Source organism: Pan troglodytes, chromosome 10, assembly GCF_028858775.2.
Source record: "Pan troglodytes isolate AG18354 chromosome 10, NHGRI_mPanTro3-v2.0_pri, whole genome shotgun sequence".
In the NCBI taxonomy this organism is placed as follows: Eukaryota; Metazoa; Chordata; class Mammalia; order Primates; family Hominidae; genus Pan; species Pan troglodytes.
This window is the reverse complement of record NC_072408.2, coordinates 92,672,747-92,744,835: the sequence shown is the minus strand read 5'-3', so window position 1 is coordinate 92,744,835 and position 72,089 is coordinate 92,672,747. Positions and strand designations below refer to the sequence as shown.

The 72,089-nt window shown below is 36.9% G+C and overlaps 1 protein-coding gene across 2 annotated transcripts; it reads right to left on the bottom strand.

The window, feature by feature from the left end:
* Positions 1–32,565: 32,565 nt before the first annotated feature.
* Positions 32,566–71,868, bottom strand: NTS (neurotensin). 2 transcript variants are annotated; one of them, XM_054664565.2, is made up of 5 exons: positions 71,776–71,868; positions 40,311–40,514; positions 38,077–38,138; positions 36,208–36,432; positions 32,566–33,335 (listed from the first exon to the last, which is right to left on the bottom strand). In XM_054664565.2, the coding sequence occupies exons 2-5, from the start codon at positions 40,381–40,383 to the stop codon at positions 33,183–33,185; spliced, it is 513 nt and encodes a 170-aa protein (XP_054520540.1). In that variant the 5' UTR covers positions 40,384–40,514; positions 71,776–71,868; the 3' UTR covers positions 32,566–33,182. The 2 variants fall into 2 exon arrangements, with proteins under 2 accessions (XP_054520540.1, XP_009424215.1); XM_009425940.5 differs by lacking the exon at positions 71,776–71,868 and having other exon boundaries at positions 40,311–42,169.
* Positions 71,869–72,089: the final 221 nt, after the last annotated feature.

Genomic DNA, 72,089 nt, shown 5'->3' with positions numbered 1-72,089 from the left:
CTGCCTTATCAAATCACAGATATTTCTTTCCTTTACATATTTATGGCAACTTTTCTAACCCATGGGCCAGAGTATCAAGCTGTGTGAGTCTACCTCTTTCTCGTTTTATGAGTATGACCTTGGTACAGAGGCAGATTGCTTAGGTGCTGTTTGTTCTAGCTTTTAGTTACAGATGATGGAGGTGGCAAGTTTTACATCATTACCAATTACTCCTCTGGATTGATGCAGCACGCTGATTACTTCAATAAGAGCTATAATGAGAATGATTCTCAGAAATCACCTATTGCCAAAAGCATAGAGATGACCTAGATTGCATTACAGCCCACCACAAAAAGATGGATCTATTTCTTTCAAAGCAGTTGGCAACAGTGTTGTGGACACTTTTCAACATTGCATTTTGCCGAAGGATTCAAGTAGAACTGTGTTCTTATTTCAAAGACTGTTTCCGTTTGCTGGGAAGAGAGAAAAATAAAATTCACAATAGTCTTGTATCAAATCATAGATTTTCTTTTTTTGAAGTTGTCATACTCCTTTGTAGTTCATATAAATGTCCAAATGCCTGTTGGTTCTTTGTCCATAAATATATAGGGATTCTGACTCTGGTCTCAGCATGTTTTCTTACTACTTTATTTTTCAAACTGGGATGAGAAAAAAACTGAACTAAAAATGAAAAGGTCATCAGCGGCTTGTGGAAAACAAATTAGTTTGGAAAGGTTAGCAATTCTCCAGCTGAAAGCTTTTTTGAAAGTTTCCATTCAAAACACCTCCATTCCAAACTTTTACCTTCATAACTCTAAACTTACGACACAGAAACATACGCACACTGTTATGCAGGAAATGGATTTTCAAATTTTTATTGGAATAAGAGAGAATGCTTATTACAATACAATAAGGTGAAGCTCATCCTATATTACCTTCTTATTTTGTTCTGAAAGGTATTGATGTTTTAGTGTTTCCTTTAAATCATGAATTTTATACTTCTGTCTTCCATACAGTACTTTCCATACACCCTAAGAGAGCTGAATAATTATATTATAAATTACTGTGATTATAGTCATTTCTCTCCAATAAAGCTCAATGTACAATCCTAAGTTCTCTTCTCTGTATTATCTTCCCTTAATTAATATCAGCAATGCATATGGCATCAGTGATTATATGAGTATGGTTCTTGATTTTATAATTTTGTATCTCTAGCTTGATCTCTCCTTTGAATGCTGTATCTTCTGTTCAACCACTTACTAGACAATTGACATTTGGGAATATCAGACAATGTCTCAAACATGTACAAAACTAGATGTGAGTCAGTGTCAACTTCTGAACTGTGACTTATCTACCTATTGTTATGGGTTGAAGTGTATCCCCCTAAAAAATCATATGTTGAAGTATTAACCACCACCCTCCCCCACCAAGGAACTCAGAATGTGAACTAATTTGAAAATAGGTTTATTGCAGATGTAATTAGTTAAGATGAGGTCTTACTAGAGTAAGGTGAATCAATATGACTGGTGTCATTATAAGAAGGGGAAATTTGGACATAGACACTCACAGGGAGAACACCACATGATGTTAGTGATGATAAAGGCAGAGACCAGGTTGATGCTTCTACAAGTCAAAGAACACAGCGAATTGCTAGCAAAGCTCAGGAAGCTAGGGAACAGACACAGAACAGATTCTTTCTCATAGCCCTCAGAATTAGCAAGTCCTACTGACACTTTGATCTCAGACTTTTAGCCTCCAAGGCTTGTGAGAAAATAACTTATTTTGTTTAAACCACTCAATTTGGGATACTTTGTTACAGAAGTCCTAGAAAACAAATACACCTACTCATCCACCGAAATGAAGCAACAACCACCCCTAAGCACACAGCAAGTTTATTGGGCAGTGCTTGGACAGGGTTTCATAAAAGAAGTCTCTTCCAGGAGACCTTCCAGCCATCACCTGAAAGGGGGATAGGGCAAGGAATTTGTCAATAAGTTAGAAGAATCAGATAAAGTGTTTATGTGTTTAGGTGATGCTGGGCAGCAACAAGATGGTGTTGGGGAAAAAAAAAAAGCCAAACTCTAAAAAATTTAAAAAGGTTTATTCTGAGCCAAATATAAGTGATCATAGCCTGGGGCTTGGGGTACAGCCTCAAGAGGCTTTTTTTTTTTTTGGTCTGGGAAAGTCTTTATTTTACCTTCATGATTGAAAGATATTTTCGCTAGATAAAGTCTTATAGGGTAAAATGTTTTTGTTTTCTTTCCTTCAGCACTTTAAATATGTCATGACCCTCTCTCCTGGCCTGTGAAGTTCCCACTGAAAAGTCCACTACCAAATATTGGAGCTTTATTGTATGTTATTTGTTTCATTTCTCTTGCTGCTTTTAGTATCTTTTTTTTTTTTTTGAGACGGAGTTTCGCTCTTGTTGCCCAGGCTGGAGTGCAATGGCGCAATCTCAGCTCACCGCAACTTCCGCCTCCCAGGTTCAAGCAATTCTCCTGCCTCAGCCTCCCAAGTAGCTGGGATTACAGGCATGCACCACCACACCCGGCTAATTTTGTATTTTTAGAAGAGATGGGGTTTCTCCATGTTGAGGCTGGTCTCAAACTCCTGACCTCAGGTGATCCACCCGCCTCAGCCTCCCAAAGTGCTGGGATTATAGGCGTGAGCCACCGCACCTGGCCATCTTTTCTTTATCCTTGTTCTTGGGGAGTTTGATTATTAAATGTCTTGATTTAGTCTTATTTGGGTTAAATCTGTTTGGTGTTCTATATTCTTCTTGTATTTGGATATTTATGTCTTTCTCTAGGTTTAAGAAGTTCTCTGCTATCCCTTCAAAAAAGAAAAAGAAACAAAGGACATGTAAACTGGAAAGGGAGATGTCAAATTGATAATATAATCTTATATTTAGAAAAGCCTAAGGACTTCACCAAAAAACGATTTGAAGTTATATAACAATTTAGTGAGTTTGCAGGATACAAAATTGACATACAAAAAATCAGTAACAGTTCTAAATGCCAATAGTGAACAATCTGAAAAAAATTATTTACAAGGGCTACACATAAAATAAAATGCCTAGGAATTAACAAAACTGTAAAAGATGTCTACAATAAAAAACAAAAAAATTGATGCAAGAAATTGAAGAGGACACAAAAAATGGAAAATATTTCATGTTCATGGATTGGAAGAATCAAAATTGTTACAATGTCCATACTACCTAAAGCAATCTATAGATTTACTGCAACCTATATCAAATTACTAATGACATTCTTCACAAAGACAGACAAAACAATCCTAAAATTTATATGAAACCATAATAGACCCACAACAGCCACAGCTATTTTAAGCAAAAAGAATGTAACTGAAAGAACCACATTATCTGACTTTAAATTGTACTATGGAGCTGTAGTAGAGAAAACGGCATGGTACTGGCAAAAAAAAAAAAAAAAAAAAAAAAAAAAAGACGTAAACCAATGGAACAGAATAGAAAACCCAGAAACAAATCTAAACATCTACAGTGAACTCGTTTTTGACATAGGTCCTAAGAACATACATTAGAGAAACGACAGTCTCTTCAATAAATAGTGGTGTAAAAACTGCATATCCATATTCAGAGGAATAAACCTAGATCTTTATCTCTTGCCATATACAAAAATCAAATCAAAATGGATTGAAGATATAAATCTAAGACTTCAAACCATGAAACTACTACAAGAAAACTTTGGGGAAACTCTAGGACATTGATCTGGGCAAAAATTTCTTGAGCAATACCCAACCATCACTGGCAACCAAAACAAAAATGGACAAGTGGGATCAAATTTAAAACCTTCTGCACAGCGAAGAAAACAATCAACGAAGTGAAGAGACAACCCACAGAATGAAGAAAAATAATTACAAACTACTCATCTGACAAGGAATTAACAACCAGAATATGTAAGAAGCTCAAATAATCTATATGAAAAAAATCCGGTAATTCAATAAAAATGTGCAAAAGATTTGAATATACATTTCTCAAAAGAAGACATACAAATGGCATACAGGTGTGTGAAAAGGTGCTCAACATCACTGATCATCAGATAAATCCAAATCAAAATTACAATTAGATATTATCTCATCCTAATTAAAATGGTTTTTATCCAAAACACCACCAGTAACAAATGCTAGTGAGGATGTGGAGAAAAGGGAATGCTTATACACTGTTGATGGGAATCTAAATTAGCACAACCACTACAGAGAACAGTATGTAGTTTCCTCAATATCTAAAAATAGAGCTATCATACAATTCAGCAATCCCACTGCTAGGTATATGCTCAAAAGAATGGAAATTATACTGAAGAGATCGGTATCATTATAATGAAGAGATATCTGCATGTTATGGGTTGAAAGTATTCAAGTTACCAGTGGTGAATCCATATGGGTCTGCAGCAACCTCAATACTTGCTTCCTCAGGAGATAATTTAACTGAGGGGCATAAGGCAGAAAAACAGACAGAGGCAAGTTTCAGAGCAGGAGTGGAAGTTTATTTTAAAAAAGATTTAGAGCAGAAAAGAAAGGAAAGTACATTTGAAAGAGACTCAAGTAGGCGACTTGAAGGACAAGTGCTGTGTTTAACCTTGATCCTAGGACTTTATATGTTTGTCCACTCCTGGTGTCTTGCTCCTCTTTCCCCATGACTCTTCCCTTAGGGTGGCCTGACCGCATGTGCCGTGCCCTCCTTTTGCTTGGGAGGTGAGCATGCGCAGTGTGTTTAGGGAGTTGTATGCATGCCCATCTGAAGCTTTCTTCCCTTTTCTGGTTGAATGCCCCCAGAAGGTCATACTCCAATATTTTGTCTCTTAATGCACATGCCCAAGCTCATTTGCCCAATTCCTGAGATTTTACTGGAAGCATATTACCAATGTAAAGTGTTTTTATCTGTTTGGGAAGTTGCCTCTCCCTGGTTCCTGCAATCAATTATCACTTTAGTGTGGCAGCTGTGGGCCATCAGGAAATTGGCCCTCCCTGGGGCTGGCTGCCAATTATCATTTTTAGAGAGGCAGTGTGATAACTGCTGAGCTGTCACCTGACATTCCTGGTGGGTGAGTGCGGGGAGTCCTCTCCTGCCCTGCTCATGCCTGACTAACTACCTGTACCATGCAATCCCATATTTATTGCAGCATTATTCACAATAGCCAAGGTTGAGAATCAACCAAAGCTTCTATCAACAGAGAAATGGATAAATAAAATGTGTATATATACCCAATGGAGTACTATTCAGCCATAAAAAGAATGAGATCCTGTTATTTGCAACAACATGGATGGAACTGGAGGTCATCATGTTGAACAAAATAAGCCAGGAACAGAAAGATAAACTTCACATATTCTCACTTACTTGTGGGAGATAAAAATTAAAACAATTGAACTCATGAAGATGGTAAAAGAATGGTTACCAGAGGCTCGGAATGGTAGTAATTGGTGTTGAGAGAAAGTGGGGATAGTTAATAGGTACAAAATATAGTTAGAAGAATAAGACATAGTATTTGCTAGCACAACAGGGTGACTGTCGTCAAAAATAATTGTTTATTTTTAAATAACCAAAAGATTATAATTAGATTGTCAGTTAACACAAAGGATAAATGCTTACTGGTGATGGATACCCCATTTACCCTGATGTGACTATTAAGCATTGCATGCCTCTATCAAAATATCTTATGCACCCCATAAATATATACACCTATTATGTACCCATAAAATTTTTTTTTAATTTAATTCTGGAATATTGCTTAATTACTTTGTGGGGAAAATAATATTGAGACAAATTCTTAGCACATAGAAAATTAGCCCCATCTTTCTTTAAAAGTAACTTTTTAAAAATTTACTTTGAGTTCTGGAATACATATGCAGAACATGCAGATTTGTTAAATAGGTATATATTTACATGTGTCATGGTGGTTTGGTGCACCTATCAACCTGTCATCTAGATTTTAAGCCTCGCATGCATTACGTATTTGTCCTAATACTCTCCCTCCCCTTGCCCCCCACCCCCCGGCAGGTCCCGGTGTGTGATGTTCCCCTCCCTGTGTCCATGTGTTCCCAATGTTTAACTCCCACCTGAGTGAGAACATGCAGTGTTTGGTTTTCTGTTTCTGTATTAGTTTTCTGAGAATGATGGTTTCCAGCTTCATTTATGTCCCTGCAAAGGACATGAACTCATTCTTTTTTATAGTTGTATAGTATTTCATGGTGTATATGTGCCACATTTTCTTTATCCAGTCTATTGTTGATGGGTCTTTGGGTTGGGCATTATCCAGTCTATTGTTGATGGGCATTGGTTCCAAGTCTTTGCTATCGTAAATAGTGCTATAATAAACATACGTGTGCATGTGTCTTTATAGTAGAATGATTTATAATCCTTTGGGTATATACCCAGGATTGCTGGGTCGAATGATATTTCTAGTTCTATATCCTTGAGGAATTGCCACACTATTTTCCACAATGGTTGGACGAATTTACACTCCCACCAATGGTGTAAAAGCATTCTTATTTCTGCACATCCTCTCCAGCATCTGTTGTTTACTGACATTTTAATGATCACCATTCTAACTGGCATGACATGGTATCTCATTGTGGTTTTGATTTGCATTTCTCTAATGACCAGTGATGATGAGCTTTTTTTTCATATGTTTGCTGGGTGCATAAATGTCTTCTTTTGAAAAGTGTCTGTTCATATCCTTTGCCCACTTTTTGATGAGGTTTTTATTTTTCCTTGTAAATTTGTTTCAGTTCCTTGTAGATTCTGGATATTAGACCTATGTCAGATGGATAGATTGCAAAAATGTTCTCCCATTCTGTGGCTTACCTGTTCACCCTGATCATAGCTTCTTTTGCTGTGCAGAAGCTCTTTAGTTTAATTAGATCCCATTTGTCAATTTTGGCTTTTGTTGCAATTGCTTTTTGTGTTTTAGTCATGAAGTTCTTGCCCATGCCTATGTCCTGAATGGTATTGCCTAAGTTTTCTTCTAGAGTTTTTATGGTTTTGGATTTTATATTTAAGTCTTTTATCCCCTTACAGGTTTTTTGCCTTAATTTTGATGTAAAAAAATTATCCTTCTGGATTTTTTTTTTTTGGTGCCTTCCTACATTTTAAAAATTACTTATTTTTATTGATGCATATTGGATATACATATTTTCAGGGTATATGTGATAATTTGATACATTCATATAATCAAATCAGAGTAATTGAAATATTTCCTGGAGCTGAGTTAATTTAGGAGACAAGCAAAACACAGGGGTAAAGGAAGCAGCAGGAAATAGCCTCTGAGCTTGCTGGGTCCCCAAGCAGGCCATTCCTGACTGGCATCACAAGGATCCTTTGGGAGGGTGGCCAGAGGTGCAGGGAAACCATGACAGGGAGAAGGAACTCTCCAGCTGAACTTTGTAACAATTTGAACTGGTCTGAGAAGCCTCCTGGCCAGAACTCAGGAGAAGACATGAATCTAGCGTGCAGACTCCATAGGCAGGGGAAGAACTAAAGCCCTACTTTCTTTCACAGCTGGCAGACAAGTAGCCTGGGGCAAGTTCTCAGCCCTGCTTTCCGACTGCCTGGAAATAGACTCAGTGCTGTTGTAGGGGCACAGTGAGAGTGAGATCAGCCCTTCACTGACTGCCAGCTTTCCCCCACTTCCCTGACAGCCTGCATGACCTAGCAGAGGCAGCCATAATTCTCCTATGTACATAACTCCATTGACCTGGGAACCTCATTCCCATCCCCCATAGCAGCCACAGCAAGACCCGCCCGAAGAGAGTCTGAGCTCAGACATGCCTAGCCCTGCCCTCACCTGATGGTCCTTCCCTACCCACCCTGCTAACTGAACAAAAAGGGTATGTACCCTCGGGAGTTCTAGGGCCCCACCCACCACAAGTTTTTCTCCATACTACCATAGCTGATGCTGTCTGGAAAGTACCACCTCCTGGCAGGAGGTGGCCAGAGGCCAACCAGCACAAAAATAAAGCATTAAACCACCAAAGCTAAGAACTGCAGAGTCCATTTCACCCCCGTGCCACCTCCAGCAGAACAGGTGCTGGTATATTCTCTCAGAACAGGCTGAGAGACCCAAAGATGGTTCACATCACAGGACTCTGTGCAGACAACCCCCAGTACCAGCCTAGAGCCTGGTAGATTTGCTGGGTGCCTAGACCCAGAAGAGAGACAACAATCACTACAGCTCAGCTCTCAGGAAGCCACATCCATAGGAAAAGGAGGAGAGTATTATATCAAGGGAACACCCCATGGGACAAAAGAATCTGAACCGCAGCCTTCAGCCCTAGACCTTCCCTCTGACAGAGGCTACACAAATGAGAAGGAACCAGAAAACCAACTCTGGAAATATGACAAAACAAGGCTCTTTAATATCACCCCAAAATCACACTAGCTCACCAGCAAATGGATTCAAACCAAGAGGAAATCTCTGATTCATTCTATGAAGTCAGCATCACCCTAATACCAAAACCAGGAGAGAACATAACCAAATAAGAAGACTACAGACCAATATTCCTGATGAACATAGGTACTAAAATCCTTAACAAAATACTAGCTAACCGAATTCAACAACATATCAAAAAGAATATCCACCATGATCAAGTGGGCTTCATAACAAGGATGTGGGGATGGTTTAACATACCTAAGTCAATAAATGCGATACAGACATAAACAGAATTAAAAACAAAAATCACATGATTATTTCAACAGAGGCGGGAAAAACATTTGACAAAATCCAGCATCACTTTATGATTAAAACTCTCAGCAAAATCGGCATACAAGGGACATATCTTAATGTAATAAAAGCCATCTATGACAAACCCACAGTCAACATAATACTGAATGGGGAAAAGTTGAAAGTGTTCCCTCTGAGAACTGGAACAAGAAAAGGATGCCCACTCTCACCGCTTCTCTTCAACATAGTATTGGAAGTCCTAGCCAGAGCAATCAGACAAGAGAAAGAAATAAAGGGCATCCAAATCAGTAAAGTGGAAGTCAAACTGTCACTATTTGCTTATGATATGATCATTGACCTTGGAAGCCCTAAGGATTCTCCAGAAAGTACGTAAAACTGATAAAATAATTCAGTAAAGTTTCCAGATACAAGATTAATGTGCACAAACCAGACAAACCAGTAGCTCTTCTATATGCCAACAGTGACCAAGGGGAGAATCAAATCAAGAACTCAACCCCTTTCACAATAGCTGCAAAAAACATAAAATACTTAAGAATATGCCTAACCAAGAAGGTGAAAGACCTCTACAAGTAAAAATACAAAACACTGCTATAAGAAATCATAGACGACACCAACAAATGGAAATACATCTCATGCTCATGGAGGGGTAGAATCAATATTGTGAAAATGACCATGCTGCCAAAAGCAATCTACAAATTCAATGCAATTCCCATCAAAACACCACCATCATTCTTCACAGAATGGAAAAAAAATTCTAAAATTCATATGGAACCAAAAAAGAGCCTACAAGGCCAAAGCAAGACTAACCAAAAAGAACAAATCTGATTTCAAACTACTATAAGGCCATAGTCACCAAATCAAACTACCTGATTTTAAACTATACTATAAGGCCATAGTCATCAACTCAAACTACCTGATTTCAAACTATACTATATGGCCATAGTCACCAAAACAGCATGGTACTGGTACAAAAATAGGCACATAGGCCAATGTAACAGAATAGAGAATGCAGAAATACGCCTTAATACTCACAGCCAACTGATCTTCAACAAAACAAACAAAAACACAAAGTGGGGAAAGGACACCATTTTCAACAAATGGCACTAGGATAATTGGCTAACCATATGTAAGAGAATGAAAGTGGAATCTGACCCCTCATCTCATAGAAAAATCAACTCAAGATGGATTAAGGACTTAAATCTAAGACCTGAAACTTTAAAACTTCTAAAAGATAACATTGGATATCTTTTAGATATCAAAGATAACATTGGATATCTTTTAGATATCAAAGATAACATTGGATATCTTTTAGATATCAAAGATAACATATCCTTCTAGATATTGGCTTAGGCAAAGATTTCATGACCAAGAACCCAAAAGCAAATGCAATAAAAACAAAAATAAATAGCTGGGACTTAATTAAACTGAAGAGCTTTTGCATTGCAAAAGGAACAGAGATAAAACAGAAAACCCACAGAGTGGGAGAAAATCTTCACAGTCTATGCATCTGACGAAGGACTAATATCTAGAATCAACAGTGAACTCAAACATATCAGCAAGGAAAAAACAAACAATCCCATCAAAAATTGGGCTAAGGACATGAATAGACGATTCTCAAAAGAAGATATACAAATGGCCAACAAATAGATGAAAAAATGCTCAGCATCACAAATAATCAAGGAAATGCAAATCAAAACCACAATGCGATACCACCTTACTCCTGCAAGAATGGCCATAATCAAAAAATAAAAAAAAAAAAGAGATGTTGGCATGGATGTGGTGATCAGGGAACACTTCCACACTGCTGGTGGAAATGTAAACTAGTACAACCATTATGGCAAACAGTGCAGAGATTTCTTAAAGAGCTAAAAGTAGAACTACCATTTGATTTAGCAATCCCACTACTGGGTATCAACCCAGAGGAAAAGAAGTCATTATACAAAAAAAAAAAAAACTTGCACACTCATGTTTATAGCAGCACAATTCGCAATTGCAAAATAGTGGAACCAATCCGAATGCTATCAATCCACTCATTGATTGATAGAAAGATATATATGCTATCAATCAATATAAACTATCAATCAATATATGCTATCAATCAATGAGTGGATAAAAATCCACTCATTGATTGATATAAAGATATATATGATGGAATATCACTCAGCCAAAAAAAGGACGGAATTAACGGCATTGACGGCCACCTGGATGAGACTGGAGACTATTACTATTATTTTAAGTGAAGTAACTCAGGAATGGAAAACCAAACATTGTATGTTCTCACTGATATGTAGGAGCTAAGCTATGAAGACACGAAAGCATAAGAATGACACAATAGACTTTGGGAACTTGGGGGGAAAGGCGGGGAGAGTGGTGAAGAATAAAAGACTACAAATAAGGTGCAGTGTACACTGCTCGGGTGATGGGTGCACCAAAATCTCACAAATTACCACTAAAGAACTTACTCATGTAACCAAACGCCACCTGTACCCCAATAACCTATAGAAAAATAAAAATAAATAAAATAAAAATAAAAGAATAAAAATATGTAATTGATAGCTCAAAGTTGGGATATATTTTGAAGGAAGAACTGACAGAATTTTTTGACATTTTGAAGCATAGGGTTTAAAAGAAAGGTAGAGAAATTTTGACAGTCAAATCACTGGATGAAGAGTATCTACACGGAGGAAAAGAAGTCATTATCCAAAAATGATACTTGCACATGCATGTTTATAGCAGCACACTTTGCAATTGCAAAAATATGAATTTTGCCGATTAGTCAACCAGTGGATAAAGAAACTGTGATATATATAGCTATACGTGTATATATATACATATATATACATATATATGTGTGTGTGTGATGGAATACTACTCAGCCATGAAAGAAATGAATTAACAATATTCACAGCGACCTGGATGAGATTGGAGACTATTATTTTAAGTGAAGTAACTTAGGAATGGAAAAGCAAACATTGCATGTTCTCACTCATAAGTGGGACCTAAGCTATGAGGATGCAAAGCCATAAGAATGACACAATGGACTTGGGGACTTGGAGGGAAAGGGTGGAAAGGGATTGAGGGATAAAAGACTACAAATTGTGTGCAGTGCATACTGCTTGGGTGGTGGATGCACCACAATCTCACAAATCACCACTATAGAACTTAATCATGTAACCAAACACCTGTTCCCCAATAACCTAAGGAAATAAAAAATTTTAAAAGAAAGATTAAAAAAACAACCAAGCAATAACTGACAAAAAATTTCACCAGCATAACTATCGAGTTTTGATGTAAGAGATTGGTTTGGATGGTTGTATAAAATCTATGAGGTAGAGGATCAAACCAAGTCCGATAGACACTTTATTAAATTGGTATCTCAAAGTGTTACGTGGTCAGAAAAAATAAATAAATAATAGAGCCAGTGCGGTGGCTCAAACCTGTAATCCCGACTCTATGAAAGGCCCAGGCAGAATCCCTTGAGGCCAGGAGTTCAAGCTCAGCCAGAGCAATGTGGAAATACGTTGTCTATTAAAAAAAAAAAAAAAGTCCTGGTGGTGTGTTCAGTCCTATTTACTTGGGAAACCAAGGCAGGAGTATGACTTGAAGACAGTAATTCAAGGTTGCAGTGAGCTATGATGGTGCCACTGCACTCCAGCTTGTGCCGCAAAGTGAGACCCTATCTCAAAAAAAAAAAAAAAAGAAAGAAAAAAATTATACAATTTGTATTTATTTTGTATTATATGACAACTTATTTTACCTATATATTTTTCATTATTGCATGTATGTGAGTATGTAGATACTCACATATACCATTTTCATTACTATAGTGTTGTAAATATTTTATGATTTTTCTATTGACTTATGGATTAATATTGTATTTCTAAATTTCTAAAATTGAGGATTTTTCTGGTTATAAATATTTCTATTTATGCCTAACTTAATTAGATTTTGAACATACAATGAGGTCTGTGTGACTCTTTGAATTTTGGCAAGGCTTTTTTATGGCCTAATATGAATTAAATTTTTTAAAGAAATGCTCCAAATGTGCTTGAAAAGAATATGTACTTCCCAGTTTTTGTGTGAGAAATCACCTCTATGTCCATTAGCTATTTATAATTTTTAAATCTAATTTTTTATAGTGATTTGGTGTGTATTTATCTATCAAATATTGAAAGAGAGGCATATCAGTTTCCTATTGTTGCCCTAATAAAATGATACAGACAGGGTGGCCTTAAGAAAAGGAATTGATTTTCTCACAGTTCTGGAGACTAGAAGTCCAAGATCAGGTGTTGGCAGGTTTGGTTTTTCTTAAGGCCTCTCTCTCTGGCTTGCAGATAGCCACCTTCTCCCTGTGTCCTCAGATGACATTTCCTTTGTGCACAGACATCTCTGTTATCTCTTCCTTTTCTTGTGAAGACACCAGTCAGATCGGATTAGGACCCACATTTATTATCTCATTTCACCTTAATTATCTCTTTAAAGTCCTTCTCTCTAAATACAGCCACATTCTAAAATACTGGCGGTTGGGGCTTCAACATGTAAATTTTGGAAAAAACACAATTTACTCCATAACAACAGGTAGTAAAACCTACCACTTTGTTGCTGGATTTATTGATTTTCTTTGCAGTTCTATCATTTATTTTGCCTCATACATTGAAACCAATGGTTTATTCATGTTATTTTCATCATTTTTTACATTAATATTTTTATTGATATATAATTTATGCACAATAAAGTTCACCTGTTTAAAGTTTATAGTTTATAATGGTTTTTCATCTATTTACAGAGTAGTACAGGCTTTACTATAATGTAATTTGAGAACATTTTCATCACTCCAAAAGAAACCTTATACCCATTAGCTGTCACATCTCCCTTCCCTAAGTCCTAAGCAACCACTAATCTATCATATTTCTCTATGGAATTGCCTATTTTGCATATTTTGTATGATCGGAATCATGTAATATGTAGTTATTTGTAACTCACTTTAATATGTATAACATTTTGAGTTATACTATATTTTGTTTACCTATTCATCAATTGATGGAGAGCTGTGTTTCCCCTATTAACTATCATAAATGCTGATGGTATGAACATTTGTGTGCAAGATTTTGTGTGGACACGTTTTCATTTCTCTTGCCTATATATATCTAGGGGTAGATTAGAAACCTCTTTTCACTGCCTGTGCCATGATGATCCTCCCTGAGGAACAAGTTGTTAGGGAAGGAAGAATTGGAGTCATCATCTAGCTGCCACCACTGCCCAGTATATATCTTCAGCAACGCAGAGCCAGGTAAGACGGGATCTGACCATGTTTTATTTGTTATTGAGTCCACCCAAAATAGCAATTCCATACTATTTAATAGAAAGTTGGGGGATATGAAAACTACCACTTTGCCGTTGAGCCCAGAAAAATTACTCTTTCAGCATACAGAACTGTGGAGGAATGGGTGCAGCTCTGAGTTCCAATGACATGACCTGCCCCGCTCTTACCAAGTTCTGTAGATGTGCTGAGTAAATGCCTCTTAATTTGTTACAAGTTCTTCAATCAATTTGGATAGATTTTGAATATTTTATTTTTCATGTTTTTGATACCTTTAATAAAATGTCTCCTTATGGGAGAGGTTTCACAGAAAACGTCACATCATCATTCCCAAAGTCACACCACAGATGACTGATTTATTTTTCATTTCCTATTTATTTTCTGTTTTTCTTCTCAAGCCATCTTCAAGATTTATTGAACTTATTTTTCCCCTTTATTTATCTCCTTTCCATGTTTTTTTTCTTTGCCAGTTTACAAATTACTCTATACCTATTATTTTGGTGTATACTTTGAGTCATACATCAATCGATGTATTTAGATGTTCTGAAATAATTCAACAACTTAAATATTTTAGCTTCCAACTCCTTTCTTTCTAATATGAAGATGCTGATGAGTGTTTTGATTCAATCAAAAGTTTGCCTTTTTTAATCCCTCAAAGTTTATACTATTACTCTCCCTAATGTAGTCTATTGGCGTTTTGATTTAGCTCATATTTACCAATACCTTTACTCACCACTTCTTCTTGCATCCCAGGTATTTTAATAGAATTATTTCCTTTCCAAAATTATTTTCTATGCTGTCAAAATCTCTAAATTAAAGAAATGATCGTTATTTTTTACTTGCTCTTGAAATGTTCTATTACTGGGCACAGAAATCTCAGCTGAGAGTTATTTTTCTTGACATGTTAAAGACGATTCACTGTCTTCCGACTTCTATTGTTACTGAGAATTCAATTCAGTCTATTTACCAGTTTTTAAGTGATTAGATTATGTGGAGTTAGAAATAGTTTGCTGCTTCTAAGAGTTGTTTGTGTTCTGTAGTTTCACTAATAATTGTCTGTATGTAAATATTGTTTTATTCATCCTGCTTGGGAATCCTTAAACTTTCTGTAAGTGCTTAGAAATCTCTTTAAATTTGTCTGTGCTTCACATTTTCTCAATCCTCTGTTTCTTAGCTTCTATGTCATATTTCCTATTTATGCTGCATTGTAGAAATTTATTTTACTTTACATTTTAGCTGCTTTGGTTAGTCCTTATCAGGGGAAGCTTGTCAGTGGGAATGATTTCTGGTCTATGTGGTGAAGGATTTACAAGGCAAAAGGAGATTGGGAGGTGATTTGATCATAATTTTAGCTTTAGTAAGAGAAAATCTTAAAATTACAACCAGCTTAACAAAACGTAAGTGTTTCTTTCTTTCTCATATAAAAATCCAGAGGTGTATCATCCAGGGCTAGTGAGGTGGCTCTGCTTCTCTGTGACTTAAGCTTCTTCCAAGTCGCTGTTGTGCCACACTTTGTGTGTTTCCCCAGACCTTATGGTCCAAGAAGGCATCTGTGTTACAGGAGGCAGGATTGAGGTAAGATGAAACACAGGGTAAAAAGAATTTCTGTCAGTGCTCTGTTCATGAGCATATCCCTTTGCCTGAACTTATTCATCTGAAAAAAACATGTAATACTGAAAGGTATTATTTACACACAATTGGAAGGATGTCTTTATACTGGTGTTTGCAATGCTATTCACAGTGTCTCAGAAAGTAGGTACTCAAGAAGTATTTGTTAATTAAAAGAAAACTTAATTAATTTTAATAACTAGACCTTTTTTGCATCTTGATGAAATTGGTATCAAAATTCTTTGGAAAAAAAAAGAGTCTGAAAACAAAACAAAGCTTCAAGACTTAAAACCCTAAATAATGATGTTCTCAGAAAACTAACCTGGCCTTGGTACTCATCCTGGTGTATTTGTGATTATCACTCAGAATTTCATGAAACTATTTTGGCAACTCTATTATTTGGTTGTATTTGGGCACATTTTAGATAGCAAGAAGACATTTTAGAAGGAGAAAAAGTGAACATATCTAAACTGCTCTCTATGTTGACAGTTTTCCCTTGATTAAAATTTGGTTAGGAGAGCAAATGAGTCGAACCGCTTACCTGAGGACAGTTAAACAGCCAGCTTCCATCTACTAGAAAAGTGGTAAGTTCTTAAGTAAGCAGGAATTAGCTTTACAAGCATGATACAGGATACTTTAACACTCACTGAATTTAAATCCAGGGACATGAAGGCTTTTCTTGTAAATGTCAGATAACTTTTCCTTCATTAGACTGTCCCATGCTGAAGGTAGCCTCACAGTACATTGCTTTATGCCTCCTTCCAAAGTTACCAATAATAATATAGCAAGAAATAGTTTAAATTCCTCACTTATTTTTCCCCAGGACCCTGCTGAGAACACTCAAAAACTCTTATGTAGATTTATTTATACATATTTCCAGCTGTTAGTATTTCAGTACTCATGAGAATTCTTCTCCTAAAGTTAAAGTCTGTATATTGAATGCCCGATAAAAGTCTAATGTAATTTTAATTGGAACAAAGTAGACATCAGATGCAGTCATTTATGAAAAGCTTGGAAGCACTAAAAGATTTTCTGTCATAGAAAACCTAACTGCAGTTAGACTGTTGTTTTTAAACAGAGAAAACTTATTTTGGGTTGGTCCTGGTTAGAATAGCAATGCCTGGTGGAGGGAGTCAATTTGTTCACCGGGGTAGGTGGGCTCAGTAAGAGGATATTAAGCCTGGGATGCCTCCTGGATGAATTTCAGACAGCTAGGGCAGCTCTTTCTTGAGGCCTTCAATGCATGTGCTACTTATCATAAACTGAGCTGGATAAGCAAATTTCTGAAAGCACTAGTTCCATAGACGACAGTGGCACTCCAATTTTTGGTACAGCCTCATTACCATTCTGAAATAGAAACCAAAAAACTGCTATACATAGAATATTAGTATTCATATGGGATCTTACAGTTGGTTCTTTTTTTTTTTTTTTTTTTGAGATGGAGTCTCACTCTGTAGCCCAGGCTGGAGTGCAATGGAGCTATCTTGACTCACTGCAACCTCCGCCTTCTGGATTCAGGTGATTCTCCTGCCTCAGCCTCCTGAGTAGCTGGGATTACAGGCAACCCCCATTATGCCCAGATAATTTTTGTATTTTTAGTAGAGACAGGGTTTCACCATGTTAGTAAGGCCCGTCTCAAACTCCCGACCTCAGGTGATCTGCCCGCCTTGGCCTCCCAAAGTGCTGGGATTACAGGTGTGAGCCACCGCACCTGGCCACAGTTGGTTCTATAAAGGGGCAGACTTGGGTCTTTCTAAATACATCTTCTTAGAGGACTATCCACAAAAGAGATGGGTGAAGATGAATGACTGCAATCATTGCCTACCTTAGCTAAGCAATGATTTATTTATTCAACAAACATTTTCATGAGCGCATACTATGTGCCAGGAACTAAGTGAGGGATACAGATATGAACAGAGCATAATATTTAACTAAAGGAAGTTTGAACTGTCTTCAGAAAAGCATGCAATCTATTATAATACCATGTGGTAAATCTGCTAACAAGGACGTACATAAGGTATCACAGCAGTACAGAAGAGGAACACCAGTGAGACCTAACTGAGCTTTTGGTGGTGAGCTGTAGGTTAGAAAACACTTCCAAGTAGTAATATTTTGTCTTAATGTGAAAAGGATGAAACGTTATCAGGAGCAAAGAGCACAATTAATAAACAGTAAATGCACATAGTTCACCATGCGAGAATGAGGGATTATGAAGCCAGAGAGTTAGGCCATATCATTAGTGTTTGCGCATTTCATGCTAGAGGTTATGTGGCTTATTCAGACATGTTTTTACACTTAAATGAATTCAGAGCATAAGGCAAATTCAGGTTTACTTTCATTATAGTTTTTTATATATTTTTTTGAAAAGGGGTCTCACTCTGTCACCTAGGTTGGAGTTCAGTGGCACGATCACGGCTCCCTGCAGCCTCAACCTCCTGGGCTTATGCAATTCTCCCATCTTAGCCTCCTGAGTAACTGGGACTACAGTCGCACACCATCATGACTAACTAATTTTTTGAAGGATGGGGTTTTGTCCTGGTGCACAGGCTGGTTTTGAATTCCTGGGTTCAAGAGATCTGCCCACCTCAGCTTCCCAAAGTGCTGGGATTACATGAGTGAGTCACCACACCCAGCCTCATTATAAAGTTTTATCAGTGAACACAATGTGAAAAAGCCTTTCTACTATTCTGATTCTGTGATGTGAAATATCTGAATGCTTTATTACATCATATTCCTCTGACTTCAAGAGTACTTCTCTACTATCAACAGTCATTCAGATGAAAACTGAAAAGAATCAGTTATCACAATGAAATTAGCAGACTTCCCATCTCAGTGTGGAATGAAGGGTTTATGGCCTAAGAAATCACGGGATGCAAGCTAAAATACAATATTCTACAACAAATTCTCTCAGGGATATGAAGCAACATAAATTCTTATTCATTGCTGTTGAGAATGCAAAATGGTACAGCCACTTTGGAAGATAGGCAGTTTCTTATAAAACTAAACATACTCTTAAACCATATGATCTAGCAATTGTGTTTCTTGTTATTTATCTAAAGAAGTGAAAACTTATGTCCACAAAAAAACCTGTACAAGAATGTTTATAGCAGCTTTATTCATAATTGCCAAACTGTGGAAAGACTCAGACGTCCCTCACTAGGTGAATGGCTAAATAAATTGTGGTACATTCAGACAATGGAACATTATTCAGTGCTAAAAGGAAATGAGTGGTCAAGCCATGAAAAAACATGGAGGAAATTTAACTGCATACTGGAAAGTGAAAGGACTCAGTCTGAAAAACTACATACTATGTGATTCCAACTATATGGTATTCTGGAAAAGGCAAAACTGTGAAGACAATGGAAAGATCAGTGTTTGCCAGGGGTCAGGGTGAGGAGAGGGATAAATAGATGGAACACAGATTTCAGGGCAATGAAAATACTCTGTATGATATTATAATGATGCATACATATCATTATATATTTTCCCAAACCCCTAGAATGTTCAAGACCAAGAGTGAACCTTAATGTAAACTACAAACTTTAAGAAATGATGATTACAAACTGATGTAGTTCTTAAATACAACTATATTATTTGTAATTCATGTATCAGTCTGGTGGGGATATTGATAATAGGGGAAGGAGGAAGAAGGAAACTGGAACTCTCTTTTACACCATATGCAAAAATCAACTCCAGATGGAATAAAGACTTAAAGGTAAAACTCAAGACTATTAAAACCCTGGAAGATAACTTAAGAAATATCATTCTGGACATAGTGACTGGCAAAGGTTTCACAATGAGGATGCCAAAAGTAATTGCAAGAAAAGCAAAAATTGACAAAAATAAAGTAAAAAATAAAAAATTGACAAATAATTAACTAAAAAATTAAACTTATGAGCTTCTGCACAACAAAAGAAACTATCAACAGAATAAACAGACAACAGAATAAACAGAATGAGAGAAAGTTTTGCAAACTATGCAGCTGACAAAGATCTGATATCCAATATCTATAGAGAATTAAATTTACAAGAAAAAAACAAACAACCCTATTAAAAAGTGGACAAAGGACGTGAACAGACAATTTTCAAAAGAAGCATATGAAGAAAAAGCTCAATATCACTGATCAACAGAGAAATGAAAATCAAAACCACGATGAGATACCATCTGAAACTGGTCAGAATTGCTTTTATTAAAACATTTAAAAAATAACAGATAGTGGTGAGGTTTCAGAGAAAAGGGAAAGCTTATACACTGTTGATGGGAGTGTAAATTAGTTCAACTATTATGGAAAGCAGCGAGGTGATTGCTCCAAGAGCTAAAAACAGAGCTACTATTTGACCAAGCAATCCCGTTACTGGGTATATAGTCAAAGGAATATAAATTGTTCTATCATAAAGTCGCTTGCATGTATGTGTTCACTGAAGCACTATTCACAATAGCAATGACATGCAATCAACCTAAATGCCCATCAATAATAGACTGGAGAAAGAAAATATGGTACATATACACCGTGGAATACTATACTGCCATTAGAAAGAACAAGATCATATCCTTTGCAGGAATATGGATGGAGCTGAAAGCCATCATTCTTAGCAAACTAATGCAGAAACAGAAAACCAAACACCACTTGCTCTCACTTATAAGTGGGAGCTAAATGGTGACAACCCATGGACGCAGAGAGAAACAACAGACACTGGAGTGTACTTAAGGGTGGAAGATGGGAGGAGGGAGAAGATCAGAAAAAAATAACTACTGGATACTAAGATTTGTACCTGGGTGATGAAACAATCTGTACAACAAGACCCCATTACACTAATTTACCTATGTAACAAATATGCAAATATACCCCTGAACCTAAAATTTAAATAAAAGGAAACCTCAGGAACTTTTTCTACAACATATGCAAAATTAATCCCTGCAGGTGCTGTTATATTTCATATCTTAGGTCAGGATTTTATTGTTTGGGGCTGTTGCAAGATTTAGAAGATAAAGTAGATTTAAGTATGATTTTTTAATAATCAAACAGAAAAATCTTTGCTTCTGACAGAATTAATAAGCAACAATATACAAACCAGCAAGATGACAACATCAGACAAATGTGTTAGTATATCATTTTAATTATGTAAACAATGAAACAGCTAATGTTTTGTTACTATTTCTTGTGTGCCAGGGGTAATTCTAAGTGCATTTTGTCTATCATCTCACTCCATCCTCAGAATAACCCTGTAAGATGTGCATTGCTGTGGATGAGGAAAATGAAAGCCCAGAAAACTTCCTGTGTCACACAGCTAGTGAGTGACAGAATTGAGATTTGAAACCAAGCTGTCTATGTTGAAGCCATACCATCTCCCAGTTCTCATTAGCTGCAGTCAAAGACACTCTGGCTGGAAAATCCAGTGACAGCACATGGAGTGCGTCCATGTCCTCTGGCATGCTTTCTGTGCTCCTGGAAGGACTGTCCTCTGATACAACCTTTCCAAGGGAAATTTGGCATTATGTATCAAAAGCCTTACCATTTATTCTTCAGAAACTGAACAACTGTTGAAACATGTGTCTTTGGTAAGGTCAATTGAGACAATGTAAACAATAACCAAAAAATAAAAATGACCTACTGTTTAGCACAGGTGATTTGGTAAATAAATGGTGGCACATTTAAAAAAAGAAGAACAAAGAAATTAAACCCTTGTCTTTTGCCATATACAAAAATCAAATAATATGAATCAAATACTTAAATCTAAGACCTCATACTATGAAACAATTAAAACACTGGAGAAACTCTCCAGGAAATTGGTTGGGGAAAAGTTTTTTGAGTAATACTCCAAAAGTACAGGAAACCAAAGCAAAAATGGACAAATGGGATCACATCAAGTTAAAAAACTTCTACATAGCAAAGAAGACAATCAACAAAGTGAAGAGACAATTCACAGGAGAGAAAATATTTGCACATTACCCATCTGAAATGGGATTAATTACCACAATATGTAAGGAGCTCAAGCAACTCTATACGAGAAAAAAATCTAATAATTTGATTAAAAGATGGACAATAGATCTGAATGCACGTTTCTCAAAAGAAGACATACAAATGGCAAGCAGGTATATGAAAAGGTGCTCAACATCATTGATCATCAGAGAAATGCATATCAAACTACAATGAGATATCATCTCACCCCATTTCAAATGGCTTTTATCCAAAATAGCAGCAATTATGAATGCTGGCAAGGATATGAATGCCAGAGAGAGGGAAGCCTCATACGCTGTTGGTGGGAATGCAAATTGGCAAACCACTATGAAAAATGTATGGATGTTCCTCAAAAAACTAAAAATAGAGCTACCATATGATCCAGCAACCCAGCTGCTAGCTATATATCCAAAAGAAAGGACGTCAGTATATTGAAGTGATATCTGCTTTCCCATGTTTATGGCAGCACTATTTATAATAGTCAAGATTTGGAATCAACCTAAGTATCCCTCAACAGATGAATGGAAAAGGAAAATGTAGTACATATATACACAATGGAGTACTATTCAGCCATAAGAAGAATTAGGTTCTGTCATTTGCAATGGCATGGATGGAACTGAAGGTCATTATGTTAAGTGAAATAAGCCAGGCACAGAAAAACAATCTTTGCATGTTCCCACTAATTTGTAGGAACTAAAAATTAAAACAATTGAATTCATAGGCATAGAGAGTGAAAGGATGGTTACCAGAGGCTGGGAAGAGTAGTGGGGTTGGGGTGAGGGAGGAGGAGGTGGTTAACATGTACAAAAATATAGTTAGAATGAATAAGATTTAGTATTTGCCACAACAGGGTGACTACAATCAATAATAATTTATTGTATATTCAAAAAGAACTAAAAGAGTATATATAATTGGGATATTTGTAACACAAAGTAATGATAAATGCTTTGGTGATAGATACCCCATATACTCTAATTCAATTATTATACATTGAAGGCCTGTATCAAAACATCTCATATACCCCATAAATACATACACCTACTATGTACTCGCAAAAATTAAAAATTAATATATAAATAAACTGCTTCAGAGGCAAAAGTTTCTTTCTGACTTTGTCCTATTCTCCTGTTTCTCTTCCCTCCTTCTTCCCTGAGGGAGGCCATAGAAACTAGGATCCCTCTTCTGCAAGGTGAGTCATAGAAAGTAGGCTTTTCCCCTAAAGCCCACCATAAAACCCCAAAATATTGCTCTTTCCTCCACCTTTCTGTGTAAAAACTGGCCATTAAATTGACCTAACTTGTTTGATTGTAGGTCATAAGAACTTCGTTTCAGAAAGGATGCTACCCCATACCTAGAATAAAAAAGTGCTGCACAGAGAGGCCAAGAAGAATATAGACATACAGGCCTTGCTGGCTTTTCCCACTCAATGTGCTGGCATTAGATCATACCCTTTTTTATTCTGTCTTTTTTATACAATTTTCCATACTTTATTGAACCAAAGAATAAAAATGGACAGTTTTCTCTGTATCTTTGGGTCTTCATACTGAAGGCTTGCTTTTCAAATAAAACTATGATCAAGTAAATTTTTATGCCTTATCTCCTATTAATCCATCTTTTTTCAGTTTATATTTCAGCAAACGTTCAGAGGATAAAAGGGAAATTTTCCCTTTATTCCTACAATAGACATAAAATCTATTTATGTCGCACATAGATTACCAGGTGGAAAGTAATTCTCTGAAAATAGCTAACAGCCAGATATTTCCCATATATTACTGTGTATCACAGTTACCCAAGTAGCTTATTACAAATAAAAATACCAAATTTTGACCAGGTGCAGTGGTTCACACCTGTAATCCCAGCACTTTGGAAGTCTGAGGCAGGAGGATCACTTGAAGCCAGGAGTTCAAGATCAGCCTGGGAAACATGGCAAGATCCCATCTCTACAAAAGGAAAAAAAAAAAACTTAGCTAGCTGGGCATGATGGTTTGCAGCTGTAGTCCCAGCTACTATGGAGGCAGAGATGGGAGGAAAGCTTGAGTACAGGAGGTTGAGGCTGCCGTAAACCATGATCATTCCATTGTACTCTAGCTTGGGCGAGTGTGTGAGACCTTGTCTTAAAAAATAAACTAATAATAATAGTAATAAAAACAAACTTCACTCTCAGAAATTCTGATTTACTAATTCTGCAAGGAAGTCACAGAATTTATATTTTTAATTCAGATGAAGAAGCCAGCCTTCATTTGAGAAACCCTGCTCTAACAGTCTGCGTTCCACAGTAACAACAAGCTGCACTTAAGTTTCCGGCTCCAACTTGGAACTCCTGCTCTCCATTTCTAAATAAGTTCAACCTGGCACAATACTTTGATAATGTTTAATGAGCCAGCTTTATTTGCCTCAGGAGGCCTTTCTCAGGGAAGAAACTACATGAAAAAATAAATGAACCTTGTTTCTAATACTTGCTGTGTAATAAATTAGTGTAGCTTTAAAACGTGCCACTTTACTACTCTGTACATTAGTATTTCTTAGATGAAGTTAAATATATCATGTGGGAGTTGTCACCAGTCTCCCTCCTCTCCAGGCAACCAAAGTGAGCATGCAATTGCTGGCACACACATTCCCTCTTCACCCTGATGAGAAGTTGTTTCATCTGGGTCTTTATGGTACAGATCAGCAAAAGGGCAGAGAAACCAGAATCTGAAAGGTAGGGGAAGAAAGACATTGCAAAAGGGGTTGTAGGCTCCTTGTGGAGAGAACCAAACTGTCTCTTAGTTTTGAGATGGTCATTGTAAATTTGTCACCCAGAGGAGGAAAAAATGATGCAAGATGGAAGGAGAAAGGAAACTAGAGAAAAACTGCTTCTTTGCAATTTTGTCCAGAATTAATTCTGATAAAAATAAATACAGCACAGAGATATGTTTCCAATTAAGATTTATTTATTTATTTTTTTCGAGATGGAGTCTCTCATTGTCACCCAGGCTGGAGTGCAGTGGCATGATCTGAGCTCACTGCAACCTCCGCCTCCCAGGTTCAAATGATTCTCCTGCCTCAGCCTCCCGAGTTGCTGGGATTACACGCACCCACCACCATGCCCGACTAATTTTTGTATTTTTAGTAGTGATGGGGTTTCGCCATGTTGGTCAGGCTGGTCTCGAACTCCTGACCTCAGGAGATCTGCTCGCCTAGGCCTCCCAAATTGCTGGGATTACAGGTGTGAGCCACCGTGCACGGAATATTTCCAATTAAGATGTTTAAAAAATATAATCTGCCACTTGAGTAAATTTAATCAGAGTTAATAATGATTCAACACTAAATGCCAAACTTTCAGAAGAGGACTTCTTTTTTTCTGTTAGTGTAACTTAAGGCTCAAATTAGTTTCCAGTTGATATTTGAATTAGCAACTACTTTTAAGTTCTTTAGCCTTGCCAGTGCCTACATGGGCAAGGTGTGCTCGGCACAAAGGTTTCCAGAAGAGAGAATGGTGGAAGATAGAATATTATCCATGCTCTGCTGGCCTAGCTGTGCACATAGACACAGGGCTGTATCCTATCCGCTGGGAGGAAGTGACATCTTATTAAAAATTTGGTCTGGTGGTAGCCTTGATCTTTAAGAGTAGTTTTTGGTTGTTTGTTTTTAAGCATCTTTCTCTCTTTTTAAAATCTATATAAATTTCAAAAGTACAAGTGCAATTTTGTATATTTTTATCATGTGTATATGTGCACTATGCATATATTGTACAGTGGTGAAGTCTTGGCTTTCACTGTATCCATCTCCTAAATAATGTATATCATACCTGTTAAATAATTTCTCATCAGTCACTCTCCTACCACCTCTCTACCATTCCAAGTCTCCAATGTCTATCATTTCACACTCCACGTCATGTGTACACATGATTTAGTTCCTGCTTCCAAGTGAGAACATGCAATATTTGATTTTCAGTTTCTGAATTGTTTTACTTAACATAATGGCCTCCAGTTCCACACATGTTGCTTGCAAGCACATGATTCATTGTTTTCATGGCTGAGTAGTATTCCATTGTGTATATACCACGTTTTCTTCATCCAGGCATCCGTTGATGGCCAGTTAGGTTGATTCCATATCTTTGCTATTGTGAATGGTGCTGAGATAAACATACAAGTATCTTTTTGATATAAGGATTTCTTTTCCTTTGGGCAGATACCCAGGAGCAGAGTTGCTGAATCAAAGGGATAGTTCTATTTTTAGTTCTCTGAGAAATCTCCATACTATTTCCCAAAGAATGTTTTCTATTTTTCAGTTATTTGTTTTCTGAGAAGTATCAAGTTTGTTTATTTGTAATACATATCCACAGGAGATAAAAAGCAAGCATGAGTACTGAATTTTTGAAAACTTTCTGAATACATTTTTAAAATTCAAGATTTTGAAAGAGACATGTGTTTTATAATACCAATTATTGTATTTCACAAATAATATTAATTTATAATACTAATATTAAATAAATATTACATAAAAAGCTGAATTATTTTTTCATATGCAAGTAAGTGGGGATGAATAGTAGCTAACCTTTTCAGCTGTTAAAAAAGTAAGATAATTTTTATATTTGTTGTAGCATATGTATAAAAATATAACATAAATTTAAAACTTTGTTGCAATTTCAGTATGACTTTTAATTATTATATTTTGCATAGAAAACATGAGTTTATTCATGGGAGAAACAAAAGAAATGTATCTGTAATAAAAGAAACATATTTGAAAGATAATGTTCTAAAGTCTTAACATAATTTTTTCTTCATTCAGTTACTAATATGTACATGATAAGAAAATGAGAATGTAGCGAAATGCTTAATTTGATTACTTATATAATTAGCAAATTAATACAAAATCGTTGAAAATTTCATTTTCAGGGATGCTGTGTTTGTGTTTTTCATCTGTCAAAAGAATCTAGTTAAATATTTTTTCATTCTTATTCATACAGAATTTCAAATATGGAAGCTCACCATTTAAAACTCAGGTATGTTGCCAATGGTGTATTCTACTAAAACACACAGCAGCATAGCAACAAGGTAAACACACTTGACTTTGAATTCAGGTTCTTATACTACCACTCAGTTTGAAATTGGGCAAGTGACTTAATCTCTCTGGAAACTCAGTTCTCTTACCTGTAAAATATTCTTAATATCTACTTTAAAAAATTACTATAAATAATATGTGCAATAAAACAAAAGTAGGATGTTGAAAAGCAGTGAGAGAGGAGACATCCTTGCCTTATTCCTGATCTTAGTGGGGAAGCTGCTAGTTTCTTATCATTAAGTATACGGTTAGCTATAGGTTTTTTGTGGATATTCTATATCACACTGAGGATGAACCCCTCTATTCCTAGTATACTGAGAGTTTTAATCATGAATGATTCCTGTATTTTGTCCAATGTTTTTCTTCATGTACTAATATGAACATGGGATTTTTCTTTTTTAACCTGTCAATGTGATAAATTACATGAATTATTTTTCAAATGTTGAAAAATATTCGTACACGCAGGTAAAGGATTGTTATGTCTATTAGAAGAATTGATTCCTTTATCATTACATAAGAACTCTATTTCTGATAACTTATTATGTTGTGAAGTCTGTTCTGTGTAAATTTACTATAGCTACTCCTGCAATAAGAGAAATGTGAAGAAAATTCTAGAAACATAGGACATTTGATTTTATAAATTATATTATAAATATTGTTATTTCTCCTGAGGTGGGTGTTTAAAACAGACATTTCATACAGTATAAAAATTTTCAACAAAATTTGGATAAAAGTCTGTGTTTGATTGGAAGCCTTCAGGCTTCAAATGAATGAGGCTAGAATGGCAAAAATCAGAATTTAAATTCAACTTTTACATAGCTCAGACTATCTTAGTGGCAACATCTCAAACAGCACAAATATAAAGAATAATCTTCCTAACTTGAAATATTAAAAGAATCTCAGTATCTTTTGTTTATTCTTTCTTCCTATGTGCAAGATGCAGTTTATATTAGTTCTTTTCATATTTTACAAATCCATTTCTTTCCATTGCAGCTATAGATGATCCTGAACTTACAATGTGGTACATCCCAATAAACTCATCATAAATGGAAAATATCATAAGTTGAAAATGCATTTAATACCCTTAACCTAATAAATATCAGCTTATCCTAGCCTGCTTTAAATGTACACAGAACAGTTACATTAGCCTGGCCTGGGCAAAATCTTCTAACACAAAGCCTATTTTATAATAAAGTGCTGAAAATCTTATATAATTTTTTGAACACCATACTGACAGTGGAAAAACAGAATGGTTGTATGGCTACTCAAAGTATGGTTTCTATTAAATGTATGCATATTATTTTCACAAAGTCTGCTCTATCTAAATTTACTATAGTTACTCCTGCTTTCTTGTCAGTAGTGTTAGCATATTATATAATTACTATCAATTTACTTTTAATCTATACGTGTCTTTATATTTTAAATGGGTTTCTCATAGATAACATACGGTGGGGTCATGTTTTTTGGATCCACTCTGACAATATCTATCATTTAAATGATTCATTTAGACCATGGACATTTAAAATGATTATTCATATGGTTGGGTTAATATCTATTATATTTGTACTGTTTTCTATTTTTGTTCCTGCTTTTTTAATTTTTCACAATTTTTTTCCTTTTTTGGTTTTAATTGAGAATTTTATATTATCGTATTTGCTCCTCCTTTTAGTGTATTAATTGTATGTATTGTATGAGTTGTTTTTTTTTCTCTATTAGTGGTTGTCTTAGAGTTTACAGTATATATTTACAACCAACTCAAGTTCATTTTCAAATAACATTCTACTGCTTCATAGGTAATGTGAGTGCCTTATAAGAACAAAGCAATCGGCTGGGCTCGGTGGCTCACGCCTATAATCCCAGCACTTTGGGAGGCTGAGCCAGGAGGATCATGGAGTCAGGAGATCGAGACCATCCTGGCTAACACGGTGAAACCCTGTCTCTACTAAAAATACAAAACATTACCCAGGCATGGTGGCGGGTGCCTGTAGTCCCAGCTACTCAGGAGGCTGAGGCAGCAGAATGGCTTGAACTCGGGAGGCGGAACTTGCAGTGAGCCGAGATTGCACCACTGCACTCCAACCTGGGCAACAGAGCGAGACACTGTTTCAGAAAAAAATAAAATAAAATAAAATAAAAAAAAACAAAGCAATCCTAATTTCTTTCTTTCATCTTTTGTATTATTGCTGTCATTCATTTCACTTACACATAAGCATATACATACATATTTGGATGCATTGTTACTATTATAATTTTGAACAAACTATTATCTGATAGATCAATTAAAAATAAAAAAGTAGTAGTTTTTATGTTATGTACCATTATTATTTATTCATTTATGCTCTTCTTTTCTTATATAGATCAAAGTTTCTGACTGATATCATTTTCCCTCTGCCTAAAGAACTTCCTTTGACATTTCTAGCAATGCAGGGCTACTGGCAACACATTTTTTTCAATATTTGTCTGAGATCTTTATTTCCCATTTACTTTTGAAGGTAGCTTAATGGGGTAAGAAATTCTAGGTTGATGATTTCTTTTCTCTTAACACTTTAAATATTTTCATTCTTTATCTTCTTGCTAACCTGGTTTCTGAGGGTGTCAGATGTGATTCTTTGCTCTTCTACAGGCAAGGTGTTTATTTCTCTTATGTCATTTTTTGGGATTCTTTTTTGGGTTTCTTTCTTCATCTTTGATTGTATTTAATTTGAAAATTTTTCCTTTCCTTTTCCTTTCCTTTTCCATTTATCCTGCTTGGTATTTTCTGAGTTTCCTGGGATCTGTGTTTTGATATCTGACAATAATTTGGGGAAATTCTCAATTATTGTTGTTTCAAATATTTCTTCTGTTCTTTTCTCTTTTTCTTCTTCCTTTGGTTTTCCCCCTATGCATAAGTTACATTTCTATAGTTGTTCTACAGTTATTGAATATTCTGTTCCATGTTTTTTCAGTCTTTATTTTCTTTGCTTTTCAGTTTTGGAGGCTTCTATTGATATATATATATATCAGAAGTCCACTGTGGGATTTTGAGATGGGGTGTGTGGCATAATTTAATTTATGCCTCTAAAAACAAAGGTAGTGTGCACTTTGGGAGGCTGAGGCGGGCGGATCACCAGTGCCATTGCACTTCAGCCTGGGCAACAGAGCAAGACTCCTTCAAAAAAAGAAAAAAAAAAGATAGTGTATAAATATTATTCAGTCATAAAAAAGAATCAAATCCTGTCATTTGCAACAACATGGATGGAATAGGAGGTCATTATGTAAATGAAATAAGCCAAGCACAGAAAGACAAATTTGCATTTTCTCCTTAAGATGTTGCAGCTAAAAAAGTGGATCTCATAAAGATAGACAGTAGATTGGTGGTTACCAGAGGCCAGGAAGGGTAGGGGGAGGGGGAGATAAAGAGATTAATTAAAAATAATAAATGGGCACCAACATACAATTTGATAAATAAAATAAGACCTAGTGTTTGATAGATCAGTAGGATGACTATAGCTTGCAATAGTTTATTGTATATTTCAAAATATCAGAAGAGAATAATTCAAATGTTTCTAGTATAAAGAAAAGAAAAATATTTAAGGTGGTGGACATCCTAATTACACTGATTTGCTCTTTACAAATTATATGAATGTATTAAATTATCACATGTACCCAGAAAATACGTGTATTTACTGTGTACCAATGAAAAAGTAAATCAAAATTTGTAAAAAGGTATATGCTATGTGGATATAGATGAATGAAATTGATACCGGGGTGTGAAGCTAGGAAGAAAGGGCCATAGTTCAGAGGGACATATGGTGGCTTACGATAGTAATAGTGAATGTGACAAGACACAGGTTTAAGATGTATTTTGAAGGCAAAGCCAACAAAACTTCTTAGTGGACAAAATGGGAGATGTATATTAAAAGAATAAATTAAGAATGACTATTAGATTTTTAGCCTGAGCAGGGATTAGGGCCATTTACTGAGAAGGAGACATGAAGAGGTGCCCCTGATAAGAAAAGAAAAAGTTCTTCCATCAAAATGGAAGGGGAGAAAAAGGATGAAAGTTAGATGCAGGGAGATGGTTATACTTGATAGAGAGGGAAGAATGATAAAAAATGTTTTCTTATTGTTTTTAATTTTTGGAGAAATAATTGAAAAGTCATCAAATGAAGTTAGGAGAATGAAAAATGTTGGAATTTAAAGAAGAGAGGGTATGAAACAATCATCACTGAGAATCAGAAGTGAAATTTGTTAGACTAATGTAACAGGAATTCTGGGCAATAATAAGGATCCACCTGAGATTTGTGATTAAAAATTTTAAGTGTGGTTTTCAACAAGGCTGAACAATTTCTTTAAGTTATCTTAAGCTTTTTCAGTGAGGTCAGAATCAGGAGAGATTTAAGTTTAACTGCTAATGTTTTGAGAAACTTATATGATTTAAGACAGAGGGTTGAGGGTAACAAGGGAGTCATTTTAATTTTGGAGCAAAGTAAGCTAACTAAAGAGGAAGATAAGGTCATAATTAGAAGACGAAGAGTAAAAAGATGTGGGACAATGGGTTGGGCAGAATCATAGATGCTGTAGTGAGAGTACTAGCTTATGTGAACTGGAGAAACAAGATGATGTTTCCAGAATAGAGTGCTTGAAAATGAGATTTTGTAAAGAATGAATTTATTGGTAGTGAAGTGTTCTGTGATATGACCATGGAAGTGACTGGTTGATATGAAAAGGTTAAATGTTCGTTATTGGAGGTGAAGATGTTCAGAAACTGAGAGAACAATAATTATTCAAAACACAGTAGATGAAATTGTCTTATGCCCTATATTTCAAATAATCCATAGTTTTTAAAAGGGAAAGGAAAAATGGTATAGTAGTGACCAGAATACATACCTCACTTCCAGATAATGTTACCACATGTTGTAAAAGTCAGTCAGGCATTGAAAAATCTATTAAGAAAGCAATGACCATGAATTTCATAGAATAACCAATGAAAGGATTTAAAGGGTTGGAAAAGAGTGGGTGTTGGCTTAGAACAGAGTTTTGATGATGATGTATGACCTAGTAGATTTGAACTTTTGTTAACTAATGAAGTAAACAGGGAAGTATATCATCTGATGAGTACTTTCTTATGGGAAAGTTGGTACTACTGTTACTACTAATAACTGTTAGTGTGTTATTAATATATTCAAGGCATCATTCTAAGCATTTTATATGTGTATATATATATATATCAGCTCATATCACCCTCCTGCAAACCTCATTGTTGTCTACATTTTATGATTCAATAAACAAGGAGGCTAAGTAAGTTGTCCAATACTGCTTAGTGCGTAATGGAGCTGAATCTAGGCATTCTAGCTGCAGAGAAGACACTTTTAATCATTATGAAATAGTTTCCTTCTTATAAGCAGGACTTTGGGCACTTTCAGTTATGAGACTAATGGGATGGTAAGAGATGGTGGGGTAGTAGGAATGAGAAGTTGTGATTTTACAAGAAAATCTCAGAGATCTATAGATTTAACTTCTTTCGAGAGTAATATTAATCCTCAGGGAGGGACAATATTCTCAAAGGGATATGGAGTTGTAAAGGCTTCTTAATACCAGAACAACTCAAGATCTGATTTATCCTGCATAGATGACTGTGGGATAAGTTGCAGCCTTGTGAGGAGAGGACTTCCTAGACCACTATAAAAGAAAGAGTCAAGAAAGTCACTACTAATGATGACTTGCAAAGGCTTTGAGGGCTTCAGACACCGTATGTGTGATCTTAAAGAAAATTTAAAGGTGTTATTTCAAGCATAGCTTTTGCCTCAAATATGTCCTCCCAATTGAGAAAAATGTTAGTCACACAAATATCTCAGTGAAGTTAAAAGTAAAACTATTATTTACTAGATCAAAATGCAAAAGGGGAAAAATTATATAAAAAGTACCTCTATAAAGAACTAAATCTGTAGAGAAACATATGATTTTGATGGCTAGTTGTCTTTTTATTAGCTATCAAGTTCATTTAACAGACAAAAAATTCAGTTCAATGTCATTCATTAAAATAGGAAGAATTAACAATAGTTCATTAATCAATCTTTCAGCTGTTCCTATTTTATCACAATAACTTTTCCTATAATTGAGAGATTCATGAGGAAGTCTTGAAAAGAACGTATGTTTCTTTCAATTCCATAAAACATTCAGTCAAAATAATAAAAGAGGCGCTATTACTTTGTTTTGGGTGAATGATATGCAGGCTAGGCTTTGCTGTAGTACTTTGAGCTCATAAGCTGGTATAAAATATCAAACATTTTGACTGTTTAAACAACTCAAGATATGTTTTGCAAAATTACAAAACATTATACAGGTGACTTAATTAATATCTACTCCAATTATACACAACACATCATGCTGAAGATTTAGATTTATTTGAAAACACTTAGTCTAATTTATATTAGTGCAGAAAAATCACATTCAATAAACCACAATTGTAGAAGAGACAAATAAGTGTGTTTGTCACATTTTCACACAAATATAATTTGATATTTAATTAAGGGATGATGAATCACAATCACATGTAAATAAATGATTTATTCTCTCAGTAATAGTAAGAATCTCTTTTGAGTATGTAGGGTCTTCTGGGTTTATTCTCATACAGCTGCCGTTTCAGAATATAAGGAATTTTTCTCTTTATGACTTCTTCCTTTTCATTTTTGTCATTTCCAGTATCAAGAATATCTTCCTGGATTAACTGCAAGATAGAGATAAAATAAGTGAAACTTACATGAATAAACTCTTTTGTTTCAGAGCATTTTTCTACATTCTATCTCATTTGCTGTTAAGACAGCAAGACATATGTAGGTGAGATAGGAGATACATGAAGTTCAAAGAAATTGTTTTTTCAAAGGAGAGACGGCCATTCAGTGGCTGAAATAGTATAAGAATATGGTAATTCTGACTCAGTTCAGTATTCTTCCTAGTTCACCAGGCTAGCTCTTTTTAAAAATTTCTATAAACTTTACTAACTATATATTTCAAGGCCGTACACTAATCCAGCCCTTTGAAGAAAAACATCAAATAGACCTTTGAGTACTTTTCAGGCTTCAATTTATGATGGAAACACCAAAAGGATGAAATATATAATATATTACAATAAATATAGTTTTTGATCTGGTAAACCAAGTTTGGCCACAAAGGTAACAAAATGTTATATTCAATTAAGTCAGTTACTGATTTGACATGAAAACCATTCCAAGGATCTAATTCTCAATAGAGGGATGAAAGTTGCTTTATCCAACTTCGTCAGTTGTAGAAATCAACATATGGGAAAGCTCTGTTTAAATGATAACAATCTCTTTAGATGCTGGTGCTTAATCACTAAAGCAAGCTCAGATTCACTAACTTAAGGGAGTTAAGCACCATGTAGAATCTTGCCTAACATCATGAGGCAGGAGTATGCCCCATTCTAATATTAAGCATAATTTTTTTTCTAAGAATACGGCTCAGACTCAAAAATTTCAGTTACCATTTAGGAAATCTGTCCAGAGTTTAATACACAATTTACAGAAACTTTAAAAATATGTTAAAGAGAAAAATTTTCTTTGTATTTTTGGTTGTCTTCTAATTTGAGGGGTCACTATAACAAATACTGATAGGGGACTAAGTTTTAAATTGCAATGCATATGAATAAAATCTTACAACCAAGTATTTTATTTCAACTCACAGCTATTCAATTTCAGAGGAGAAAAAACAGCTACTGTCAGACAATCTAGTTTCTTAATCTTTAGTTTTTTTGTGCATAGTCTGTAATTACTTGTACTATGCTCAGAATATTATCATTTTATTTTAAATCACTCAATAACATTTAAAATAGGGAAAAGTTTTAATCTTATTTGCACTTGATTGGTCTACATAATAGTTTACTGAGGGTTTTTTTTTTTTGATAAATAACATATAATGGACATTTTCCTATATCAAAATACGTATTTTTCAAGTTTCTTTGACCTTAAACTTTTTGTTTGTTTGTTCGAGGTGGAGTCTCGCTCTGTCGCCCAGGCTGGAGTGCAGTGCCATGATCTCAGCTCACTGCAAGCTCCGCCTCTCGGGTTCAGGCCGTTCTCCTGCCTCAGCCTCCCCAGTAGCTGGGACTACAGGCGCCGGCCACTACGCCCGGCTAATTTTTTATATTTTTAGTAGAGACGGGGTTTCACGGTGTTAGCCGGGATGGTCTCGATCTCCTGACCTCGTGATCCGCCCGTCTCGGCCTCCCAAAGTGCTGGGATTACAGGCGTGAGCCACCGTGCCTGGCCAAAACATATTTTAAATACTAAACAATTTACCAGGAATTTAATTAAATAATTAATAGTAAATTAAAAACTGGTCATTTCAGTTTTTTGTTTAGAAATTGTCTTTTTGCTTACCAGTTATAATAAACACTAGAAATTCTGCCTGCACTTCTTCTTATCCACAGGGTAGCTCTTTGGTAGTCAATCGCAAGTTTGTTAAATTAGCAGGGAAGACACCCTCAGATCCCCAATGTTAGTGTAAATCCAGAATATAAAATATTGACCAAATTTCTCTTAGAGGTTAATTTGAAAGAAATGTTTCCCTTGTCGGAAATTTTTAAAAATTTGTTTTGATTTTGTTAAAGAATTTATTTTTCTTCCCCCTTCTCTTCTTTATCCTGACATTGTTCTATATCTTTCCAAAGCTGTAATTTATCTTTCAGAGCAAAATATATCAATGAAGACAATAAATTGTAAAGCATTTTGCAAGTACATTATTACACACTAAGTTTTGTGTGTATTTATAAACAAACACAGAACACAAAGGTTTCCAAATAAACTGAAATGATGGGGATATATATCCTTACTATATATACCTTTATATAAATTAAAAAATATTTTTATTTTCCTAGTATATTCAAATACAAAAGGTTCCAGATAAAACTGGAATAATAGGGATATATTAGGTTGGTGCAAAAGTAATTACGGTTCTTGCCATTACTTTTGATGGTAAAAACTGCAATTACTTTTGCACTAATCTAATATATCCTTATTCTATATTTTTATATACATAAAATATATTTTTATATATTTTATTTACATATATTTTAAATATATGTAAAATATACATAAAAATATATTTTATATACATAAGAAATTTTTATTTGCCTAATATATTTAAATACAAATATTTATGTTTTATTCCAGTTTTACTTGGAACCTTTATATTCTGTGTTTGTTTATAGATCACTACATATGACTTTGTGTTTCTAAGACAACATTTTGAGTTGCTTAAATTTGTTAGACATGCCACCAACTACAACAACAAAAATTGTCTAAACATGCCATCCACTTAAGCATAATAAAAACATGTGGATCAAATCTGCCTTAAGATATATCCTCTTTTTAATATTGAAGAAAAACATATTTTGCTGAGTTTCAAATATTTGAAGGACACTTTGAAGATCTGAAGCAATGTTGACTTCAAAACATGGCTTGTTCTTCTTCAATACTTGTAACTCTTCTTGTTATGATTATGATTGGGAATTTAAGAAATTAATACAAGTGAGAGCTAACTAGTGTAACTATAATCATATTAATATTTTGTTATTGCTGTACCTCCCAGTGTTGAAAGGCCCTGCTGTGACAGATTTTGTGGAGCTGGTATATTGTCAACATTGCTTCCAAACTAAAGCCATCTAAAGCAGTAGGAAGTTTCCTTCTTGCAACAAGCTCCTCTTCATGAACTTCTCCTGTTTCCTCAGCTGGGCTGTTCAAATTATTTACAAGACTGCAAACATTTAGCAGAGTCATCTTCCAAGAGGGAACATGTGCTTTACTCATCTGAAATATATTTTAAAAACCCCTGCAATTAAAACTTGTGTTACATGAGCAAGAAATGAATTCCTAGTGTGCTAAACCATCGCATTTAGGGTCTAATTGCTACTCCAGTCTAATAAATACAGTGTTATTTATTTAGTAACATCATGTTCACAAAGTTGTATACTGCCAATATCTCAGAACTTCTGTTTAATAAAATGCAATAGTTATATTCACATACACATGCACTTATGTGTGTACACACAGAGCAAAGTAAGAAAGCAAGGAAATTAAAATGATGGCAGAAATATATAAATGATATATCTCTCACAGATGAAAAATTAAAAATAAAAAAATTATTCTCTCTCTATTACATTTCAGCTTAACATGTAATGGAGCAGTGACAAAGATGGTATTATTAAATGTGGACAATCACAAAGTATGAGGCTAGAAATGCATTCCACACATTAATAATTGTTATGGGTAGCATCACAGATTATATAGAACCTTCATGTATTAACTTGCACCTGGGAATTAGGTAAACCTATACCAAGACACAAAGACACCCAACTTATCCCATTTTCTAACACGGACTATTAACTTCAGTTGTCTATTTTTGAACTGAAGAGGTTGTAGCCATTGGTATTCTGATTGAGTACTAAACAATGAGAACACATGGGCACAGGGAGGGGAACAACCCACACCGGGGCCTGTCAGAGGGTGGAGTGGAGGAGGAAGGGCTAATGCATGCTAGGCTTAATACCTAGGTGATGGGTTGATAGGTGCAGAAAACCACCAAGGCATATGTTTACCTATCTAACAAACCTGCACATCCTGCACATGTACCCCAGAACGTATTCCTAGGTACAGATTGGAATTTTAAAAACTGGCTTTCAAGACCCCAACAGAGGAGTAATAGGGCCCAGGATACAAAGTTGTATTTGGCTCAATTAAAAAAAAAAAAAAAAGAACATGTAAAAATAACATGTCCGTTATAGGGAGAATTTAAATCCAGACATACGATGAAGAGTACAGTTTAGTAATTCCTAAATACATTGTAGAACGGTAAATGTCTAGAAGATTATGAACTGCAATCCCTGCATTTAAAAACAAGGAAACACAGGTAAGCAAGGTGAACTAATCCACTTGTTAAAGATAAAATATTTAATAAGTCACTGTTTCAGGATTAGATCTCAATGCTCCTGCTTACCAGTCCGTTGCTATCCCCTCTATACTACATTTCTTTTGCAGGTTGTCATGAACTTTTATTTCTAATTTAGGAACACCTTTTTATTTCCCCCAATATAATAAAAAAGGCAAAGAGCTCACTTTGTTTTCATTTAACTTGAGACCAATATACCTTTCATCATACCCAATGTAAAAGGCATGGAAGCAAGTTCCTTTAAAAACATTTACAGGCAAGTAAATATGTGTGGCAATTAATTAAAATTGCAACATGCTGATTGATAGAATTATAATTTCTTTGCCTGTCATATCAACACCTTTAACTTCTTTTAACTAAAAGAAATTTTTTTTTTCAAAAAGGAAATGCCTCTCAAGGAACTTTTCAATCTTGATGAGAAGTTATTACTATGGGAAAAGGATACCATGTTTATAATGAAAGTTCATATGTTCTTCAACTCAGGGTTAAAGAAAAGAAAAAGTTACCTTTGATGTATGCATATTGGTCAAGAAATCTGCTTCTAATGCTTTCATTTCCTCTTCTGAATCTGAGTAAAATCAAAATCAGGTTTACTATAATTACATATCATATAATTATATCATAATCTACAGATTTTAGGTTAATCTAAAAAAATAATCTTAGAGGTTAGTGTCTTTCTTATGTATTTTCTTAAAAATAGTAATCCTAAAAAACAAATTATAGTTATACTTTAGCATAATAGGAAGCTAAAATAGTAGAAGCACTTCTAAGAAAATAAGCATATGATTATTTTTCAGACAGCTATTGATCACTGGGAGTTGTTTAATCTTTGAATTTCAGGCTTTAAAAATGTGATTACATTGTATAATACATATTTTACCAAATATGCTAGAGTAGTTTATTTCTTACCAGCCATAGTTTACATATATAGAAAATATGCATATTAACATTTAAAAACACAACATAATGAAGACTATACAAGAGACTTTTTCAAGACAAAACCAAAGGGAATTTCTTACTGATAATTTTAGAATAATAAAGATACTGAGGTTTACTTAACTTGAGATGTTTTTTACAAAACACGCGTTGAAAGAATTGTATTTGTACTTTAAGTAAGAATTCAAAATTATGTATCCTTAATTTTTTCATAGGCATTTAAGGAAATTGTTTAAAGCAAAAGTGGAGCTGTTCAACAACACATGTACAACAGCATTGAAAATGGATCTCTGGATTTTTAAAAAACTCTATCCAAGTTTCTGTTAATGAATATTTTACAGAGAAGGAAAATTTAGAAAATACTATACAATAATAAAAATAAAGTTAAAAATGACTCTATCTTCCTTTGTACTACACACTCAGTAAAAAGAAATGCCACAATTGGAGAAACCGTTGGCTTAATTTTACCTAGAACCTAAATTATACAAGAGATCTTTTCTCCCTATTTGTTAGAGACATAATCTGTTTTAGGAATTTATGAACAATGTATACCAAAATCCTTATAACTATTGCATTATTACAACAAGTAGTTTCAAGTTAATAAACACAGTGCTTAATCAATAACCCAGTTTTTCTTCCAGAAGTATGTGAATCTTTAATCTCATATAACTTTCAGATAAAATCATAATTGTAGAAAAGTTTGTTTTTTCTCATAAGATTTAAAAAGTAGAAGCTGAAAGTTATGTTCTGATGATTAAAATAAATTTAAAATTTTGTATAAATCGCATTTATATCTTCTTAGATTTTAATTTCATAATTTAAATCAAATGATAGCATGAGTTTGAGTTAAACATTTCCATGTCATATTTATGATACATAAAAGCACAGAACAGGTTAAATTATTTTTGCTGCATTTGCTTCCTAAGGTGTTCTTTTCCCTTTGAAGTGTTCATTCTAGTATTTCTTAAATATTAAGTAGAGCCTTTTGCAATGGTTGTAATATTTCATGTTATACCTTTCAATTTAAGTCTTATTTTCAAAGTGAGTTATTCGTAGATATTTAGGACTATATAACTTCTTTCAAACCACATGCAAAACACTCTAAAGTCAAATCATTTCCATCAGTATAAGAATACCAATTTTCCAACTGTATTTTGTATTAACTTAAATGGCATGGAAAAAATGCCAAACAGTTATATTAATATCACACTTATTAGACTATGCAAATTCTATTCTCAAAAAGGATCTGGAATATTTTTGTATTTTTCTAGAAATAATTTTCTACAAATAATGCTTCATTTTTCACTAAGTATCAATTTTCACTTTATTTGTTATCTTAACACAAACAATTAAGAAAATAATACGGGGACTATTACAAGGGCGTGAGGGCCACCGCTTCCTAAGAGAACGAATGAGGATGAGAGTAAAACATTTTGAATGGAATGGGATTTAATGATGGGTTTGCAAGTTGACAGCCACTGCCTCTGTATTTCTCATTAGATAATGATCAGCCTAATTGAAAGTTTTGTAGGGTTTTTTTCCCTCTAGTTGTTGAATTCCAAAGGAGGTCGTGCAGTGTTTCATTGAAATCCCTTTTATTGCTTTGCATATTTTAACAGGGAAAATACATCTCTCAGTAATCATAAAGGCAGAGAAAAAGATATTCAGTTTCTGTCACTAAAAGGTAAATCCTGAATAAAAAGGAGCAACCCTTCTCCCTAGATACATTAACATCAGTAGCAACACACTGCAAAAGAGAAAAAAGAAATCACTTCAGGGAGTTGTGAAATTCTGTTTTGCTTACCTGAGCACAGACTCCAGGAGCTGAAAGCCAGGAGTAGCATGCATACAAGCTGGATTTTCATTCCTGCCATCATCTTTCAGCCTTCTAACAAGCCAAGTCCATAAAAGTCAGAAGCACACTGAAGGGGGCTCTCTCTAGCACTTCCTTTTGCCTTCAGCTGGCTTTGAAAGTGAGTGAACTATGAGAGGTGCTCTGGCCATTCCCCTATATATATAAGCAGGAGGATGATGTCATTGATTGTACAGGCATTATCTTTGCAGGATGTGCCCTATCTTCACCTCCATCCCTCCCCTCTTCGTCCCGCTTTCTCCTCCCCTTTTCCTTTGTCCCCCCTGCTCTCCTCCCCCATTTCTGAACCTTGAGTGAAAGTGACGATCTTCCCTAATTGCTGCTGCTGCTGCTGCTTTGGATTTCTGACGCACAGAAGGAGTCATTCAACTGCACTGCTATATACAGCATACTGACGAAGAACCCCCAGTATCATCCTTTTCCCACTTCTCATTCCCCCACTCCAAAAGTTGTCATTTTGATTTTGTGAAACATGAGATCTGTTATTTCTAATTTTTAAGGAAAATCTCCAGGATGAATGCATGAAATCAGTGATTCCTTAGGCTGGAAGTTCTTGAAGAGTTAGGGTGCTTCTCTGGTAATTCAAACTTCTGAGCAAATGTTTAGTGGTTCCAAAACTAATACAGGTTTTAAATAATCCATGCTAGAATAAGATGGAATATAGACAGAGAATCAGTTATAAAAATTAAGCAAATAAGTTTAGAGAATAGAAAGAAAATCAATAAAAAGAAATAATAGATCCAGGGAATAAGATATTATTTCCTAACAAATAGAAAATATTTTATTGTAAGTAATGAGAGATGACTGAACTATGTGTGCTGACTTTTGGTTGAATGTATTAGAAAAACAATTTCATGTTTATAAAATCCAGCTCTAAATTACTTACATTCTAGCAGGTAAAAATTTGTATTGTTGTATCACTGACTTTTTTTCTGTACATTATCTCTTTTTGTGCCTATAATTTTCTGCTCTTTTTGAATTCATTCTTGATGCCATGTCTCACTCTTTGTATAATTCCCTTCTCAACAGTTTTTACTATTGCATCGGCTTTCTTTCCCTGTTATAATACTCTCTTCACCATAAAAAAGAGATTGTACTTTTGGAAAGGAGACAATCCTAAATAACCACCATTCACCAAAGTCACTTTTCTATGATAGTCTTCATGTATTTCATGAGTTACACTGATACCCATTCTTTGTCTGAGTTCTCAAAAGAAAATTGTTCAAAATGCCTTTTAGAGTAAACCTTTCTTCTTGTAGTAAGCATTTCAAGATACATGGGGTAATTTGACAAGTCAGTGCTGTTAGAGATGTGAATATTTGAATGTAAAGTTGTCTGAGTCTTGTTTAATTTTTAAATAAATCAATCATGTAGTAACAGTTGAGAAAAAATAGGATTGGTTCCTATAGATAATTGATTTATATTATACAATCTATGAGTTTAACTTTTTCACCTTTACCCAAAACTTAAGCAAAGCGATTAAATCCAAACATTTAATAATTACTTAGAATAGCAAGGAGTCTTTCATATAATACCAGAAATTTAATAATAACTGATATATTTATTACTTTTAGTTTGTTTTCTGAACTTACATAAAACACAATATTGAACATACTCACATGGAGGAAGGTTTCTATAAAGTATTTAATTGACAAATGTGAAATACATACGTCTAGATGTTTTCTGCTTTCCTACCATTAGGGGGAGCAATGGAAGCTTCAAACACTTGATTTTCACTTAACAGAGTCTCAGTGAGGATTTGTGCTTACTTTCCTGTTACTATCAGAGCATCTTTGTGACAGAATCCTCTTAAAGCCACTTTGATTAACAAATCGGGAAAATTATATATACTTTGCATGATAATTAAATTAGTTGTTTTCTCTGCTTTTGAATTGCAAATACAAAGAATGATCTTTTAAAATGTGTGATAGCAGTCTAATAGTAAAAAGGAAATGTGATTCTTATTTTCCTCAGATGATTTCTTCAATATGTTGACAAAATTGATCCCTAATTAATTAGAAAAAAGGGGGAGAAGGATTAATGGAAATTCATTTTAAATATATAACATGGATATTAGTTGTTAATGTGAAAATTGAGATATGTGATAAATATTCAAGAATAGGGGAAACATTAAGTTATGTCCAATAATTCAAATTCAAATAGATGCTATATGCTATTTTTCTTTTGGGGAAAAAAGTTGTATAACTTTGGTAAAATTATGATGTAGATAAACTTTGACCTCTAATTGGTATTTTCTTTAATGTGTTACGCTTTTTGTTTCTTGCTCTAATCTAATGCCTTCAAGCTACAGATAAACCAATAAAACAATTTGTTGTAGGGATAAAGGTTAAGTATGTATTTTTCCACTTAAAAAGTACCCTATGAACTTCCTAAATGATGCCTTTAATGCAGGATTGTAGACACCTTGCTATGGAGATGGGTGAACTGTTTTTATTTTAAAGGCTTTTTACCCCAGATCCTTTTTCTTTTTTTTTTTTTTTTGAGATGGAGCTTCTCTCTGTCACCAGGCTGGAGTGCAGTGGTGTGATCTCGGCTCACTGCAGTCTCCGCCTCCTGGGTTCAAGCAACTCTCCTGCCTCAGCCCCCCCGAGTAGCTGGGACTACAGGCACACCATCAGGCCCAGCTAATTCTTGTATTTTTAGTAGAGACAGGGTTTCACCATGTTGGCCAGGATGGTCTCGATCTCTTGACCTCATGATCCGCCCACCTCGGCCTCCCAAAGTGCTGGGATTACAGGCGTAAGCCACCATGCCTGGCATACCTTAGATCCTTCTAAGGGTTACCTAGTTCTTAAAATATCTGATAAAGATTTTAAGCATTGTCCTTTAATAATATTCCTGTGTTGGCCTTCTTAAATGGATGTTACCTGTTAGGTACCTGTTGATTACAACATCTCTAAAGTAGGTAGATTTCTAAGCTTGTACTGTTACTTATGTCAGACCTTTATTAGGTAATTGCTGAAAATAATCAACAGAGACACCTGAAGAATTGGCAGTTAGAAAGAGTGGTCTGTAAGCTTATCTTTGGAGAAGGGCGAGCTCTGGAACCAACTGATCAAGGGTTGGTTTTTCAGTTCCTTATGGTTTTTTCCTATAGCTCTGGTGACTTTAATACCTTATTAACAGCTTCCCGGATTTTCCAATCTTTTGGTAACCTAAATACCTGAAACTTGGCCTGTTGTGTTTCTACAACCTGGAATCTCCCCTTCACCTTCCTTTGATCATCCTGTATTTTATGGCTTAATCAACAAAAACATTTCCAAGTTTGAGTCCTGAAAGTAGTCTTGTCTACTTCTATTTTTCCTAGTTTTATGTTAAATGCTCCGTAGTTTGTTTATACAGTTTATGGTAAACTGTAAACTGCTAGAAGGAGAACATTCTGACTTCTAAGGTTTATAATCCATAAGTGATCAATACATACTTACTAAATTGAATGAAAATACTGATTACGTTTAATTTCTTACATGCCCTTTCTGTGTTTTAATTTTAAATGTTTCTTTCAGCCACACCTTTTAACACTCTTTTGTTATCATTAATCTTCATATTTTATGTGAGCTTTTATAGTCAGTTTTCTCAGCCTTTTCTCTCATCATCCTTTTCCTCTCTGACTGGAAATGTTAACTTTAAAAAAATCATTCAAGAAGATTGTCCTTGGATCATGTACAATCATCAGCTGAATGTTTAGACAAATTGTGAGTTTGCTCCATTTCTATAAATGAGTCTATCATTTGACGCTGCAACTCTGATTCATCTGAACAAATAATGATGTCAAAGTCTGTGAACCCAGTTGATTTTTCTGTTCAATTAAAGTATATTTTCTAGAAATACAGATGGATGTGTGCATGCATACACCCACATAGGATGTGTATAATCCAACCTTGGAGATTTAGGTAAATGTAAACAAACATTCAATTTCCCAATCTGTATGTAACCTTGCTTTGCCCATAATCCTTACAAATTCCTAGCTCATTTCCTTTCGGCTCTTCCTATCTCTGTTATTGCATCCATATAGGTAATTAACCTGGAAAAATTGATGACTGACTTCTGTAGTCAAAGCATATTTTGCAACTTAAACCGTAATTACAAAATATGGTTTGCTTGGGACTTACATGTTAATGAGTTACTGTATTTAACTAACCACGCTCCACATTGCAGCCATTGCTGACTTCACCTATAATCTTGCTTCTCGTGTCTAGGAAAAAATGTAAATACTCACAAAATCACCACCCATTATGTGTAATGCTCAGGTAGTTTTCCTTATAGGTCTCCCTTTTGAATAAGACCAAAATAAAAGTATTACAGAAAAAAATGTTCCTGACAAATTTCTTCTTTCATGTTTCTTAGCTTTATAAATTAGTGTAATTATCTAATGTAATAAATGAGACAAATTCTTATTATAAGAAAACTTTCTCTTTTCTTTTGTAATATTACAAAGTCTAAGAAAATTTCCATAGCACCTGCAATACCTGAAACAGAGCAGATGTACTTGAGCTACCGTCTATCAGGAGCAAATTCAGTGAAACACTTTTTTTCTTTTTCTCAAGAAGATATTACATGTTAAATTTGGAATGTAATAGTTTTATATTATTCATACTCCTTGGGTTTATGATTCTTTTTAAATTTACTGTGCTTTCCCAGTGAATCTGATAAGTCTTATGGTTTTGAATCCTTTCTATTTCCTAATAACCTCCAAGTTTGTATCTCTGACTACTCAAATTGTATATGCAATCACCTCATTAGCAGCCCTACTTGGAGTTTCATTAGGCAGACTTATTGTCTAAAGTAAAACTTTTGATTCCTCCAAACATCTTTCTAATAATCTTCTGCCCCTCTAGAGTTTTTCATTTCAATTATTAGAACCATGATTTACTGAGTTGCACATATCTAAAAACTAGAATCCATTTACATTGTTTCTCTCTCCCCTCCACTTCCAAGCTAGCAAAACCCCCTGGGGTGCAGGCCTGTTCCAAAATATATTTCAAATCTAACTACTTTTCCTTATGTCATTATTGCCACCTAAGTCCAAGCCACCACCACCTTTCTCCTGCGCTGCCATAATAACCATTTGAGTAGTCTCCCTACAACCTTGATCCCTTTCGGCTTTCAAAAACTCCAGAAAAGTTTCTAAAAATGTAAATCTATTCCTGTCATTCTCTGCTTAAAACATTCTAAAGGTTTCCTCTTGTCATGCCTGATGATGACCTATGCTACCTGAGTGGGTTTTGTCTTCCTCTCTATCATCATATTCCACCATTCTCCCCTTCTGTTCCTATGTTTCAAGCACATTGGTCTTCTGGCTTTTGTGCAACATGCTAAGCTTTTTTGTTAAAGATCTGCAATGAACACTGTGATTACTGTTCATCAAATATTCATTCCCTTACTCCTCCCAGAGTGGATGAAATATACTTCCTCACTCTTTGACTTTAACTTGGGAAATGAGACTTGCTTTGGCCAGTGGAATGTTAGTAGACATAAGAAAAAGACAGACTTGATTTGTGCTTGAAACATAGGGCTTTCCCTTTTTCTCTTCTGTCATTGCCATGAGAAACTCTTTTCTTTTCTCAGATGATCCCCAAATGAGGAGGGACATATGGAGCAAAGCTGCCCCAGCTGACTTGCACACCTGCAATGTAAGGGAGAGATTCCTGAGCTTAAAGCAGGGTTACCCTAGCTGATTCAGAGACATGTGAACAGGGTTAAATAATTTGCTTTAAAGTAATTGACTTTTGGAGTCACTTGTTATACTGCATTTTTGTGGCAATAGCTGACCGATACAACCATTTATTTTAAAACCTATTTCACCACTATCCCCATTCAATCTCTACAAGTCTTTATTTGTTCATTTATTTTTGTCTTTTGTTAATAAAAGCATGGATATTCTTGTCTTGTTTCCCTAAATTATCAGAACATAAATAATTCTCCTCATAGTAATCATTCAGTAAATATTGACAATATGCGTTAATGAATTAATCGAATTCCAAGAATCCCTCCCTGATGGTTTTAGAACAAGCTACCGCTCCCTCACCTCTCACAAGGACATTTTTATTCTCCAATCTGTGAATAATAAAATCCAGGAAACCTCTTTTGGAGAAATTCCTAGCAAAATGAAATAGTATGAAAAAATGCTTCCTTTCAAAGATTCTTGAATATTGATTTAATTTCAGTTGGAATTTTGTAAGTTGTCCTTGAGGAAAACTGGGTGTACGGTGTTACAGAAGGCCCCAAATTTGGTGAGCCAATTTGTGCAGAAAGGATAAGTACCGGCAAGCTGTCAGACACAGAAGACTATAGTCAACATTAGAGCATTCTGAGTCTAGAAGAAACAGTCACTGTAACCACTACTACAGATCTAGGAGTAATCTAAAGAATACTTTTCAAATTCATTATTAAAAACCTACTATATGCCAGGTTAATTTTATTTCATGTAACATAGCATACCGTGAAGCAGAGTTCACAGGATATTATTCCTATTGTGCAGGTTAAAAAAAATAAGAGATACAAAGAGTTTAACTAAGGACAATGGGACTTACTAAATAGAGTATGGGTAGGACTGCAATGTTTTCATTCCAAAGCAACAGCTAATCTTTGTAACATTAATACCAGACCCAAGTAATAAGTCAAAGAAAATCTTGTATTAACATGCTGTATAAAATATTATGCCAAACAAAATATAGGCTAATACTTTTAACTTGAATGTACATTTAGTGAAAAAATTAGGTGTGATTTTAATTCCAATTCATCAGTTTACCCATGTTTTTCCACCTTTTCAGACTTACCTGTATTACACATATTAAACAAAAACACAGACCCTTGATCTCAGAATCCTTCTTCTAAACACAGAGATCATGAAGAACCTAAATGGGCTCTGAATGCAATGAGTTGTCGTGACTGGGTAGAAGACAGAAAGTATGCATAGAAGAATCAGAGAAAAAGTGGGGTTTTAGCCTGAGGGGAGTCAAAGCTTGGTGCCTGGGAAGGAGAATATTTCCCACTTTGTACTCTAGGTGGCGGCACTAGTATGTACAGAATGGAAATATCAAGCAAGAACTCACAGTTCTAGACCATATATTAATGTCATCATAATTCATTGACCCAGAAAACGTAAAACTGAAAATAGCTGTATGGAGCTAGTCTCATACTTTCATTTTTCAGAGAAAGAGACAGAAGTCCAGATATTCTAGAGATGGGTTACAAATTTCCTTCACCTTCCAACTCTTAATCACATAGGTCCTAACTGCTCTGAGTCTGACCTCACTTCTTTTCTCAGGGGAAGGATTGATTCTCCAACATCCGTCAAGCTACTTTGAGAAATAATTTCTTCTCTGTGAGTTTCTGTATAGCATCCCCACAAGTTGGAACACATCAAAGGGATTAGTCACTTTGAAATAGGCTTTCTTTTTGGACAGCCTATTTTTTTGTCTTTATTCAGCAGAATGTCTTGTTTTTGGCACAATCAATTCTGTTGCTATCGTCCAGTAAACACAAATCCTTTAGCTCCTAGATCATGGAATCTCTACTTGGATAAACTTTTGTTTTACTATGTAACATCATCACCTTTTTTCTAAGTCTCTCTGGCCCTGAAGTTGAATGGACATGGTCATATGTCAGATAACCATACTCAAATACCTACAAGGACCAGGCAGGTAACATATCCTATTTAGGTTCTGTTTAAGGGGATCATCTCCGTGCTCCTGAGCTTCAGATGATTTTTCTCCACAAGAAAGTACAAACTGGGGTGGAGGGGTGGGGCTGAGGCCAAGGTGGCCCACTAGAAACAGCGGCGTTGGGAGACTCCCGTCTAAAAGAACCATAATAAGTGTGAGAATCCTTTACCGGCAACCAAGGTATCCAGGTTCTCTCATCAGAACTGACTAGGAGGCTGGCATGATCCACAGAGAGGAAGAACAGTGTGGTGCAGTGGCCCACCTGAGAGCCGCATGGGGCAGGGGACCCCCTACCCCCAGCCAAGGGAGGCGGTGAGTGAGCATGCTACCCAGCTGGGGAAACTGTGCTTTTTCCATGGTACTGTGCAAACCATGGATTGGAAGATCCCACTCATGAACCCACACCACTGGGGCCTAGCATCCCAACTCTGGAGCTGCGCAGATTCTCAACAGCCTCTCAGATGGAATCTGCTTAAGTCTACCAAGCTGCCAGCACCACAGCTGCAGCTGACTGCTGTCTAAGCCATTTGAGCTCCTTGGGGAAAGGGCAGCAGCCAGCACTGGGACTCACAACTGCCTAACATGCTAAGCTCCCTGGGTGGGGGAAGGGCGGCATTCATCTCTATAGCTCCAGACTGCATTTTCCCCCTGCTGGAGTCCGGGAGGCTGGACCACTTGGTCCCAAGATGTGTCTCCCACAGCCCGACACTCTGACTGTGGCAGATGGCAGCCAGACTGCCTTTTCAGGCCTGACCCTGACTCATCCTTCCTCACTGGGTGGGGCTTCCCTGCAGGAACTCCAATAACTCCAGCCAGAGGCTCAGGGACAGAACCTGGATTTCCCTGGGCCTGAGCCCCTAGTGGGAGGGGTGGCTGCAGTCTCTATGGACCAGCAAACTTAGCCTTTCCTCCTGGTAGTTCTGAGGAATCTGGGCAGCCCAAACAAGTGGGTTTTCCCCCAGCGAAGCACACCCCTTCCACCAAGGGACAAAGTGGTTTACTAAATTGGTGTTGTTTCCCATGCCCCCAAACTGGGTGAGACCCTCCAACAGGGGTTGTCAGACACCCTATATAAGACCAACCCTACTGGCATCAACTTGATGCCCCTCAAGTTCAGAGATCCCAGAAGAAGGAGCAGGCACCCATCTTTGCTCTTCTCCCAACTCCTTCAGTGACATCTCTGGCATGGGGATGAACCAGATGAGTAGGGCCTGAAGTAAACCCCCAGCAAACTGCAGCAGCCCTACAGAAGAAGGACCTGACCATTGAAAGAAAAGCAAACAGAAAGTAAGAACAACAGCATCTACTACAACAAAAAAAGCCCCCACAAAAACCCCATCCAAGTGTCAGCAGCCTCAAAGATTGAAACTAGACAAACTCATAAAGATGAGAAAGAATCCACTAAAAAATGCTGAAAACCCAAAAAGCCGGAGTGCCTCTTCTCTTTCAAATGATTGCGACGTCTCACCAGCAAGGGTGCAAAACTGGACAAAAGATGAGATGGACAAATTGACCAAAGTAGGCTTCATAAGATGGGTAATAAAAAACTACACCAAGCTAAAGGAGCATGTTCTAACCCAAGGCAAAGAAGCTAAGAACCTTGATAAAAGGTTAGAGGAAATGCTAACTAGAATAACTAGTTTAGAAAGGAACATAAATGACCTGATGGAGCTGAAAAACACAGCACGAGAACTTCCTGAAGCATACACAAGTATCAATAGCCAAACGGACCCAGCAGAAGAAAGGATATCAGAGTTTGGAGTCCACCTTGCTGAAATAAGGCATGCAGACAAGACTAGAGAAAGAAAAATGAAAAGGAATGAACAAAGCCTCCAAGAAATATGGGATTTCATAAAAAGACTGAACCTATGATTGATTGGAGTAACTGAAGGAGGCAGGGAGCATGGAAACAAGCAGGAAAACACACTTGAGGATAACACCCAGGAGAACTTCCCTGATCTGCCAAGACAGGCCAACATGCAAATTCAAGAAACACAGAGAACACCACTAAGATACTTCATGAGAAGATCAACCCCAAGACACCTAATCATCAGATTCTCCAAGTTTGAAATGAAGGAAAAAATGTTAAGGGTAGGCAGAGAGAATGCAGGTCACCTACAAAGGGAAGCTTATCAGACTAACAGTGGATGTCTTGGTAGAAACTCTACAAGCCAGAAGAGATTGGGGGCCAATATTCAACGTTCTCAAAGAAATAATTTTCAACCAAAATTTCATATCCAGACAAACTAAGCTTCATAAGCAAAGGAGAAATAAAATCCTTTTCAGACAAGTAAATGCTGAGAGATTTCACTACCACCAGGCCTGCTTTGCAAGAGCTCCTGAGAGCAGCACTAAATGTGGAAAGGAAAAATCAGTACCAGCCACAGCAAAACCACACCAAAATATAAAGTCCAATGGCACTGTGAAGAAACTGCATCAACTAGCATGCAAAATAACCAAATAGCATCATGATGACAGGATGAATTCACACATAACAATACTAATCTTAAATGTAAATGGGCTAAATGCCCCAATTAAAAGACACAGACTGGCAAATTGGATAAAGGGTCAAGACCCACTGGTGTGCTGTATTCAGGAGACCCACCTCATGTGCAAAGACACACGAAGGCCCAAATAAAGGGATGGAAGAAAATTCACCAAGCAAATGGAAAAAAAAAAAAAGCAGTGGTTGCAAGGTTGCAATCCTAGTCTCTGACAAAACAGACTTTAAACCAACAAAGACCAAAAAAGACAAAGAAGGGGATTACATAATGGTAAAGGGAACAATTCTACAAGGAGAGCTAACTATTCTAAATACATATGCACCCAATACTAGAGCATCCAGATTCATAAAACAAGGTCTTAGAGACCCACAAAGAGACTTAGACTCCCACACATTAATAGTGGGAGACTTTAACACCTAACTTTCAATATTAGATCAACAAGACAGAAAATTATCAAGGATATCTAGGACTTGAACTCAGCTCTGGATCAAGTGGACCCAATAGACATTTACAGACCTCTCCACTCCAAATCAATTCTTCTCAGTGCCACCATGGCCCTTATTCTAAAATCGACCACATAATTGGAAGTAAAACATTCCTCAGCAAATGCAAACAAACCGAAATCATAACAAACAGTCTCTCAGACCACAGTGCAATCAAATTAGAAATCAGGATTAAGAACCTCACTCAAAACCACACAATTACATGGAAATTGAACAACCTGCTCCTGAATGACTCCTGGGTAAATAATGAAATTAAGGCAGAAATCAAGTTTTTTGAAACCGATCAGAACAAAGAGACAATGTATCATAATCTCTGGGACACAGCTAAAGCACTGTTAAGAGTGAAATTTATAGCAGTAAATGCCTACATCAGAAAGATCGCAAATCAACACCCTAACATGACAATTAAAAGAGCTAGAGAGGCAAGAGCAAACTATTCTAAAAGCTAGCAGAAGAGAAGAAATAATCAAGATCAGAGCAGAATTGAAGGAGATAGACACATGAAAAACCCTCCAAAATATCAATGATTCCAGGAGCTGATTTTTTGAGAAAATTAATTAACAAAATAGATAGATGGTTAGCTAGACTAATAAAGAAGAAAAGAGAGAAGAATCAAACAGACACATTAAAAAATGATAAATGGGATATCACCACCGACCCCATAGAAATACAAACTACCATCAGAGAATACTATAAACACCTCTATGCAAATAAACTGGAAAATCTAAAAGAAGTGGATTAATTCCTGGATGCGTATACCCTCCCAAGACTAAACCAGGAAGTCAAATCTCTGAATAGACCAATAACAAGTTCTGAAATTGAGGTAATAATTAGTAGCCTACCAAACAAAAAAAGCCCAGGACTAGTCAGATTCACAGCCAAATTCTACCAGAAATACAAAGAGGAGCTGTTACCATTCCTTTTGAAACTATTCCAAACAATTGAAAAAGAGAGACTCTTCCCTAACTAATTTTATGAAGCCAGCATCATCCGGAATCCACAACCAGGAAAAGACACAGCAAAAAAAAATAATAAAATTTCAGGCCAATATCCCTGATGAGCACTGATGCAAAAATCCTCAATAAAATACTGGCAAACTGAATCCAGCAGCATATCAAAAAGCTTACCCCACAATCAAGTTGGCTTCATCCCTGGGATGCAAGGCTGGTTCGACATATGCAAATCAATAAACATAATCCATCACATAAACAGAAACAAAGATGAAAATCTCACAATTATTTCAATAGATTCAGAAAAGGCCTTTGATAAAATTCAACATACCTTCATGTTAAAAACTCTCAATAAACTAGATATTGATGGAATATATCTCAAAATAATAAGAGCTATTTATGCCAAACCCACACCCAATGTCATATTAAATGGGAAAAAGCTGGAAGCATTCCCTTTGAAAACTGGTACATGACAAGAATGCCCTCTCACTACTCTATTTATCATAGTTTTGGAAGTTCTGGCCAGGACAATCAGGCAAGAGAAAGAAATAAAACATATTCAAATAGGAAGAGGAAGTTAAACTGTCTCTGCTTGCAGATGACAGGATTTCATATTTAGAAAACCCCATCATCTCAGCCCCAAAACTCCTTAAACTGATAAGCAACATCAGCAGAGTCTCAGAGTACAAAAATCAATGTGCAAAAATCACAAGCATTGCTATACACCAACAGTAGACAATCAGAGAGCCAAATCATGAATGAACTCCCATTCACAATCACTACAGAGAATAAAATACCTACGAACACAGCTAAAAAGGGCTGTGAAGAACCTCTTCAAGGAAGACTACAAACCAGTGCTCAAGGAAATCAGAGAGGACACAAACAAATGGAAAAACATTCCATCCTCATGGATAGGAAGACTCAATATTGTGAAATGGCCATACTGCCCAAAGTAATTTATAGATTCAATGATATTCTCATCAAATTACCATTGACATTCTTCACAGAATTAGGAAAAAACTACTTTAAATTTTATATGGAATCAAAGAAGACCCCATATAACCAAGACAATCCAAAGCAAAAAGAACAAAGCTGGAGGCATCACACCACCTGACTTCACACTATCCCACAAAGCTACAGTAACCAAAACCTCATGATACTGTGTACCAAAACAGACATATAGACAAATGGAACAGAACAGAGACCTCAGAAACAACACCACACATCAACAACCATCTGATCTTTGACATACCTGACAAACAGACCAATGGAACAGAACAGAGACCTCAGAAACAACACCACACATCTACAACCATCTGATCTTTGACAAATCTGACAAAAACAAGTGATGCGGAAAGGATTTGCTATTCAATAAATGGTGCTGGGAAAACTGGCTAGCCATATGCAAAAAAGTGAAACTAAACTCCTTCCTTATATCTTGCACAAAATTTAACTCAAGATGAATTAAAAACTTAAATGTAAAACCCCAAATCATAAAAATCCTAGAAGAAAACCTAGGCAATACCTTTCAGGACATAGGCATGGGCAAGACTTCATGATGAAAATGCCGAAAGCAATGGCAACAAAGCCAAAATTGACAAATGAGATCTAATTAAACTAAAAAGCTTTTGCACAGCAAAAGAAACTATCATCAGAGTGAACAGGCAACCTACAGAGTGGGGAAAATTTTTGCAATCTACCCATCTGACAAAGATCTAATATCCAGAATTTTCAAAGAACTTAAACAAATTTACAGGAAGAAAAAAAGTAAACAATCCCATCAAAATGTGGGCAAAGTATATAAACAGGCACTTCTTGAAAGAAGACATTTACACAGCCAAGAAACATGTGAAAAAAAGCACAACATCACTGATCGTCATCAGAGAAATGCAAATCAAAACCACAATGACAAACCATCTCAAGCCAGTCAGAATGGCAATTATTAAAAAATCAAGAAACAAGCCAGGTGTGGTGGCTCACGCCTGTAAATCCCAGTACTTTGGGAGGCCGAGGCAGGCGGATCACCAGGTCAGGAGATCAAGACCATCCTGGCTAACACCGTGAAACCCCGTCTCTATTAAAAACACAAAAAATTAGCCAGGGGTGGTGGTGGGCACTTGTAGTCCCAGCTACTCGGGAGGCTGAGGCAGGAGAATGGCGTGAACCCGGGAGGCGGAGCTTGCAGTGAGCCGAGATTAGCCACTGCACTCCAGCCTGGGTGACAGAGTGAGACTCCATCTCAAAAAAAAAAAAAAAAAAAAAAAAAAAAAATCAAGAAACAATAGATGCTGACGAGGCTGTGGAGAAATAGGAACGTTTTACACTGTTGGTAGGAATGTAATTTAGTTCAACCATTGTGGAAGACAGTATGGCAATTCCTCAAGGATCTAGAACCAGAAATACCATTTGACTCAGCAATCCCATTACTGGGTATATACCCAAAGGAATATGAATAATTCTACTATAAAGACACATGCATATGTATGTTTATTGCAGCACTATTTACAATAGCAAAGACATGGAACCAACCCAGATACCCATCAGTGATATAGACTGGATAAAGAAAATGTGGTATATATACACCATGGAATACTATGCAGCCATAAAAAATGGGGACATGGATGAAGCTGGAAGCCATCATCCTCAGCAAACTAACACAGGAACAGAAAACCGAGTATCACATGTTCTCACTCATAAGTGGGAGTTGAACATTGAGAACACATGGACACAGAAGGGGAACAACACACAGCAGTGCTTGTTGAAGGGATGGGGGTGAGGGAGGGAACTTAGAGGGTGGGTTGATAGGTGCAGCAAATCATCGTGGCACACATACCTATCTAACAAACCTGCACGTTCTGCACATGTATCTGTTTTTTAAGAAGAAATAAAGAAAAACAAAATTTTTGTTTTGTTTTGTTTTGTTTAAGACAGTCTCATTCTGTCTCCCAGGCTGGAGTGCAGTGATGCAATCTCAGCTCACTGCAACCTCCGCCTCCTGGGTTGAAGGGATTCTCCTGCCTCAGCCTCCCGAGCAGCTGGGACTACAGGCGCATGCCATCACGCCCGGCTAATTATTTTTATTTTTATTTTTAGTAGAAATGGGTTTTTACAGTGTTAGCCAGGATAGTCTTGATCTCCTGACCTCGTGATCCACCTGCCTCGGCCTCCCAAACTTCCGGGATTACAGGCGTGAGCCACTGCGCCCGGGCCACAATTTTTTTTTTTTTTTTTCAGGCAGATTCTTGCTGTCACCCAGGCTGCGACCTCTGCCTCCCAGGTTCAAGCAATTCTCCTGCCTCAGTCTCCCAAGTGGCTGGGACTATAGACGTGTCCCACCACACCCGGCTAATTTTTTGTATTTTTAGTAGAGACGGGGTTTCACCGTGCTAGCCATGATGATCTTGATCCTGACCTCGTGATCCACCCACCTCTGCCTCCCAAGGTGCTGGGTTTACAGGTGTGAGCCACCGCGCCCAGCCCACAAAGTTTTTTTTTTTTTTAATAAAAGAAAATAGAAACCAAGAAAGGCAAATCTTCCAATTTTCAGGATTTTGCACAAAATTGTATTTTATGAGAATCTTACAATCTTTAAATGCTAATCTTTAGTTCAATTTATTTACAACACTATGCAGACAAATTGGAATGTGCAGCTACTGGCCATGTGCGGTGGCTCACTCCTGTAATCCCAGCACTTTGGGAGGCCAAGGCAGGCAGATCACAAAGTTAGGAGTTTGAGACCAGCCTAGCCAATATGGTGAAACCCCATCCCTACTAAAAAAAAAAAAAAAAAAAAATTAACTGGGCATGGTGGCGGGCTCCTGCAGTCCCAGCTACTCGGAAGGCTGAGGCAGGAGAATCACTGGAACCCAGGAGGTGGAGGTTGCAGTGAGCCACAGCACTTCAGCCTGGGCGATAGAGCGAGACTCCGTCTCAAAAAAAAAAAAAAAAAAAAAGTGATGTGTAGCTACTGAGTTCGGCCTCAAGGTTCACCATTTTGCTAGTTTCTCATTTAAATCGTATTTCTGTAACTTTCAGCCTCTGGCTTTAGATTTTAATTCTCTGGACCTCTCTCATCACCTGTAAAATAAAATAATAATAGTTCTCTAAAATAAAGTAATATGGATCATATTTATTCTTATATAGTATGCATATATTACAAAATGTGTTATGTAGCAGGCATTCAATAAAAGTTAGCTTACACATCCAACAGTAAACTAAACTCGCCCCTCTCATTTACTCATTTTTCCTCTTTTACTTTACATTTACATACTTTAATCTCTTTAAATCATTCTGGGATATGTTTGCAAAATCTTAAATCAGATTCCATCTCAGAGATTCTATATGAACCTTATTTCTCTTCCTTCTCTCCAAAGTTGAGCATCTTTTTGTCTCTTTGCTTTCCAATATTGAGGTCTTTTAGTGTTAGTTTCATATGTATCATTTGTCCCTCTTTGGGTTATTTTTTAACTGAGGTAAAATTCGCATCCAGTGGAAGGCATAAGTCCTAAGTATAAATGTTGATGAATTTTGACAATTGTATACATTTGTGTAATTCAAAACCCCCCCAAAATTGGGAAAATATTCACACCTGAATATTTTCTCATGCACATTCTCAGAGAATCCTCTGACATCACAGGTAAGCACTTAAATTTGCCTATTTTTAATGTTCATATAAATTGAATCAATTTTTGTATACTTTTTAAGTGAGTGTCTACTGATGTTCAATATAATGCTTTCAAGATTGCTTTATGGTACTACACATATCAGTAGTGCATACCACTTTATTGCTGAGTATTATTCCATTGTATGAATATACTGTAACTTTATTCGTTCTCCTGTGCAATTAACATTTGTGTTGTTTCTAGTTTGGAGCTATTACGAAAAAAGCTCTTATGAAACTTCCTGCACATATAAGTATTTTTCTGGACATATATTTTTATTGTTCTTGTATAAATACTTAGAATGAAAGTGCTGAGTTTTAGAGTAGGTGTATGCTCACGTTAGTAAGAAACTACCCAACAGTTCATTATGGTGGGTCCTTTTAAAGTCCTTGCTAACATTTGGTGTTACCATTCCTTTATATTTTAGCCATTGTAGTTGTTGTAATGTGTTATTTCTTGGTCTTCAATTTCATTTTTTATGACAATGTTGAACTCTTTGTCTCATGCATAGTGGCTATTCTTTGTTGTTGTTGTTGTTGTTGTTGAGACAGGGTCTCACTCTGTAACCCAGGCTGGAGTGCAGTGATGAGATCTTGGCTCACTGCAGCCTTGATTTCCTGGGCTCAAGCATGTTTCTCCCTCAGCCTCCAGAGTGGCTGGGACTACAGGAGTGTGCCATCACACCTGGCTAATTTTTGTATTTTTTGCAGAGATGGGGTTTCTCTATGTTGTCCAGGCTGGTCTCGAACTCCTCGATTCAAGCAATCCACCTGCCTCAGCTTCCCAAAATTCTGAGATTGGTGGTGGTGGTGGCCCATCTGAAGCAGCTGCTGTGGGAACATCAGCTGCAGCAAGGGAGGTACAGTTAGAGCTGTGCACTCCATGGAGCTGGCAGGAGCAGAGAGCAGGTGGGAGCACTGCTCCCTACCTAGTTGGGTGGCGGGAGGCTTGTGCTCCAGGATGCAGCAACAGCCACCCATACATGGATGGCATGTTAATGGCAGGAGACAGACAGGTTCCTGGGTGGAAAGTGGCAGGTCCCCAGTGAAATTCCAATTTCAATCCAGGGATACTCTGAATCCTGGGCCTGGGCTGCCAGTTCTGAGTAGAGTTTACTGCCCAGAGTGAGAACTTACAGTGTTTTCTCTGGGCCCACCCATGGCTGCCCATGAACCAATTAGCACACACTTCCTCCCTTCTGAGCCCATAAAAACCCAGACTCAACTGGACATTGGGACTACCACCTACATGAAGGAGCTACCCACTCCCAGTCTCCTCTCCACTGAAGGCTGCACTCAACAGTACTACCTACATGTGGAAAGGAGCTACCCACTATGAGTCTCCTCTCTGCTGAGAGCTGGGCACTTGTTGGGATGCACTGCCTGTGGAAAGGAGCTATTTTTGTAGGCTATTAGGAGCACTAATCAGAAATAATAAAAATGGTCAACTGATTCCATCAAACTTAAATACTGGCTCTTTGAAAGACATTCTTATGAAGATAGATAAGCTGCAAACTGGGAGAAAATATTTGCTGTGCATATATCTGAAAAGAGAAACCTCATAACAATAAAAAGACAGCCCAGTTAAATAATGGGCAATGATCTGAACGAACACCTTCCTAAGAAAAATATGAGTAGCCATGGCTGGGTGCAGTGTCTCACACCTGTAATGCTGTCACAGGATCCTTAGGGTGCCACTTTTCCAGCTAGAAACCTCTGTGGCCAGTGGCACCTTTGCTCTTTTGGTCTCCTGAGGGCTGTTCCTTTGCTCAGTGAAGCTCCTCTTCACCTTGCTCACCCTCCAGTTGCCCACATACCTCATTCTTTCTGGATGCAGGACAAGTACTCAGGACCCATTGAATGGCAGAACTGAAAGAGCTGTCACACAAACAGGACTGAAACACCCCCCTGCTCATAACTTTGTGGGTGACAAGTAGGAGAGAAGAGGGAAAGAGAGAAAAGCTGCAGTTGTCTTAGTTTATTTCCACACTGCTGATAAAGACATACCTGAGACTGGGAAGAAAAAGAGGTTTAATGGACTTACAGTTGCACATCGCTGGGGAGGCCTCACAATCATGGTGGAAGGAAAGGAGGAGCTAGTCACATCTTACATGGATGGCAGTGGGCAAAGACAGAGAGCTCGTGCAGGGAAACTCCCATTTTTAAAACCATCACATCACGTCAGACTTATTCACTGTCACAAGAACAGCACAGAAATGACCTGCCCCCATGATTCAATCATCTCCCACTGGGTCCCTCCCACAACACATGAAAATTATAAGAGCTACAAGATAAGATTTGGGTGGGGACACAGAGCCCAACCATATTAGCGGCCCTTCGGGCAACCCAGACCTAGGAGCTCCCCAAGCCAGAGCTGTGACACCCTCTTTGGGGCTCTGCAGTTCCTGGCAACCCCAAGCTTCTCGGTGCCACTGTGTTCCCTGGTCCCTGCAGTGGAAGTCAATTGCAGTGCACTTGCTTCAGCTGCAGCCTCACAGGGAGCTGGTGCCTGTGTGGTGCCTGGAGCTGCCCACCCCGTTGAATCCAACATGCCTGACTGTGTGCAGTGGCCAGACTCTGTGCTTGCTCACACAACTCTTACCACTCCACACCTGGCTCGCCCTTGGCAGGCATGGGATGTGGACTGGTAGCATGAGCCGAGTACAGGCTGCCAGGCCGTGTGGGCAGAACAAGCTCAGTGGGCCCAAGAAAAACTCAGGCAAAACTGCCACCGGCCACAGAAGTTTCAAGCTGGAAAAGCAACACCCTAACCATCCTATGACAGCATTACAGGTGTGAGCCACTGCACCCAGCCATGGCTACTTTTTTATTTTTCTTTAGAAAAGAAAAATAAATGTTCAGATAATGTTCAGATCATTATCCATCGTTTAACTGGCTGCCTTTTTATTGTTGAGTTATGAGGTTTTTCTTTTCAGGTATATGCACTGCAAATATTTTCTTCCAATTTGCAGCTTACCTATTTTCATAAGAATGTCTTTCAAAGAGCCAGTATTTAAGTTTGATGGAATCAATTGACCACTTTTATTCTTTCTGATTAGTGCTCCTAATAGCCTAAGAAATCGTTGCATACCTCAATGTCACAAAAATGTTTATGTTTGCTTCTAGAAAGTTTGCAATTCTAGCTTTTATAATTTAAATCCATGAAATGATCTCAAATTAATCTTTGTGCATGCTGTTGAGGTCAGGTTTTCATTTTTATATTTCATTCCTCCACATTATTTGTTGAATAGATATTGTTTCCCCATTGAGATTATTTGCTGCCTCCTTTGAAAAACCATTGATCAGATCATATAAGTTTACTCTCTTTGAATGGTCTCTTTATGTGACCTTATGTAAATAATATAGTATTTTGATTACTGTAGCTTTGTAGTAACTTTAAAATCAACAAACTTAAGTTCCTCAGCTTTGTTTTCTGCAAAATCATGCTGGTTTCTGTTTATTCTTTACATTTCTACATACATTTTCAAATCAGGCTTTTTGTTTGTATTTTCGAAGCCTGATTTTGATTGGGATTGCATTAAATCAAATTGATTAATTTGAGATAATTGATAAGTTCAATGTATTTAGTCTTCTAATCCATTAATATAGTATGTTCTCCATTACTTCAGGTCTTTTTAAACTTAACTTCTGCTGGGCATGGTGAGGCACATCAGTAGTTCCAGCTACTTTGAAAGCTGAGGCGAGAAGATCCCTTGAGCCCAGGAATTCCAGGCTGCAGTGAGCAAGTTTTATTTCTAATTGTTAATTGTTAGCATATAGACAGCAAAATTATATTTATAAATTGTCATTCTACCCTGCAATGTTGTTAAATTCATTGATTAGATCTATTAGCTATGTCTTTGTAGATTCCCTTGGATTGTCTACCTAAACAACCATACTGTATGCAGATAAAGACACTTCTTTTTTCTTTCTTTCTAACCCATAAGTCATTTAGTTATTTGTTGTTGTTTCTTGCTGAATTGGCTGACACTTCCAGTACAAAGGTGTTGATCAAGTGGTGAGAGCAGAAATCCTTGTCCAATTTCTGATTTTAAGTGGAAGCAGTTAGTATTTTACAATTAAGCATTATACTAACTGTAGTTTTTCTTTGTATTTCTAGTTTGCTGATAGGTTTTTATTTTTAAATCATACATGGGTGCTTAATTTTGTCAAATGTTTTTGCCACATGTATTAAGATTATCATATGAATTTTGTCCTTTCCTTTTATTATTTTGATAATGGTTTCGGCTAATTTTTAAAATGTTAAATCAACATTATATTGTTGGGATAACAGCATAATGTCATGTCTTATACTATTTATATAATGTAGAATATATTTTGTACTTTGTTAAGGATTTTTACTTGTCTTTTCATAAGAGATTGTGTTCTGTGCTATTTGTTCCTTGAAATATATACAACTAATATTCATATCATAATTAGTCGGGCCTCATAAAATTATTTGGGAAGTGATCTCTTTTCTTTTATAGCTGAAACATTTGTGTAAGACTGGTATCATTGCTTTACCATCAGTTAGAGTCTACCAGTGAAAACATCTTGGCCTGGTGGGAAAGTTTAGACTTGTAAATTTTTTTTTTTCAAACAAATCTAGGCCTATTCATGTGTTCTGCTTCTTTTATCTAATCTGTCTTTCATCAAAAACTAATCACGGAGGATGACAGAAGTTTTCCTCTGCTTATTTTTAAGCCCTCTAATGTGTGCCTACAAGATGTCATGGTGCACCACAAATTACTTAAGACTTGGACAATCAATGGCTTAAGAAAATACAAGTGATAAGGACAGAGTAAATAGATAAGTACAGAATGGGAGAAAATATTCACAAACTATGCATCCAATAAAGGTCTAGTATCCAGAACCTTATTATAAGGAACTTAAACAAATCAACAAGTAAAATACAAATAACCCAATTTTTAAAAATGGGCAAAAAGCATGAACAGACATTTCTCAAAAGAATACATATAAGCAGCCAACAAACATGAAAAAATATTCCACATCACTAATCCTCAGAGAAATGCAAATCAAAACCACAATGACATAAGTAACACCAGTCAGAATGGCTTTTATTAAAAAGTTAAAATATAACAGATGATGGTGTGGTTATGGAGAAAAGTGAATGCTTATATATTGTTGATGGGAATGTAAATGAGCTCAGACACTGTGGAAAGCAGTTTGGAGATTTCTCAAGGAATTCAAAAATAGAACTACTACCTTTCAACCTACCAACTCCATTACTGATTATATACCCAAAGGAAAATCAATTATTCTACCAAAATGACATGTCCAGTCATATGTTTATCATATTGTTACTCATGATAGCAAAGACATGGAATCAACTCATATGCCCATCAATGGTGGACTGGATAAAGAAAATGTGGTCCATGTATACCATGGAATACTACACAGCCATAAAAATAAACAAAATTGTTTCCTTTGCAGCAACATGGATATAGCTAAAGGTCATTATCCTAAGCAAATTATTGAAGAAACAGAAAACCAAATACCACGTGTTCTCACTTACAAGAAAAAGCTCAACATTGGGTACACACAGACGTAAAGATGACAACAATAGACACTTGGAACTACTGGGGCCTGAGGGGAGAGAGAGGGGCAAGGGTTGAAAAACTATTTATTGTATACTATGCTTACAACCTGGGTGATGGGATCGAATGTGCCTAACCCTCAACTTCATGCAATATTTCCATGTAACAAACATGCACATATATCCTCTGAATCTAAAATAAATGTTGAAATTAAACATAAGTGGATTGCAGGCTCAAAATTAAATCCACACATTTATTACAGCCAATTGATTTTCAACAAAGATGCCAAGTATAACAATAGGAAAAAGGCAGGTTTTTCAATAAATGGTAATGGAAAAACTGATATGAACATGCAGAAGAATGAAATTAGATTCTTATATCACACTGTATAAAAAAACAGCTCAAAATGAACAAAAATCTTAAATATAACACTTCAAACTCTAAAACTGCTAGAAGAAAACATAAGGGAAAAACTTCATCATATTGGTCTGGGCAATGATTTCTTTAATAGGATGACAAAAAAAAAAAAAAACCAGACAACAAAAGTAGAAATAGACAAATGAGATTATATCAAACTAAAAAGATACTTCACAGCAAAGGAAACAATCAATATAGTTGTATTAGTCCATTCTGACACTACTGTAAAGAGCTGCCTAAGAGGGTAATTTATAAAGGAAAGAGTCTTAATTGACTCAGAGTTCTGCAGGGCTGGAGAGGTCTCAGGAACCATATAATCATGACAAAGGGGAAAGTAAACATGTCCTTCACATGGTGGCAGGAAGGAGAATTGCAGAGCAAAGTGAGGAAAGTGCAGAAACCCTTATAAAACCATGAGAACTCACTCGCTATCATGAGAACAGCATGGGGAAACATCCCCATGATCTAATCACCTCTCCACGGGGTCCCTCTCCCAACATGTGGGGGTTACAATTGGGATTACAATTTAAGATAGGATTTTGGTGTGGACACAGAGCCAGACCATATCAATAGTGAATATGCAATTGATAGAATGGGAGACAATATCTGCAAACTATGCATCTGTAAAGGTGCTAATATCCAAAATATATAAGTAACTCAACTCAATACCAAGTAAATAAATAAGCCAATTAAAAAATAGGCAAAAGGGCCAGGCGCAGTGGCTCACACCTGTAACCCCAGCACGTTGGGAGGCAGAAGTGGGCAGAACACCTGAAGTCGGGAGTTTGAGACCAGCCAGACCAACGTGGAAAAACCCTGTCTCTACCAAAAGAAAAAAAAAAAAAATTAGCCAGGCATGGTGGTGCACGCCTGTAGTCCCAGCTACTAGGGAGGCTGAGGGATGAGAATCGCTTGAACCCAGGAGGTGGAGGTTGCGGTGAACCGAGATCGCACCATTGCACTCCTGCCTGGGCAACAAGAGAACTCTGTCCAAAAAAAAAATATATATATATATGCAAAGGACTTGAACAGTTATTTCTCCCAATGAGACAAAATGCCCAACAAGTGTAAGTGTGTGTGTGTGTGTGTGTGTCTGTATGTAGTGCTCTACATCAAGGGAAATGCAAATTAAAAACACAATGAGATGTTGCCTCGCACCTGTTGGAATGACTATTATAAAAAAAAAGATAACAAGTGTTGACTAGGATGTGGGGAAAAGGAAGTCCTCACACAGTTAGTGGGAATGTAATTATGGAAAATTGTATGGAGGTCTCTCAAAAAATAAAAAAATAAAACTGCCATCTGATCCATTAATTTAACTACTGGGCATATATCCAAAGGAAAAGAGATCTGTATTTCAAAGAGATATCTGCACCTCTATGTTTATTGCAACATTATTCACAATAGCTAAAATGGGGAATCTACCAAAATGTCTATCAATGGATGAATGAATAAAGAAAATGTGATAAATATACACAATAAAATAGTATTTAGCTATAAAAATAAGGGAATTATATGGTTTTTGACAGCATGAATAAACCTGAAGGATGTTACATTAAGTGAAATAAGCCAGGTACGAAAGGAAAAATATGCATAATCTGAAAGAGTTGAACTCAGATAAGTAGAAAGTAGAACGATGGTTACCAGGGACTGGAATGGTTTTGGGGGTGGGTGTTTGGAAATGTTGATAACAGGACACAAAGTTTCAATTAGACAGGAGACATATGTTCAAGAGATCTATTGTACAACATATTGGCCATAGTTAACAATATATTGTATTCTTGAAAATACTGAATGGATGTAAAGGGTCCTTACGACAAAAATAACTATGTAAGGTGATAGATATATTAATTAACCAAGTTAGTCATTCCACAATGTATGTATACTCCAAAAAATATTTTGTAAATAGTAAGAACATACAATTTTATCTGTTGATTTAAAAAATAAAAGTAAAATGTAGCAATTTTTAAAAATATACTAAGATCTTTACTACAGTGTTTGCTTTCACACCTTCAGGCCAAGACATTCTTTCATTGCACACAAGTGATTATAATCAGGAATTGTTTTGTGAGAATGAAGTCAGCAGAAAGGCTGGTAAATAATAAGAATGTTTTCTGGCACCTGGTTGTGGTAATACAATACTTTATCTCCACATTAATAATAGCTGGTATTTATGGAGTCATTGTTTTCTTACAGCATCTCTATGGGATTCAATTATATCCTGCTTTACAAATAGAGACACAGAGGCCCAGAGTTTGAATAAGCAGTTTGTGGTGGAACTGTGCTTCAAACACATGTAGTCTAGCTCAAGAGTCCACGTTCTCAACCGTTCTGCTATAAACATATGCAGGGTCCACAATATGTAAGTACCTGATATATAGATTCTTGGGATGGCAATACTTGTATTGAGATTGCTTGGGTGCAGCACTTCTTTCTCTCTCTTTTACTCTGCTTCCAGTGTGTGGTCAATGTCATTTTAACTAAGGCATTATTTATTTAGATGTGATAATGGAGTCAATCATGTTTCAGTGAAGTTTTGTCAGGTGGCTTTGAATAACTGTTCTTAATTTATTATTGTTAATGTACAGGGAGATTGCAATCTGGAACACAGTGGATGGCGTCTGCATTCAGAAATGTCATATTTGATTTTAGATTTTTAAGAATATAATTTATTACCATTCATTTAATATGACAAGATTTCACTTTTAAAAAGTCAGATTTTTAGGGTTTCTCTCTCGAAAAAATAATCAGAAACTGCAGAAATAATGGACCCATGTTCCACATAGGGGCAATCTGCTAGAGCTATCTAGGTCGCTATATTCATTAGCATAACCTGTTTAACACCCTTCGGAAATTTAGTTAGAGGCCATTGATATGTAGTTTCACTTGAAAGAAAAATATTCACTGACATCACTTTGTAAAATTGTCTACAGATCTACCTTATTCTTTTAAACATTTGTATCAAAAGGTCCATAACTGGGGTGTGTTTTTGTATTTAAACATTCACTTATTAAAGTACATTCAATATATTTCTTTATACAAGAGGCTGCCTATTGTAATTGCTAAAAGCACAGCTTTATATCTCTTCTCTGCCTCTGAGTAGCTTTGCAACCCCAAGCAAGTTATTTCACATCTCTCTTCCGAGTTTCCCTTATCATAAAACAGATTTGAACATGAGCCTATCTCATAGGCTTTTGTAAACATTAAGGCAAGTGCCTGACATATAATAGATAGTTGTTAGACAATTCATTTTTTACTATTGCATGCAATGATGCCAAAATATACCTTTTGGGGCATTTACAATGTTCAACTCCTTTAGGTTAGATTTTTAGAATTAGAACCATTAAGTAAAAAAAGAAAGAAATGTGCACTTTAAAGTTTTACAGATGTAATTTTGGAAAATTATTCCCCAAGCAGCGAGTTTCAATTAAATACACATCAATAGTGTGTGCCTGGTAGATACTGGGGAGGATTATTCTTTTAAAATTTGGCGAATCTAATATTTAAAAAGTGGCTTGCTTTTGTTGTTTTATGCTACCTTTCTCTGATACCTACTAAGTCTAATTGTAACAGTTATTTAACTCTGTGTAACAATTTACTCCAAAACTTAGCATCTTGGAACATTTATTAACTAAAGCAGTTTGTAAGAGTCAAGAATCTGGGAGCAGCTTTGCTAGATGCTAAGGCCTCAAGGTGTCTCACGAGATTGCAGGTAAACTGTAGACCAGGGCTGCCATCTCTGAAGGGACTGGAGTATCTAAATTGACTCCTATGGCTATTGGCAGGGGGCTTCAGTTCCTCACCATGTGCACCTCTCCATAGGGCTGGTCACAAAATGGCTTCCCCCAGAGCAAGACAGAAGCCAGTCTTTTAAAACCTAATACTGAAAATGATACACCATTACTTCTGCCAGTATTTGTTAGAAGCTAACCCACTTTTATTCATTACAAGTATTTTAATAAGACCTTCTACACTTGGCCAGGCACGGTGGCTCACACATGTAATCCCAGAACTTTAGAAGGCTGACGAGGGTGGGTCATTTGAGGTCAGGATTCAAGACCAGTCTGGCCAACATGGTTGAAACCCTGTCTCTACTAAAAATACAAAAATTAGCCGGGTGGTAGTGGTACACGCCTGTAATCCCAGCTACTCGGGAAGCTGAGGCAGGAGAATTGCTTGATCCTGGGAAGTGGAGGTTTCAGTGAGCCGAGATTGACAAATGTGAACAGCTTACCTGCAGTTCTAGCTTTTTAGCTGCCCTGCTTTCTATTGCTCTCAAAGGTTTCAATCTCAAAAACTAGGTGAACAAAGTCAGATCTGCGACCACTGCCCTAACAAGCTCAGACCCCTGCAAGTGCAGAAGAAGTAACCTTAAGGTCATGTAGTCAAACATTACTTCCTGATGTTCTCTCAGAAACTCGCACACTTAGCTAGAATCTGAAGATCCATAGTGGTTGTATTTTGAGTGGTTTCCAGAAAAAAATCCTTGCTCATAAGCCTGCAGGTTTTTCTGTTGAACTCTAGTGAGAAAGCTGTAACCTGAGAAATTTCTTATGTCACAGGATCCGTCGGGTGTCGTTTTTCTGGCCAGAAACCTCTGTGAACAGTGGTATCTTTGCCGAGTTTTGCTTAGGTCCACTGGGTTTGTTCTGCCCACTCAGCCTGGTAGGCTGTGCTCGGCTCACGCTACCTGCCTGGATTCCATTCCTGCTAAGGGCAAGCCAGATGTGGAGTGGTGAGGTGTGTGAGAGCAAGGGAGCATGGGGTCCGACCACTGCACAAAGTCAGGCACGCTGGCTACTGCAGTGGATGGGCAGCTCCAGGTGCTGGCATGGGCACCAGCTCACTGAGAGGCTGTGGCTGGACCAGGTACGCTGCAAGCAGCTTCCATGGCTGACACTGGGGAATGTGGTGGTGCCGAGAAGCTTGGAGACTCCAGGACCTGCAGGGCCCCAAAGAGAGAGTAACAGCCCTGGCTCGGGGAGCTTCCCAGGTCTGGGGTCCCCGAAGGGCCATAGTTCTTCTCTCCCCTTCATCTGCAATGTGGTGAGCAAGGAGTGTTTCAGACCTGTTATAGCTCTTTCAACCCTGCCATTTGGCAGGTCCTGAGTTCTTGTCCTGCCTCCAGGAAGAATGAGGTATGTGGACAAGTAGAGGGTGAGCAAGTTGAAGAGGAGCTTTACTGAGTGCCAGAATAGCTCAGAGGAGACCCTGGAGTGGATAGCTCCTCTCTGCAGGCAGGTTGTCCCATCCAGTGTTCAACTGTCAGCTGAGAGGAGGCATTGGAGTAGGTAGCTCCTCTCTGCAGGCAAGTCATCCCATTGTCTCCCCAAATCTGGCTGAGTCTGGGGTTTCTATGGGCCTCAGAGGGGAGGAAGTACCTGCTGATTGGTCCATGGGCTGCCATGGGCGGGCACAGGATAAAACACCACAGGTTCCCTCTGTGGTCCAGGAGACTGGCGCCTGGCCCCCAGGCTTTAGGCTTTCCCCAGTCTGAAGGTGGGACTTCACAAGGGACCCATCCCTTTCTTCCTTGGAGCCTGTCTGCCTTCTACTGCTTTCTATGGTGCCCAGGCTGTTCATGAAGAAGGTCCAGGCAGGCCAGTGCCGAGCTTCCCTCAGTCCCCACTTGGCCTCCCTCTTGTGCTTATTAGAGCCCAAAGTCCAGAGGGGGCTGAGACAGCAGAGGTCTGGCATGTCAGTGCTGCCCCAAGTGTGCACACACCCGACTGGGCTGTGACAGCACCGGGGCTCAGCCCCAATCTTGCTCTGAGATCAGAGCGGTGCCGAGAGTTGGGAGAGGCCAGGCAGTTGGAGCTGACACCTTCAAGCCTGCTGAGGCATGAAAGGGGGTATTTCTGGATCCCCAAGACTTAGAGATGCCCAGGTCCTCAGTCACGGCTGGGGTAACTGCATCTGGGCCCGGAAGGGCGGGGCTCCCGCCTCTTTCCGGCCCCCAGGAGCACAGGGAGGCCCAGGTCTGCAGCTGTGACTTGGGTGGCTTCAGCTGTGCCCAGGAGGGCAGACAGGAGGCCTGCTCCCAGCCTCCAAGAGCACAGGAAGGCCCGGGTCCGCAGCCATGGTTTGGACAGCAGCAGTTGCTCCCAGGGAGCTCCTGCCCTGCCACCTCGGTAGGGCGGGGTTGCCACTTGTCCCTGGCTCCCGCTGGCTCTGTGGAGCATGCAACCCCGGCTGTGCCTTCCCATTGCAGCCTGAGCCGTGGCAGCGGCTGCTTCAGATGGTCTGCCACTGCTATTACTTACATTTGGATTTGGATCACTTTTAGCATCACTGGTATCTTTTCAGTTCAATAGGAAACCTTAATTCATTGAAAAATTCTGTAACATTGCTGCTCAAAGGGTAAGTATGGATTCAGAACCCTGCGCTTCCCAGGAGGCTCCTAGGTGCAGGTGCAAATCATCCACCTCTTCTTCCAGAATACAAAAGCATAGTAAGAGAGGGTAGTTTTTACTCAAAGGGCAAATGGTACTATGGTGTCCTTCTCCAAGGAAAGTCAGCCCAATTTCATCTGCTTCATATTATTGGTGTATTAGTCTGCTGTCATGAGCAAATGACACAGACTGGGTGGCTTCAACAACATAAATTCATATTCTCACAGTTCTAGAGGCTAAAAGTCCGTAATCAAAGTGTCCAAAAATAGTTTCTGGTGAGGGTTCTCTTCCAGGCTTGTAGATGGCCACCGTCTCTGGCTGAATCCTCACACGACTTTTTAACTGTTTATGAGTAATGAGAGAGAGAGAACTCTGCTGTCTCTTCCTCCTCTTGTAAGAACACCAACCCTATCAGTTTAGAGACCCACCCGTATGCCCTCATTTAACTTTAATTATTGCCATAAAGGCTCTCTCTTTAAATACAGTCACATTGGGTTTAGGGCTTCAACATATGAATTTTGTGGAGGACACAATTCAATCAGTAACAATTAGTATTAGTGCTCTGATACATATGAGCCTATGATGTTCTCCAAATCATAAGGAAATAAAATTTGTACAGTGTTGAATTCACATTACATTCACAGAATCTTTAATAAGTCTTAAAAAGGAAAGAGTCCCAAATCTACTTAATAAAAGTAAAGTATCACTTAAGGAAAATTTCCAAAGGCAATTAAGTGATTATATTATAATTATAAATTATTATTTTTGTTAACAGCAATAGGTTGGTCTTGATTTGGTTTTGATTAATTATTCAATCATCACATAGCTCTCAACCTCACTTTTCTTATCTGTAAATTTGAGATTCTATTTTCTTTCCTGCTCAGCATGCTGTGACCAAATAAGACACCAAATATAAAAACGCCTATGTAAAGCACTACAACATAATATTACATCATTTACCATAGAAGGTGAATGTATATTTGGTGGTGTTTATATACTTACATGCACATATTTTATGTTATGTGCATATTTTGTGTTTTATAGCCTTCAAAATTTCTTCGAAGTAGAGCAATTTCCACCAGTAGCCAGGCTTATATGGATTTATCTCATTAGATACATTAGATACATACTCATTAACACATTAGATACATTAGATACATACTCATTAATAACAGTCATAGCTCCTAAGTGAAGACATTTGGCCTTTTATTTAGGACACAGGTATCTGGCCAACATTCAGCCAGTCAGCTACTCAAATATTAAGTTTAATTTATTAAAAAATATTTTTAATGGAATCGCCTATTGTAACTGGATGACTAATTATACCATCTGACTATATGTAATTACTTCAAAGCTTAGTAGTGCCATTCTAAACTTCTATAGAGAATCAAAAGAGCATTGACACCATAGAAACCTAGAGTTGAAAGGGAATCCCTGCTTCTGAGATATACCTAATCCATTCAAGATAGTTATTTCTTCTTTGCTTAAAACCTTTTAGAGAGGTTAATTTACAACCCATGACACCTACTACCCATATTTAAAAGGCTTTGTGAGAGAAGCCTCATCCATTCCAATTTTTAGAGACAGTTTCCTATTACCATGAGCAAATTTAAGACAGGAACGAACTGCTGAAGAGAGGTACTTGTAGATAATGATAATAATTGTAGTAGCTCTGGTATTCTATTTAAGAATTTATTTTTACTGACTTTTGGGGGCTTTCCTACTTTTTGTTGTAAATGGCTCTGTTTTGCACAATGCCCTTTCGCCACAATCTGTTGTCCGAAGATTCTCACTCCAATTATGGTCCTACCCTCTGGCCAGCTCTAATTATTTCTGAGTTTTTCTCTCTCTTTTCCATACAAAAGAAGTTCTATTTTATTATTATTTGCTTGATTGAGAATGGGATTTTGAGTAAATCAGATAAACTGATTGATTATAACAAGCTCTCTAGTATGTTATTTCCTCACAGATTACCGTGTAAGTGGCGACAAATTGGCTCACAGTCAAGTATCTGTGTAATCAGAAGAATTTCAGCTCTGCTGTTTTTTTTATGAAGGCCCTGGGGACAACTGGCTGTTATCACAGATGCCTATTGTAATTATATCAGTAACCCAATTTAATAATTAAAATGTGAAAAGTAAATTTCTAGCAATAAGAAGAGAGCTCATCTGTATAAGAGATTTTTAGAAGAAAAATTCTCTCAGACTTATATTTAATAAGAAAATGAGGTTGCATTATTATTATTTTCTCCATTTATCAGATCAGAAAACTGAGGCTCGGAAGGTTAAATAATTTACCCAAGGTCTCTACTAGGAAGTGACAGAGCCGTGACATGGATCCTTGTCTGTACAGCTCCAAAACTTAACACTCTTAACTCTCACGCCATATCTGCCGCCCCTTTAGTGAAGTCATGTATACTAAAGCTAAAAGTCAGAAAAGCTTGTGTAATAAAGAGCCTTGAATGATAACCTACAGAGTTTGTGCTGAATTCTAAGAGTCTTTAAAGGATTTAAGATGAAAATGAGAGTGATATTTTTAAAACTTTAGTTTTATAACGTATTGCAGGAGGAAGAAAATCAAGACATTGATGTAAACGGTCAGGGAGCTGTACAAAGACTTTGCTCTCCATTCTTTGCATGCGTTAGATCAGCCCAAATAATTGTTAAATTTAATTGTCAGAAAGGAAATTAATACATCTTCATATGGGTCAGGTGCAGTGGTTCATACCTGTAATCCCAGCATATTGCGAGGCTGAGGCAGGTGGATCGCTTGATCCCAGGAGTTCGAGACCAGCTTGGACAACATGTCAAAACCCCATCTCTACAAAAAAATACAGAAAATAGCTGTGTGTGGTGGTGCATGTCTATAGTCCCAGCTACTCAGGAGGCTGAGGTGGAAGAATCACCTGAGTCCCTTAAGTCGAGGCTACAGTGAGCCAAGATCGGTGTCACTGCACTCCAGCTTGGGTGACAGAGTGACACTATCTCAAAACAAACAAACAAACAAATAAGACTTTATATGGTAACAGGCCGGGTCTCTAC

Coding starts and splice junctions, on each gene's coding strand:
- NTS (XM_054664565.2), bottom strand. CDS start 40,383: ATGATGGCAGGAATGAAAATCCAGCTTGTATGCATGCTACTCCTGGCT. Junction 36,433..38,076: donor CCAATATGCATACATCAAAG/GTAACTTTTTCT, acceptor AATATATTTCAG/ATGAGTAAAGCACATGTTCC. Junction 33,336..36,207: donor GGGCCTTTCAACACTGGGAG/GTACAGCAATAA, acceptor TCTATCTTGCAG/TTAATCCAGGAAGATATTCT.